The sequence below is a fragment of the Magnolia sinica genome, chromosome 7, assembly GCF_029962835.1.
Source record: "Magnolia sinica isolate HGM2019 chromosome 7, MsV1, whole genome shotgun sequence".
NCBI lineage: Eukaryota > Viridiplantae > Streptophyta > Magnoliopsida > Magnoliales > Magnoliaceae > Magnolia > Magnolia sinica.
In genome coordinates, this window is record NC_080579.1 from 42,439,045 (window position 1) to 42,511,133 (window position 72,089).

General features: G+C 41.7%; 1 protein-coding gene, 1 long non-coding RNA gene and 1 other non-coding gene across 3 annotated transcripts; 2 read left to right on the forward strand and 1 right to left on the reverse strand.

Annotated features, from left to right (window-relative positions):
- The first annotated feature begins 17,003 nt into the window (after positions 1–17,003).
- Positions 17,004–57,766, forward strand: LOC131251305 (uncharacterized). Its single transcript, XM_058251950.1, has 4 exons — positions 17,004–17,227; positions 17,343–17,420; positions 49,538–49,633; positions 57,510–57,766. Exons 1-4 carry the CDS (start codon positions 17,225–17,227, stop codon positions 57,582–57,584), a joined length of 252 nt encoding a protein of 83 aa, XP_058107933.1. The 5' UTR covers positions 17,004–17,224; the 3' UTR covers positions 57,585–57,766.
- Positions 29,847–29,953, reverse strand: LOC131252324 (small nucleolar RNA R71). The gene has a single exon (XR_009174352.1). It is a non-coding gene; the product is annotated as a small nucleolar RNA R71 (small nucleolar RNA).
- LOC131251306 (uncharacterized) lies at positions 50,428–51,035 on the forward strand. Its single transcript, XR_009173728.1, has 2 exons — positions 50,428–50,528; positions 50,622–51,035. It is a non-coding gene; the product is annotated as an uncharacterized LOC131251306 (long non-coding RNA).
- Positions 57,767–72,089: the final 14,323 nt, after the last annotated feature.

Consider the following 72,089-nt stretch of genomic DNA (forward strand, 5'->3'; position numbering starts at 1 on the left):
CACCCCCTCCCAACCGACCACGACATAGTGGGAGACCCGGCTTACTGGTATGCAGCCCTCATATGCTCATATATATCCACTCGGTGTCAACGTTGGAGCATCCTCTGGTACCAAGAGGGTTTAGGAATTTTTACCCAGGGCCATCTATGGCGGCCTGATGCTAGTAATAGATTTTTGGTGTCCCATCTGGCCATCCACGACATGACTGTGGAGGTTATGGCCCTGATGTCGCTAAGGCGTATAGTAATAACAACACATAATGCAAGATGCATGAGTCATACAATCCAGTCATGCATCAATACTACGCATACCATGTGCTCATGTGAGATAACCTCCGCCTATTAGGGAGTCCCATAACAACCTACCCAATGATATATGCAATGGTGAACCACATCTCATAACAAACATGCAGATGATGCGTATGGGCATGTATCATGATGTTATACTCATAATCGGTATCGACAACCGACACTGATAATTGGCCTCGATAATCGGCCTATACAATTGGCCTCGACAGTCGGAATCAGCCTCGACAATCGGAATCAACCTCGACAATTGGAATCGGTGAGAATGGGCCTAACGAGGCCTAATGGAAGGTCACAATGTGGACATTTAACCATCATTGCCCATCAATGTGGACATTTAAGCAACATTACCCCTAAGGAGTGGCCCACATAAAGCCTAACATATAGTGGACCCATGGCCTCACATAAGGGCCCAATACACATCCTATTGGCCACACACAAAGGCCTCATGCACAATATAATGGGTCTCACGCAAGAGCTTAATATACATCACAATGGGTCTCACTCAAGGGCTTAATACAATCACGATAGGCCTCACTCATGGGCCACATACCCATCACATTGGGCCTCATCATATAGGCCTCACATACATCAAATGGGTCGTAATACGTGGGCCTCAAATACATCACAATGGGCCCCAACACATGGGCCGGGTATACATCAAGTGGGTCGCATCTCATGGGCCTAATATACATCACAACGGGTCTTGTATACATCAAGTCGGCTGCATCAATGGACCGCACTAATGGGCCTTATGTAAGATGGACAGCGTTGATGAAACACATATCACGATGGGGTGTATGGCCGAACAGCCTGGAGTAACACATAACTCACGGTGGTCCCCACAGAACTTGTCGTCATCAACTACAACAGTAATATAGCTAGTGGGGCCCTCAGATGGACAGTTTAGATGTAACACAACTCATGTGGGCCCCACGGCTTGCCAACGTCAATACAATAGCCATATAACTGGTGTGGCCTACTGGCCCACTGTCCAGATGGACGGTTCAGATATACACAAACCTCATGATCAGGACCATTGATCTGCTGACGTTAATACAACAGATAAGTAGGTGGTGAGGCCCACAGATAAACGGTTTAGATATACATTACATGGGCCCCATGTCCACGTGGATGGTAGGGATGAGACACGTACATCATGGTGGCTCCCACGTGCTGGGCTACAGCACGTCAGCAAGAGGGTCCCACCATCCCAACCTGCTGGATGGTGGGGATAAAACCCATTACATTTAAGGTAGGTCCCACCGTCCTTGCCTCTAGACAGTGGAGACAACACTTGCATCAGGAGGGGCTCCACACAAAAAGACGATGTGGATGCTGCACATCAATTCAAGGTGGGCCCCACACGCTGCCATGGTGGGGTCCATGTCCAACGGATGGACAGTACGATGAAACACATATATCATAGTGGACCACACGTGCACGGTGTGGATCCAAAACATACATCACGTTGGGTACCACAGCAGCACCGTCCAAATGATCGTGTGGATATTAAATAAATACATCAAGGTGGGGTCCCATCCCACACGTGCTACACGTGGTGTAGGGCCCACGGCTACCAAATGGCATGGCTAAAGATACATCACGGTGGCCCCTGCATAGCACCTTCCAGATGGACAATGTAAATACAAACATTCATCAGGTGGGCTCCACGTCCCATCTAGACGGATGACCTAGATGCAAGGTCACATATCAGGTGGGCCCACACGTGTGGGACCCACCAATTCTATAAAAAAGTTGATATTTGTGCTTTCTTTTCACGCAATCCAGCAGCCTCAGGACGGTCCACTACTGGACGGTGAATACGATACGTCCATCAAGGTGGGTCCACATACATGTGGCCCACCAGCTACATCCATTCAGGTGGGCCTATACAGCTTGTACGACGGAGATCAATGGGCCACACTCACCACAAAAGAGAGAGATAGAGAAAAAGATAGAGAGAGATCAGAGTAGCGGAGGGACCCCGCCACTATGGGCCCCTCTTAGATCATAACACATACATCAAGATGGATCCCACCATATGTAGGCCCTCAAATCACAAAATAAAATCACCCACCATCGATCTCCTTTTCCTTCTTCCGTCAATGCAATCTTGAGCTCCAAGGGGTGCAATTCAACGGTCGAGATGGACTTTGGATGGTGGAGATGGGAGGTAGGAAGGTGGGCCACACAAAGCTCTCCTCTCTTTGGGAAGCCATGGACGGTTCTCTCCTTTGGGGTTGCTTGGGAGAATGAGAGAGAGAGAGAGGTGATGGCAGAGAAGTGATGGGAGAGAGGGATGGTGAGTGATGGATGGGTGTACTTGACTAGGTATAGGTTGTAAGAGAGAGTTGACTTTGGGGTTGCTTTTGGAGATGGGACATGCACTTGACATTTGATGTGATTAATGAGACATTCTCTTAGGATTGCAAATGTGCGGCGTTTTCCTCGAACTGAACGCGGGCCCACATCTTTTGGCCTGGGTATCGCCTCAGCGTGCGAGACGTGGCATCGGAACCGCAGCGACGTCGTGGTCTCAAGGGTACAAGTTTTGAGTTAGATCGCGTGATATACGAGACACGACTCAGGATCACGCGCAAATGCCGATAACAGATTGCTAGTTGCTGGAATTCGCCCAGGAGGACCGCAGAGGCCTATGGAACAGTACAATGTAGGATACGGGCTTGACAGCATCAGTCCACATCTTTCATGTCATTCATACGGATGGGGAGCTCCTAAAAGATTACATCAAGTGCTTCAACCTGGAAGCCCTACAGGTTCGTAAGCATTCAGAAGAGGTCGCCCTTAATGCTATTATGAGTGGGTTAAGGGATAAATCATTCCTCTTCTCGCCAGACAAAAATCCTCCTACGACAATGGCTGAACTAATGAATAGATCTTAGAAATACACTAATGTTCAAAGTCTCGGATCCTACAAGACACCATTCAAAACGAGGTCGCCCCAACCAAAGAACATGCAAAGGCAGAACCAAACTCCGCTGGAACGAGCAGAAAAAGGAAGGACGACCGATCAAGGGATGACCATAGGTTGAACAAATGGCTCGACAATAAGTTTAAAACTTACACTCCCCTTAACAAAACACCAGAACAAGTTTTGATGGAGATCAAAGACAAGCATCTCCTCCATTGGCCGAACAATTTGAAATCCAATCCTTATAAGAGAAGTAAGAACAAGTACTGCTTCTTTCATCAGGACCACAGACATAATACAAGCGATTGCTTCGACCTTAAGCAGGAGATCGAAGCACTCATTCACAACGACCACCTTGGGGAGTACGTGAACCGCGGAAGAGACCGGATTGCAGTGACAGATGAACACCGGTCGACAAGCAGCCGACCGAGGAAATTTGAACTATCTTTGGAGGCCATGAAAACAGAGGCGACTCGAACAACGCCCAGAAGATGCATGCCAGAAGCATTACTCGTCTTGAAGAGGAAGTCCAACTAATCGGAAGGCCTCTGAAGGAACAAAAATTGGAAAAACACAACATAACTTTCACTAAAGAGGATGCTCGAGGAATCCACCACCCACATGATGACGCGTTAGTGGTCACTCTGACTATAGCCAATCGAAAGGTATTTCGGATCCTTATCGACACCAGGTCATCTGCCAATGTACTCTTCTCCCAAGCCTTCAACAATATGGGAGTTGGTTGATCCCTACTTCGACCTGTCAAAACTCCCTTGCTCAATTTTTCAGGTACACAAGTCATACCCGAAGGAGCAGTTTAGCTTCCGCTCACAGCTAGGGACAGACAAAATCAAGTCACTACGATGATCAACTTTCTTATAGCCGATCATCCTTTGGTTTACAACGTTATTCTTTGTCAGTCGTCCCTGAACCTCCTACAAGTAGTGGTCTCAACCTACCATCTGGCCATGAAATTCTCAACTGAGCAAGGTGTTGGTATAGTAAAGGGCAATCAACATGACGCTCTGCAGTGCTATGCAATAGCACTGAAAACCCTGCACCAAGTAATGATTATCGCTTCCCTAGATCCACGCGAAGAATCCAAGGAAAGAGGTCATCCCATAGAAGACCTCATTCAGATCCCGCTTGACGAGTTCAACCCATTGGGACTGTCCAAATCGGGTCGTCCTTAACTGTGCTTCTGCGAGACAACATAATGGCTCTCCTTCGGCGTTATGCAGACGTGTTCGCATGGTCTCACAAAGAGATGCCTAGCATTGACTCTAAGCTCATAGTACACTGACCAATTGGACAAAAGCAACGTGCACTTGGTCTCTAGAGATATGGAGTGATCAGGGGAGAAGCCGACAAACTCCTCAAGGCCGGGTTCATTGAGGAGGTGTACTATCCGGACTGGATAGCCAACATAGTACTAGTGAAGAAAGCTACCGCGTAGTGGTGGGTTAGTGGTGGGTTTGTGTAGATTATACAAACCTGAACAAAGTCTGCCCCAAGGATAGTTTCCCTCTCCCCCGAATCGACCAACTGGTTAATAGCATGGCCGGACATGAACTGCTGAGTTTCATGGATCCGTATTCCGGCTATAATCAAATTGTAATGCATCCTAATGATAAAACAAAAACCACCTTTGTCACTGACAAAGGTCTTTATTGTTACCGAGTTATGCCCTTTGGATTGAAAAATGCAGGCTCTACTTATCAACGATTGGTCAACAAAATGTTCACCCGACAAATAGGGCGAACGATGGAGGTATATATCGACGACATGCTTGTCAAGAGCGTCAAATTTACGGACCATATTGCCGACCTTGAAGAAATGTTCCTCATCCTTCGAAAGTACCGAATGAAGTTAAACCCGAGCAAATGTGCCTTTGTGGTTAGCTCGGGAAAGTTCCTTGGCTTCTTGGTCAGCCAGCGGGGAATCAAAGCGAATCCTGAAAAAATCAAGGCTCTCCTTGATATGCAATCGCCTAAGATGACTAAAGACATCCAGCAGCTGACTGGGAGGATTTCTGCCCTCAATCACTTTGTGTCCCGAGTTACAGACAAGTGTCTCCCCTTTTTTAAATAGTTGAAGGGGAAATAAGTAGTAAACTGGACATGAGAATGCGAGACAGCCTTCTAGCAGCTTAAACAATACCTAGGGTCACCACCGCTGCTCTCTAAACTAAAGCAAGGCAAGTCCCTATTACTATACCTGGCCGTTTCAGATGCAACAGTTAGCTCAGCCTTAATTAGGGAGCACGAAGGAAAATAATTCCCAGTATACTACTTTAGCAAGGCCTTAATTTCATGCGAGATAAGGTACCCTGCCTTGGAAAAGTTAGCTCTGGCTTTGGTCATCTCCTCTCAACGCCTGCGGCCATATTTCCAAGCTCATACCATTGTCGTCTTAACCAATCAACCATTACGTCAGGTGCTCTAAAAACCAGAAGCTTCGGGATGACTAACTAAGTGGGCAATCAAATTAAGCGGGTTTGACATCAGGTATCAACCTCGGGCGGCCATCAATGGCCAAGCGGTGGTGGACTTTATTGTTGAGCTAACTCATACGCCCAAAATAAGCCACCGACTCACCTAGGTTGGAGCTCGTCCCAAAGGTCGCATCTGACCAACAATTTGCTGAAGTGTCCAACTCCCAGGCTCATCTCGGCCCACCCAAGTGGATGCTTTACGTTGATGGCTCCCCAATTCTAAGGCAAACAGGGTCAGGGTAGTCATAAAGACCCCAGACTCTACATGTATGCAATATGCCTTAAGATTCATATTTCAAGCCTCCAACAATACAACGGAATGTGAGACCTTGCTCGTCGGACTCTGATTGGCAACCAACATGGGGGCTCAACATCTCGAAGTCTTTAGCGATTCATAGTTAGTCGTCAATCAAAAGCTGACGTATACCAAGCTAAGAAAGAACGTATAAGAGCATATCTTCAGAAAGAGAAAGAGTTGATCAGCAGCTTTCAAAAATGCAGCGTTGCCCTAATCCCTTGGGCTAAAAATTAGAAAGCTGATATGTTAGTGAAGCTCACCACGGCAGATGAAAATGAGATCTCGAGATCTATCCCAATCGAGTTTCTAGCGAAACCGAGCATCGATAAAGCTAACTACACCGTTGTCCTTCCAGTCGGCTCAGGACCGACTTGGATAGATCGGATTATCACTTATCTCAAAGAGGGTGAGCTACCCGAAGACTGAATGGAAGCGTGGCGACTGAAAACTAAAACTGCCTGGTACACCATACTCAATGGTGTACTCTACAAGAAAGGATTTTACCTTCCTTACTTGAGGTACTTCCAACTAGAAGAAGCAGAGTATGTCTTGAGGGAGATCCATGAGATAATCTGTGGAAACCATCCCGAAGGACGAGGATTAGCCCATAAGGTGATCCAACAGGGTTACTATTGGCCAACCATGCAACATGATGCTCGACAGCTCGTTCAAAAATGCGATAAGTGCTAGCGTTTCGTGAACATATCTCAATAACCACCTGAGGAGCTTACTCCAATGGCCGGGCCATGGCCATTTGCTTAGTGAGGAATTGGCATAATTGGTCCACTCCCTATTGGTAAGGGTCAGATCAAGTTTACCATTATAGTGGTCAACTACTTTACGAAATAGGCCGAAGCAGAACCGTTAGTGAAGATAACTAAGCAAAAGATCACCGACTTCGTTTGGAAGAATATAATATGCAGGTTCGAAATTCGTTAGACCATCATCTCTAACAACGGGAAACAGTTCGACAATAATCAGTATTAGGAGAATGTACGAAAACCTCGTTATACACAACATTTACTCGTTGTCGCGACATCCACAAGTGAATGGGCAAGTCGAGACAGTCAATAAAATCACCAAGAACCATCTCCAAACTAAGCTCGAGCGCGTTAAAGGGGCATGGGCCGAGGAACTCCCTAAAGTTCTTTGGGCATACCGGACTACTGCCCGAACAACTACTGGGGAAACCCCCTTCTTTTTGGCATATGGGGCAGAAGCAGTCACTTCTATAGAAATCGGACTGCCTACGGCCCAAACAGAATCCTTCGATGGACAAGTCAACACTGAGCTAATGGCCTTAAGTCTCAACCTTCTCGAAGAACAAAGGGAACAAGCTCGGATCCGGACTGCTGTTCACCAACAACAAGTGACGCATTTCTACAATACCCAAGTAAAGGTTAGAAGATTCTGAGCTCGCGATCTAGTCCTTTAGAAGACCTTCCAGAATACCAAGGAAACAGGGATAGGAACCTTGGGCCCAAATTGGGAAGGTCCTTGCGTAGTAACGAGTATGAGCCAATTGGGCTCATACTAATTAGAAGACCTAAATGGTTAGCTCCTTCTGCATCCTCGGAATGTTGAGCATCTCAAGATCGATTATCCTTAATTGATTGGCACAAAGTTTGCTACTTATCGATCAAATTCAAGTTAATATGAAAAAAGCTCCGCTACGATTTCTCAAATTGCCATCCCCACAAGAACTGACTAAGATTTGAGCAAGATCCGACTATGTCCGATCAATGCCCGATTAATGTCTGACCTATTTCCGACCTATTGGATTTGACCAAGGTCCGACAAAGGCCTGATCAAAGTTCAACCAGAACCCGATCTAAAACTTAAGTATTGGCAGCAAGTTGCATCCGAGCGACCGGGTCCAAGTTCAGTCTATTGTTACAAAATCAAAGACGATCTACTTAACTCGAAAATTCAGAATTCGAGACAATTCATAGAAGTGGCACTTTCATTAATGAAAGCCCAAAAGGCATGATTACATCAGTTATAGCCCGGGAGGGCACATTTACATCAACCTACGTCAGCTTAAAGCTGAAAAAGGGAAAGGTATTGCAAAATCAAGGAAAGCATTTCATACCCAAAGAAATGTATTATAGAGCGAAGGAAATACTGCTCTGCAAAAAAGGAAATACTGCTCTACAAAAACCGACCTTCAAGCCTCGGCCTCAGAGGGTTGCTCGGGAGCCGCCCAACCCATCAGAGCCCGACTCAGACTCGTCAAAGGCGGAGAGGTCTAGCTCGAAGAAGGTCTCCTTTATGGCTTTGACGCAGTCGGCATAACCCCGACGATAGAGGGCATCTCTGTCCTCCATGTACACTTGGGAAGACTCAAACTCCTTGACCGCTTTCTCCCAAGCTAGAGCAAGAGCAGCTCAAGTCCCTATCTTGAGTTCCTTGAGCTTCGCCTCGGTCTCCATGAGTTTAGCCCGACATTCCCCATACGAGGTCTAGGCTTCTTCCAGCTTCGTTGTTACCTTGGCTTTTTCCACAAAAGCCACTTCAAGAACCGTCTTCGCAGCACCTAGCTTAACATCTGCAGTCTAAGCCTGAGCTTCCTATCGAGCGGCCCTTTGGTCAGCCTCACCCACCAATTTGCGCATCCGAGCAAACTCAGCACGAGCCTTCAATACGCATGGAGCGAACTACAAAAAAAAAAAGAGGAAAGTTAAGTACCTGCAAGCAACAAAGAAATAAGACATGACCTAACTTCCGAAAATGCCATACCCCAAGGAGGCTCATCGTCATGTGTGTCAGAGCTGATGCCGTAGGGGAATCGAACAAACTACGGAACTATCTCGAGAATGTGGCAGTCTGCCCAAGGGAGGATCTCCTCGACAGTATGGTGAAGACCCTTAGGGCGAGCGACTTCCTCTACCCCCATAGACTGAGCTTCTGTGAGAAGCTCGTGAGCCCCATGCCCTTCAGCGGGAGCAGCTTCTTCTGGGACGATCATCCCTGCCGCCCTAGCAACACTAGAGGAGGTCTCCACCTTTGTTCCCTCTCCCTCCACTTCCAATAAGACTGGATAGGAGGGGCCGACCTTCCCATTACTCTTGGAGGAGGTCTTAATCTTCTTCTTCTTCGATGCCGCCAGCTCTTCCCAAGGAGCCAGCAAAGTTTGGAAGGAGGCCGAAGAAGAGGGCGAGCTTCATGCATCTCTACATTAATGGATATGTCAGACAGATTCATGAGAATTTTCTAAGTTCTACAGATCGGCAGTAGATCTTACCTAATTGCTTACCAGTAAGGGCATAATCCAGGCCCGACTGAAAAAGTAGCTCAGGTTGAAGGAGCAAGCTCTAAGACCTCTTTTCCATTGGTAGCGCTCTGACCCCCCAAATCCGAGCAAGTGACCCACTGTCGAGTAAAGGAGCTTACTTAGGGATAACTGCGATAGAATACATGCACAAATGAGCTCGGTACGATGAAAATTGACCTATAAAGGACGAACTACAAGATCGCTATATCAAGAGAATACTTACTTGGGTCAGAAAATGCTGTGGGGACCCAGTTTTGATTCACAACTGAAGGTAGGTCGGCTACCTCCCAACATTTAGATGCCCAGAACCATTTATCCCTCCAGTTCTTATTGGACGACAGAGGGTCGGTTATAAGGCCCCCTCTAGTCCCTTACCAAGTGGAGATATAGTACCAACTGGGCTGGAGTTTGTTTGGCTTCACTTGGTATAAGTGGAGGAATTCCTCAACAGTCAGCTCAGGCTATTCCATCTCGGACAACAGCACCACGCGGCCCATTAGATCCCTCCATCCATTAGGGATCATCTGTCTTAGAGCTAAGTTCAGGCAGGCAAGCAAATGCCTCACTAGGCCTTGTAGGGGAAGTCGCAAGCTGCATTAAAGCACGACTTGGAAGATCACGACGGCTCCCTCTGGAGGCCAGTCCGGAAACTCGTTTGGCAAAGGGAGCCGGATAACTACGTACTTGAGGATATGGTACCCAAGCCTTATCCGGGCTAAATCCTCGACATTGAGGGTAGAGGGCACCGGAACCCCAGGACCTTCATCGTCCGACCCTTCCGGATCATCTTCGCCGAGAGGGTCGCACTCTGCATTTAGCAATCTCTCTACCGAGGACTGCTTCATTGCTCGAGATGCCGGAAACCACCATCATCACCAATGACAATGGTGGATTCAACATTACCCGAAGGCTGCTGGACCCACTATCGCCGCCGAAGGCCCCCTCCCGTGAACTGAAAGAGTCCAACATTGCATCTCTTTAATTAATGATGAGAGACGCTGAAAGGAAAAAAGGAAAAGAGGAGGGGGCTGTGGATCGCTAGAAATCACCCCTTAATGACGAAGGAAAGGCAGTAGAATGGGGAAGATAAGAATGCGAGAGAGCAATTGTGGGTTAGGGCTTCCCTTATATAGGGAGGCCACGTGGCGTCGTTTAAGTGCCCCCATTAATGATGGTCGTATGACATCCCTTCAACTACCCCCTGCAGACACATGGCGTGACCCCACATGCCGCTCAACCCTAATATCGAGTACTAACCCACGTGTCATGCCCTTATTCTACTGTCACCGAAACTGCGACCTGACACCCCACGTGACTTCGAACAACGAAACGACATGACATGTATGTTTACTAACACGCATCGAGCACCATGCTGGTGACCATACCTGGCATTTATGACTCCATAACCCGACTTAAATCCGACCCAAACTGGGTCAAGCTTGCGCCTCAAGCCTCTTTAGATCGGCCTGAAGAGCAAGGGGGGCTTACTGTTGGGAGGAAAAATAGCTAAGTCAGATAAGTTGACTTATGGAATGGACCAACTCTACCAAATAGCACGGGCCCTTTTTGGTATTTGAGCCCTAAAGGGCGTCTACGTCCAGAAACAAGCCGACATCCCAGAGGAATGATGCAACTGTAAGGACACTCAAAGAGGAGGCAATCGTAAGTCTACTCAAATGGCCAATTGCTAACCTAACCTATATGTCGGCCGTAGCTCGGCTGTAGATCGGCTATAGGTCGGCCATAGATTGGACATTGGTTGATTAAAGATCGATCATAGGTCGGCCATAGTCCGATTGAAGCTCGACTAGAGCTCAATTAGAGCCCGACCAAAGCTCGATTATAGGTCGGGATGACCTCTGAGAGAAGGCATATGCCGGTTCCATAGAGAACTCGGTAAATGACCTATCCTCGAACTAATAATTGGAAAATCCTTCCAACAGCCCGAAGATCTCTCCCATGATCTTCAGAGGATTGGATCAGATCCTGAGGACTTCGGGATCTGATAGGGATCCTGAACGGATTTCGAGATAGGATTCATCTCCGGTGTATCAGGAAAGACTCCCCACCGCGTACATCTTCCCTTTCCTATAAATAGAGGTATTCCCAGCCAATGTAAAGTACGCACTTTTATACCATAATAATCGACTGGTGACTCTTTTCCAAGAGAGATCCTACCCTACTAAAGACTCAAAGTCCTAACTTAAGCATCGGAGGGTCCCTTGAACAAGCGAGAGTCTCTTTTGTCTTTATTCTTTTTCGTGCAGGTTTGAACGGGTTAGCCAGGAGGGTCCACCAGAAAACTGCATCAACAACAAATATTATATTGATACAAAACTTATGTGAACCCTGAAAGGGTTTCAATGTTAATCTCTTATTGCTTTTTGCAGTGTGTTCCACTTGATCTTTGGATCTGGCTTATTTTTCGTCTCAAGCCTTACGAGCTCACAAAAAGGACGGACGGTTTGATTGTAACACATATCTCGTGATGGGACTAACATAACTTTGTGACGTCTACACACTAGCCAGGTTGGTGGTGTGTGGTACACTAGCCAATCAGCTTCCAACCGAGAGACAATAACGTCAACATAGTAATATGGGAAATTGACTGTACTCGCCTCGAAGTTTGGGCAAATTACCTAAAAAGCTAGGTCATTCCATATATTACAAGAAGGGCCTTCTGACATGCTTCCAAAAATTACTTGGACCAAAATGCCCTTGCTTTGTTTCAGTAGATGTACGATTTTTTAGGGAAAAAGAAGTTACGTCGTATTTAATGCCAAGAAAGTGATGTGTACGGAACCCTTTTTTGCGTGCGGGAAAGGACCAAGCTCGTGGGGCCCACATTGATGTACGTGTATAATCTATGTCGCCCATCCTTTTTGCCATGTCATTTTAGGGCTAGGGCCTAGATATTAACCTCATTCAGAGCATATGTGGGTCACATAATAGAAAATAATGGTGATAATGAAACCCACTGTTGAAACTTTTCAGGCTCACTGTGATGTTTGTTAGAAGTGGACACTGCCCAAGGCAGGACTTTTTTGGGCCCACGTGGAGCAGGCCGACAAGGTGGACATAATTGATCACCTCATTGTGGGCCTTAAGCTATGGTACCAATGGTTTGGTAAAAAAGGATGTGAACACGTTCAAAACCACAATTCATACAACATGACAATCACGACCCATATAACATAGCAACTAGGACCTATGCAAACCACGACCCAAATGGGCCCACACTGATGTATGTGTATAATCCATTCCGCCCATCCTTTTTGTCATGTCATTTTAGGGCTAGGGCCCAAATATAGCCAGATCCTGTGCTGTTATGGCCCACAATATAGAAAATAATGGTGATTGTTGAAAGTTTCCAGGCTCACTGTGATATTTGTTAGATGTGGACATTACCCAAGTTAGGACTTTTTGAGCCCACGCCGAGTTGGCCGACAAGGTGGATGGATAGGATCACCCCATTGTGGGCCTTAAGTTATGGTACCAATGGTTTGATAGAAAAGGAATTGAACACGTTGAAAACCACGATCTATACAACATGACAACCATGACCCATATAACATGGCAACTATGACCCATGCAAACCACGACCCAAATGGGCCGCAGTTGTATGGATCGTAATTGTCATGTTATATGGGTCTTAGTTGTCTTGTTATATGGGTCTCAATTGTATGGATCATAGTTGTCCTGCTATATGGGTTGTAGTTATCCTGTTATATGGGTCGCGGTCGCAGTTGTCCTGTTATATGGGTCTTAGTTGTCCTGTTATATGGGTCTCAATTGCATGGATCACAGTTGTCCTGTTATATGGGTCGTAGTTATCCTGTTATATAAGTCGTGGTTGCAGTCGTCCTGTAGTTTGGGTCTTAGTTGTCCTGTTATATGGGTCTCGGTTGTATGGATCGCAGTTATCCTGTTATATGGGTCGCAGTTATCCTTTTATATGGGTCGTGGTCACAGTTGTCCTGTTATATGGGTCTTAGTTGTCCTGTTATATAGGTCTCAGTTGTATGGATCACAGTTGTCTTGTTATATGGGTCGCAGTTATCCTGTTATATGGGTCGCGGTCGCAGTTGTCCTTTTATATGGGTCTTAGTTGTCCTGTTATATGGGTCTTAGTTGTATGGATCACAGTTGTCATGTTATATAAGTCGCAGTTATCCAATTATATGGGTCGCAGTCTCAGTTGTCCTGTTATTTGAGTCTTAGTTGTCCTGTTATATGGGTCGTGGTTATCATGTTATATATGACCCATAATGGGGTGATCTAATCCATCCACCTTGTTGGCCAGCTTGCTGTGGGCCAAAAAAGTCCTGACTTGGGCCCACAATGATCTTTGTTAGAAGTGGACAATGCCCAAGTCACCATTATTGATGTTTCAACAGTCACCATTATTTTCAAGAAGTCCTGACTTGGGTCCACTTCTGATCCATTGATGTTTCAACAGTTACCATTATTTTCTATTATGTGGGCCACACGAGCACTGGATCAAGCTGATATTTGGCCCCCAGCCCTAAAATGACATGGCAAGAAGGATGGGCGGCATAGATTATACACATACATCAATGTGGGGCCAAGTCAGGACCTTTTGGGCCCACGGCAAGCTAGCCGACAAGGTGGATGGATCAGATCACCCCATTGTGGGCCATATATAACATGATAACCACGACTCATGACAACCACGACCCATATAACAGGACAACTGCGACCCAAATAACAGGACTACTGTGACCACGACCCATATAACAGGATAACTGCGACCCATATAACAAGACAACTGTGATCCATACAACTGAGACCTATATAACAGGACAACTAAGACCCAAATAACAGGACAACTGCGACCACAACCTATATAACAGGATAACTGCGATCCATATAACAGGACAACTGTGATCCATGTAACTAATACCCATATAACAGGACAACTAAGACCAAATAATAGGACAACTGCGACCGCGACCTATATAATAAGATAACTGCGACCCATAAAACAGGACAAGTGCGATCCATACAACTGAGACCCATATAACAAGACAACTGCGATCCATACAACTGAGACCTATATAACAAGACAACTAGGACCCAAATAATAGAACAACTGCGACCGTGACCAATATAACAGGATAACTGCGACCCATATAACAGGACAACTGCGATCCATACAACTAAGACCCATATAACAGGACAAGTAAGACCCAAATAATAGGACAACTGCGACCGCGACCCATATAACAGGACAACTGTGATCCATGCAACTGAGACCCATATAATAGGACAAGTAAGACCCAAATAATAGGACAACTGTGACCGCGACCCATATAACAGGACAACTGCGATCCATACAACTGAGACCCATATAACAGGACAACTGCGATCCATACAACTGAGACCCATATAATAGGACAAGTAAGACCCAAATAACAGGACAATTGCGACCGCGACCCATATAACAGGATAGCTGCGACCCATATAACAGGACAACTGCGATCCATACAACTGAGACCCGTATAACAGGACAACTAAGACCCAAATAATAGGACAACTGCGACCATGACTCACATAACAGGACAACTAAGACCAAAATAACAGGACAACTATGACTGCGACCCATATAACAGGATAACTACGACCCATATAATAGGACAACTGTGATCTATACAACTAAGACCCATATAACAGGACAACTAAGACTCAAACAACAGGACAACTGCGACCGCAACCCATATAACAAGATAACTACGACCCATATAACAGGACAACTACGATACATACAACTGAGACCCATATAACATGACAACTAAGACCCATATAGCAGGACAACTGCGATTGTGACCCATATAACAGGATAACTACAACCCATATAAAAGGACAATTGTAATTCATACAACTGAGACCCATATAACAAGACAACTAAGACTCATATAACATGACAACTACGATCCATACAGCTGCGGCCCATTTGGGTCGTGGTTTGCATGGGTCGTAGTTGCCATGTTATATGGGTCGTGGTTGTTATGTTGTATGGATCGTGGTTTTCAACATGTTCAATTCCTTTTCTACCAAACCATTGGTACCATAGCTTAAGGCCCATAATGGGGTGATCTGATCATCTACCTTGTCGGCTAGCTCGACGTGGGCCTAAAAAGTCCTAACTTGGGCAATGTCCACATCTAACAAACATCACTGTGAGCCTGAAAACTTTCAACAGTTACCATTATTTTCTATTTTATGGGCCATAAAAGCACTGGATCAGGTTGATATTTGGGCCCTAGCCCTAAAATGACGTGACAAAAAGGATGGGGTGGAATGGATTATACACATATATCAGTGTGGGCCCATTTGGGTCGTGGTTTGCATAGGTCGTAGTTGCTATATTATATGGGTCATGGTTGTTATGTTGTATGGATCATGGTTTTGAACGTGTTCACGTCCTTTTCTACCAAACCATTGGTGCCATAGCTTAAGGCCCACAATGGGGTGATCCATTCCGTCCACCTTGTCGGCCTGCTCCGCGTGGGCCCAAAAAAGTCCTAACTTGGGCAGTGTCCACTTCTAACAAACATCACAGTGAGCCTGAAAAGTTTCAATAGCGGGTTCCATTGTCACTATTATTTTCTATTATTTGACCCACACAAGCTCTGGATCAGGCTGATATCTAGGCCCTAGCCCTAAAATGACACGGTAAAAAGGATGAGCGGCATGGATTATACACGTACATCAATGTAGGCCCCACGAGCTTGGTCCTTGCTTGCACGCAAAAAAGGGTTCCGTACACATCACTTTCTTGGCATTAAATACGATGTAACTTCTTCTTCCCTGCAAAACCTACAACTACTGAAACAAAGATAAGGGCATTTTGGTCCAAGTAATTTTTGAAAGCATGTTAAAAGGCCCTTCTTGTAATATATAGAATGACATAGCTTTCTAGGTAATTTGCCCAAACTTTGAGGTGAGTACGGTCAATTTCCCTAGTAATATTTGTTCGTATAATTTATTTAAGAGGTAATAACGGAAAGGGATGGCTACTCCCCCAGCCACTAGCCCGATGGCTGATGGTTGGTGCTCTATGTGCCCCACCATGATGTATGTGTTTCATCTATGCCGTTCTTCCATTTTTACGCATCATTTTAGGGTTTGATCCCAAAAAAAGAGGGATATAAATCTTAGGTGGACCACACCACAGGAAAACAATAGTGATTGGATATCCACCATTAAAATCCTCCTAAGGCATGTTGATTAGGTCATACAGACCTAGATGAAGGGGAAAAAGCAAAGATCAGCTTGATCCAAAACTTTTATGGGCCCCAAAAAGTTTTTAATATCGAAACACTGTTTTCTGTAATGTGGTCCACTAGAGATTGGGATATACCTCATTTTTGATCTCATATCCTAAAATAATCTAGAAAAATATACGGACGGCATGGATGAAACACTTACATCATGGTGGGGCCCATAGAGCACCGACCACCGGCCATTGGTTGGTTGCAGAGGGACTAGCCAATCCGTTTCCGGTAATAACCCTGTTGTGAGCGGCTTGGATGGCATGTAAACATCATAGTCGGCCGCAGGAAGGTTTCAACAGTGGACGTTCTATTCTCACTGTTCCGTGCCTGTGGCTCACCTGAGTTTTGGATATGCGTTATTTTTGTGCTCCTCTCCTAATGTGATCTTGAGAAATTGATGGACGGAGTGGATTTGTCACAGGAATCTGTGGGGCCACATTGCCTCCTCCTACCGAAGGAAGTTACTGTGTGGCCGGTGAAACAGGCAATTCGCGTCAAACAAAGGAGACGGATCTTTTCTTCCCTTTTAAACTCGAGGCGTGATTTTGCATCCGTATCTCCTTCTCTGCAAGCGAAAGAAAACCCAACAATACAGTTGAGAAAGCGAAAACGCAGAGAACATGGCAAGTTGTTTTCTTCTTTAAATTGCTATATACGCATCTATCTTTCTCTATCTGATGATGATGATGAATAATAATAGCGAGGGGAATGGATTCTGATTGGGGTGAAATGAAACAGGTGTGCTTGGCGTGTCTGTTGCCCCTCTTCCTCATCCCAGTTGTTAACGCCTTGCCATTGTTCATCGATTTTATCCTTGTGAGTCCCCCATCTCTCTTCTTTTCTTTCTCTTTTTGTACCTCTGGATGCACGAGTGAATTCACTTTGCAGAATTCCTTTATATATATATATATATATATATATATATATATATATATATTTCTTCTGTATTTTCCCGTATTCATAATCGTCACATACCCTCAAATTGGAGTTGATTTTCTTTCAACTCCAACTTGATCTCAATGACGTGCAGAACGTCAATATCTATGACTGCCATTTGATCCAAGAGTAAGGTTGATGCCTGCTGGGCAGCTGATCATGACACTTTTGCCACTCTACTGTTTGAATGCCAGCCCTAAATTATTGGGAGGAGAGCTAAGGTTGGATGGTGGTAAATGGGGCAAGTAGTAAATGATCATTTACTACTTGTGTTTGGATGCTCTAATTTGCTAGTAAATCATTTATGATTTACTAAATGATTTACTGATTTACTAGCAAAGCCCCCTTCTCATTTACCAGCAAAACGGTGAGTTTTCATTTACTAGTAAATGAGGAGAGGGCAACAGCTCTATCTTTTTGAATGAAAGCCTATAAAGCAGATTTCATTTACCATTTACAGGGCATCCAAACATTGTGAATGATTTACTAGATCATTTACAACTTAAAGCCAAACAGACAGGTTGTAAATCATTTACAGCTTTAAGTTATTTACTAACAAATCATTTACAACGTAAACCATTTACCACCATCCAAACGACCCAAGAAGAAGATGAATTCGATCCTGCATCGAGACACTCCTTAGGCTTCTAGAAACCATGGTTCTTACTCTCGTATGAATTCTGAGAATCTCTAATCTTTTGATTCGGTTGTTTTAATTCTTCTTCAAGGCCATTGACAATTCAGTTTTAAAGTATTATTCAATGCTTAACTGAAGAATATCTTTAGTGAACCCAAAAGGCGACTTGATCATCACCAGTTGCGAAGAGAGAAGCGACATGGGGTGGGTGAATGATCAATGTGGTGATGTACTTTTCCTATGAACAGTTTATTTTTGCTGTTGTAGTAAACAAGCAATCCCGCTCGTTAGATGAGTTGGTAGAGACTAGAGAGTGTAGTGTTTGTGAGTAATCCAAGGTTCAATCCCTACTGGTGTTATCTTTCCAATAAAGAAGAAGAAGGAGAAGAAGAAGAAGAGAGAGAGAGAGAGGGGGGGGGGGGGGGAGAGAGAGAAGCTGCCATATGGTACATATCTCCCGTTCTATGACTATCAAGTGGTTTTGGCATTTAGATTTTCAAAATCACACTAGCAGAGAAAGCTAACCTCCAATAGTGCATCTCGGGCTTTCACGATCAAATGATGTTCCGAAGTGGTGTCGGGTCTCCAAAAGCTTCATCGCTAGTGTAGTAGCCAGTTCATTGGATGTTGCAGATATGGCAAGGGCCCTTGGGTGTATTAGGCTTCTCTTCTCTTGATCTAATTGGGCCCTCCTCTTGGGGGCTGGGGCCCAATCCTTGAGCCTCCCACATGGAACCTGGTTATTGAAAGATTAAAAAAGAAGCTCTCGGCTTGGCAAAGATAATTTCTTTCTCCAAACATATTACTTTATTCTTTTCAAATCCCAAATATGATTGTGAAGAAGGTAGAAAAGCTTTGGCCAGATTTTGCGTGGAAGGGAAAGAAATGGATCATAAACTTTGTTTATTGAATGAGGATATAGAAAAGCCAAAAGAATTGGAAGAATTAGAGAAAGAAATTGAATGTTGTTATCTAAATGGTGATGGCATTCTGTTTTTGAGCAGGGAATTCTACCCATAATGAGCAAATATTGGGAAGTCAAAAGAGGTGGGATCTCAGGTGGGTTGAGAAGTGGAATGGGCTCGTCGGTTTGGAATGATATCTCCACTTTTGCAGACATCTTTGGGGCAAAAGTGTAGGGAAAATTTTCATTGAAGGAGTCATGTTCAAAGGCAGTAAATGCGATAGAATAGATTTTGGAAGATTTATGGGTGCGGAACTTTGTTGGTGCAGAGATTTTTGAGACTGTTCTAGTTTCAACTAGAAACATTCTCATAAGTTATCGTTATAGAATTTTTGGAGGAAAAGAGCGAGAGTGGCATTTTAGTGGAATCTTTTGGATGTCAAAATTAGTTTGTGGTTGGAATTGCTAGGCCTAGTCGATGAAGTCACATTACCCTCCTTGAATGGTAAAGAATCCCCCTCTCCTGTATTTGCAATTAATGACACCCTGTGCTCAAGTTTGGGATCTCTTCCTCCTCCTTGAGTGGAAGTGTGCTGTTGAATGGTTATCACAAACAAGATTCTTACCATGGAAGCTATCCTTTTTGGTTAATGAAAGTTTCGCCATGGCTGTTGTTTGGCCTACTTTTTATTTCTTTGAAGGGTAACAATAACTTTATTGAAAACATCCAACAAGCACACCTATTTAAACACAAAAAAGAAAGAAAGAAAGAAAACTTTTAAAGACTTTAAACATGAAGCCCATTCCACAACAAAGGATTTTATCCTAAAAAGCACGTCTTCCCCCTTAATGGAAATGTTTCGGAAGCATCTCCCATTTCTCTATCCCAAATCATCCACCAGGTTAGCTAAAAATGGTTAGTCTCCAAATAGGCGTCACACACACACACACACACACACACACACATATTCCACAAAGTTAGGCATGACCCAAGACAAGTTAAAGGAGAAAAGAAGCTTGCTCCATGATTTCAAAATAAATGTGCAATGGATAAAGAGATAGTTGATAGATTCATCTTCCTTTGTACACATGACATAAGCATTGGGGGTGAAACAAACCTCTATTTTTTTTTGGAGATTATCTATAGTGAGCACTCTATTTCTGCCTACCCACCACCCAAAGGTCACGACTTTAGGAGGTCCACATGGTACCACGTGCGAGACGTGAAATCGCATCGCTCGCTCCTATGTGTGTAACTCAACCACTAATAGAAAGAGTGGACTAAGAAGTGACCTGATTTATCCTTGAGCCAACGCATCTTGTCCCAATCTTCTTGGATTGGATGGTAAAGGAGAAGATTGTCTAGCAACTTAACATACTCAATTTCCTCGCCAAGTAAATTTCTGTGACAAGGAGGGGACCAAGCAATGCCAGTGCTTGTTAGTGCCTCGATTTGTCAATAACGTGAGCTAGGGTGTCTTGAGTCGGTTGAGCCTCCATTGGAAGACATTGAAGACCGAATACTCGAAGGCTTGATGCATCAAGGCTTGAAGACACCGGTAAAAGTGAGGTTCCTTGGTAATCCTAGCCCTAGACCCCTTTAAGCCCAAAACAACCTACCCTAGATGACTTGTTCTTTATAGGAAAACCCTTAGTCATCAGGTTTGTGCCGGCTAGATCATGTGCAAAGTGCGTGGACAAAATGAGAATAAAAACGCCCAAGTTCGATTGATCTTCGATTAATTGAGCAAACCTTCGATCGGTCCGATTGAAGGCCATTCGCTCGATTGATCGAAGGTGCACAAAAAACATCCAACAAGCTTTCTGACGTGTTCAAATTGATCCTCAATCGATCGACATATTAAGTTCGATCGATCAAAAGTGCGCAAAAGTGTCCAACGAGCTTTTTGCCTTTTTATTGAATTAAGTTCGATCGATCGAAGGGGTTGCTCGATCGATCGAAAGGGTCACTCGATTGATCGAAGCTAGCCGTTATAGATCCGTTGGAGCCTTTTTTCTATAAATCTAGAAACTGGATCTTTGCAAAAGTGATGGATTTTAGTGTTTTAGAGACTCTAGTGTATCCAAGCTCTACCACACTCTTAGGCTCTATCCCAAAGAGATTTATGTTATCTTCTTAGTGATTCTTCACTTTAATGAGCATTTCAAAGCTTAATTACAAGAAGAACGTGATCTCAAGCCTTCTCTAGAACGTAGACATCAATCCCATATGTAAATTCTAATGCCTATCAACCTCTAGAGTATCTATCTAGGTGAATCCCCATTTTGAAACCAACTATTCATTAGTTGTAGGAGATTCCACCATCTTCCCATTAGCTTGGTAGCCTCATTGGAGCATAAAGTGTGAGGTAGCCGATTAAAGGAAGCGGAAGAAGATCGACTTCAAAGATCGGGGGAGCACAAGAGAAGTGAATTCAAGAAGTGAATACTCATCTCAAGCAAGGCGCTACAACAAGGCTCAATCTGACAATTAGGTTGTCAATTTTAGAGTCCATTTACTCTTTCCTTATATAGGATTGAGTATAGAGTTTGTGACCTAAACTCAATTAAGTCCTTGTTGTTAGTGCACTTATTTGTGTACGTTGTTTGTGAATCACGTGGGTCTATGTGTCAGTGAGTCAGTTGGGCCTCCATTGGAAGACAAGGAACACCAAAGACACGAAGAGATGAAGCATCAAGGAGTGAAAAAACATGTGAGCATGAGGTACCTTGGTGTATCCTAACCTTAGACCCCTTCAGGTCCAAAACAACATACCTCTAGATCAGTGTTCGAGTTGTCGGTATCGCTACAAGTTTCGCTGATTGGAGATAAAGATATAATATCGTTATCGCCGATAATATCGCCAATAACTGGAAATGTGAAGAAAAATGGCGAAACATGGGGAAAAATGATGGAATTTTTCTGTGAAACTTCAGGACATGCCCAAATACACATATTTGCATATTTAGGAATAAAAAAATTACAAAAAGAATACATTAAATAATAAGTTTTCATTTAATGGGGCCCAAAAAGCATGCTCTGTTGTAAGAAATCACTCTAATTGTAACCAAAATGAATTCATATAATACAAATACAACTAGCATATAATAATTAAGCCATGCAAAAGTTAACGAAGTAAAAAAGTACACCTTTTTTGAAACATGGAATCTATATAGTGGTATACTTGGTGATGGATGGCTTGGGTATGACACTTGTTTGACATACTGACGCATCCTTCCAATTTTCCGGATCATTTTATGGTATAAACCCAAAAAATAGGTAGATCCAAATCTCAAATGGACCACATCACAGGAAACAGTGTTGATTGAATGCCCACCATTAAAAACTTCTTAAGGGCCACAAGTTTTGCATCAAATTGGTCTGTATGACCTAATCAATAGGTTGGATGTCAAATAAACATTACAATGAACCCTGGGAGGTTTTTAATGGTGGGCATTCAATCGCTACTATTTCCGATGGTGTGGTCCACCCGAGATTTATATATGCTTGATTTTTGGATCAAGATCTAAAATGATTTGAAAAAAATGGATGGACAGCGTAGATCAAATAAATACATCACGATTAGGCCCATATAGCACCAACCACTAGCCATCTGGCTAACGTCACTAGCCAAATCATGTCCTGGCGTAAGGACTTTGTGTACCCACTGTAACGCATCTGCTTTATCATGTTGCCAATAACGAGGTAGCTATTGAACACTGTCCATGGGCCCACCATGATATATGCCAGAAATCCACCCCATTCATCTGTTTCAGCATATCATTTTAGTACATGGTCCCAAAAATGAGGTAGATCCAAATTTCAAGTGGACCACACCAAAGGAAACATTAGCGATTGAATCCCACCATTAAAAACTTCTAAGGTGTCACAAAAAGTTTTCGATCAAGCTGATAATTGTGTTTTCGATTCTGATGAAGCATATCCAATGATCAAATGGACCACCTGAGAGGTTGGATGTCCAAAAAACATTACAATGGCCTTAGGAAGTTTATAATGGTGGGTATTTAATCACCACTGCTTCCTTTGGTGTGGTCCACCTTAGATGCGGATCTACCATATTTTTGGGCTCATGCCCTAAAATTATTTGGCAAAATATATGGATGGTATTGATAAAATATATCAAATCATAATGGACCCCACAGAGCACCGAGCCACCGAGCCTGCAGACCTAAATGAGTTGGACGTGGGAAGTCGAATGCGCACCATATAAATTATTACCTTGAGTGGACCAAGTCAACTCTGTGGGGCCTACTGTGATTTATATACTTTATCCACTCCGTCCATCCATTTTACCATATAATTATAGCGCTTGATTCCAAAGATGAAGCATATCCAATGATCAAGTGGACCACACTGCAGTGAATAGTGTGAATTGAACGTCTATCGTTGAAAATTTCTTAGGGGCCATAGAAGTTTTGGATCCGTGTAATTTTTGTTTTTTCCCGTCATCGATGACTATGTGATCTTATGGACCACTTGGATGACAAATAAACATCACTATGGCCCTAGGAAGTTTTCAACGATAGGAATCATTGTCCTCATTGCTTTCTGTGGTGTGGTCCACCCAAGCTTTGGATCTATCTCATTTTTTGGCTAATGATCTAAAATAATCTCTCCAAATGGATGGACCGTGTGGATATAGCACATACATCATAGTGCGGTCCACGAAACTTGGTGACGTCCACGCCATGTAGCCACCGAGGTCACAAGCTCCACGCGTAACACCTAATCCACGGACGCGGATTTCCTGTGAAAGCCGAAGTTCCTGCACTGGAAACTTGGGTGGGGCCCAACATGATGTTTTTGAGAAATCCACACCGTAAATCTATTTTCGTAGCCCATTTTAGGACTTGAGACCAAAAGTGAGAAGGATCCAAGACTCAAGTGGGCCGCACTAGAGGAAAAGGTGGGTAGGAAAATTCCTACCGTTGAAAACTCTTTGGGGTAGAAAGTGATGTTTACATGTCATCCATATCATTAATAACGTCATTCCTACTGGGATGAACTGAAAACACAAATTTTAGCCTGATTCAAAACTTCTGTGGCCCCACGAATATTTCAACTGTGTACGTTCAATACTCACATTTTAGGCCCACTTGAGTATTAAATATGGCTCATTTTTGGCCTTTTGTTGTAAAAATATCTCAGAAAATGGATGGACGGAGTGGATTTCTCACAAACATCACGGTGGGCCCCACCTAGGTTTCCAGCGCAGGAAGTTCCTGCGAAAAGCTTTCGCAGTAAATCCGCGTCCTCCTTGTAAAAGGGTTTCAAAACCCTAAACTCCTGAAAAACACGCCCGTAGAAGAGGTTCCTTGAGGGAACCCTAAAATCCCAAAAATCTCAAAAAATTCCTAAGATTTCGCATGTTCTTCGTGGGAATCATCATTTGACAGGGCCGTGATCAACGATCCGATTCTACAGGTACAATTCCAAAAGTTTCTTTTTCCCCCTTTTTTCTCTTTTTTTTTTTTTTTTTCTTTTTTGATACTTATGCAGCCCCCGATATTATCGTCCCTTTTATTGTCGAAAAGGAGTTGTTGGCACTTGATAGGGCCGCGATTTCTGGTCAACAACTGTATTTTACATGAAAAATGGATAAAATCGCCGAATATTCGCCGATATTAGGAAGAGAAATGAAAAAAGTTAGTTTTGGTGTCGCAACTCCGGCGATACCGATAATATCGGCGATATTATCGATTTTTCGCCGATAATATGAACACTGCTCTAGATGATCCATTCCTAATAGGAAAATTTTGTTTGATCATCCAAAGCCTTAGGAATTTATTTGAACATGTTTTGTTAGGCTTTAGAGCAATTTCAGGCAACTTTCAGTCCTATCGAAGGTGCTGGCATTATAGATCCGTTAGAGCCTTTTTCTTATAAATCTTGCAACTGGATTTTTGTGATGGTTTTGAGTGAGAAAAAGACCCTAAAGTGTCCCAATACTTCCAAATCCTTATGGGCTCCCACCCATTGAGATCCATGCCCTCTTCTAAGTGGTTCATCACTCTATGAGGATTCAAATGCTCCATTTGTGGAAGAACTTGACATCTCACATTCTCTAGAGGTTAGACTAAATCCAATAGTTGTATCCATTGTCTAAACAACCTCTAAAATGGCTACCTATGTGAATCCCTACTAGGAACCCATCCTATCATTAGTTGTAAGAGATTCACCCAACTCCCATCACCTTGGTCACCTCAAAGGAGCACCGTATGTAAGGTGTTTGATATTGGAGTTGAAGCCTTAGAAAAGCCTCGGCATCATGATTGGGGGATCAAAGGGGAGCTAATTGAAGCATGAGAGAGCATCGATCAAGCAACCTAAGACGACACGTCAACGGGGCTCAATCCCACAAGGTTGTCATTTTCAGAGTCCATGTACGCTCCTTACTTGTGTAGGATTGAGCGTAAGAATTTGATTGCCAAACTCGATTAGGTTTCTTGTGTAGGATCTAAATTAAGTCCTTGTGTAGGCCACCAACACGGGTTTGTACGTGTAGGTTCTTGGGTAGAACTGAGGTTCGTGGCTAGCCTATAGAAAACCATGTAAGTCTCCAAGGGAGCCGGTCCTTATGTGGGATTGTAAAGGTTAGAGGTAAACCTAATTTAAAACCTCTAAGAAAGTGAATACCGATACACTCTAAGAGAGTGCGTCCACTGGGAGTGGAGTAGGAAAACTGAACTACTATATATGCTTGTGTTTGAGATTGTATTTGAGCACTTGTTTGATTATGCTTATGTGATGAATGTTTAATTATATGTATGTATGATTAGATGAATGCTAGGAGTTGATAGGTAGTACATCCCATACACACATGTACACTATCATGCTTATAGACTAGTTGCTTAATTGCTACATTTTTTATTGTCTATGTGATTGGACTCTCTATTGGCTTGGAAGCCTTAGAGTTAATTGCCTTATTTTAATTTGCATATTAGTTTAAGTTAAACAATTGTGTTTTAAAAGGCGTAAATTTTTTTTTTTTGGTTCTAATCACTCCTCTCTAAGACATAACCATCATTCTTTAGCTTCGTCAAGCTTCTGTGCATAGCCCATGGGCCCTCCATGTGCAATTTCACTTGTGTAAGCCTCCGATGGGAGTATGCGTATGTTAAGTCCCTGTGGTGGCCTCCGATGGGAGTATACATTTGTTAAGTCCTTGTGTAGGCCTTCGACGAGAGTGTATGTTTGTAAGACCTTGTGTAAGCCTCTGGCAGGAGTGTACGCTTGTAAAGGTTAGGGGTGAACCTATTGAAAAATCCTGAGATAGTGAAATCTGATACACTCAAGGAGAGTGTGTCCACCGGGAGTAGTCAAGTAGTCAAACCACTATAAATCATTGTGTTTGTGATTGTGATTTGTGCACATTTCTATTCATGCTTATGAGTTTAATTGGTTGAATTATATGAATGCTTAAATGGATTGTATGCTAGGCATCTAATTGATTGCACATGCACGTATAAGATATCTATCTCACTCATAGACTAGTGGCTCAACTTGTTGCATCATTTGTAGTCTATGCAATTGGACTCACTTGGCTTGGAAGCCTAACTGTTAATTGATTTTTAATTGGCATAATTTTTAAGTGGTCCTATTCCCCCCCCCCCCCCAAGGAGTTATCCATAATTCTAAACTCCGCTAAGCTTTTGTTTGCCATAGTAGACAATCCATGCAATTTTAGTGCCTAGAAACAAAAATAATTTTTCTTGTAAAGAGTTGAGCTAACTGAGGGGATGTGTTCTGAAGGGGGGAGTCGCCTGCCCAAGTATCTTCCCAGAAATGAATTCTCACACTGTTATAAAGGAAGAAACTGCTGAGGGTCAAATGTTGCATATTGGACCCCATTTATTACTTAGTTTTATGAACATGATAATGCTTAATGTCCTATTTTAATTATGTTTGTGTTGTAAGGTGAATTTAAGAGCTTGGATTCATGGATTTAACGCTCAAGAATCACCAAGCCAAAGATTGGATCTTAAAAGGCTAAGAATGAAGAATTCACATGCTAAAGATTCAAGAAAACCAAGTCAAGAATGAAGAGAATTGAAGTTTTGAAGTGAATTTGCGTAATCCTCGACTAGTCCTGGCTCCTGCTCGGCTAGTCCTGGCCCTGCTCGACCAGTTGAGGATTCCTCGACTCGAACTCCAGTGGCAAAATCATTTAAAATCAGGTCATCCTCGATCAGTCCTAGGTTATGTAGACAACACATGAATTGCGGAAATTTGAAGTGGTTTCCAGAATTTTCCAACTAGGTGCGAAAGTTTGAGTTGCAAAACTATAAATAGGGGTCCCTAGGATGTTCCTAAGCATCTTCTAGGGTTTGAGGAGTGGAGCAAAAGTGTGGAGAAGCCGTCGCCAAGAGTTTTTCTTCCCTTTCCTTAGTAGTTTTTATGCTTTTCTTAAGAGTTCTTAGTTCAATCATGTCTATGGCTGGCTAAACCTCTCAGCTAGCGCTAAGAGGTGAAGCTTGTAGTGTGATTAAGATGTTTTCTTTGTTTTGATTCATGTTTTATTGAGCTCTCTTGGATTCTAGTTTGGTTATGAAGGAATATTTTTAGTTTTTAATGGTTTGTTGTGACAAATTACAATAGATCTGCAATAGCTTGAGATATCTTCTTTTCTTGAATTGAGATTGTGAAATTAAGAGATCCTGTTGTTCACCATCGTCCCTTGGGCATGGTAGGATGATGGAATCTCTCCTAACCTTCACAATTTTCTTATGATTGGTTGTGTGATTGGTAGATCCTGTTGTTTGCCTTGTCTCCTGGGCATGGTTAGGTAATGGAATCACTTCCAAATCCTCACAACTCTCATCCATTGATGATTAGATCCATGAGAAGTTTAGAGACCTGACAAATCTCTTCGTCCTTGAATCAAGCAAGGTAGCATCCGGAGAACCTACAAGTGAATCCTTGGAAACCCTAGTTTCCCACCTTTGAATTCCTTAAGGGCTTGTTTGATTTTCCGTGATACAGGTAAATACTGGTAAATAAGTACTTATTACTTTTTCACCTTGTTTGAAAATGTGAGAGTAATTCCACCTTGAAAATCGATACAAAAGTGTTGAGTTAAATTCATGGACCCCATCGTAATGTATATGATATATCTGCACCGTCCATCTATTTTATTAGAACATTTTGGAGCATGAACTGAAAAATGAGGCAGATCCAACACTCACATGGCCCACATGAAAGGAAACAGCGTCCACCATTGAAAGTTGTTTCCTTCACTGGGCCCACATTGAGGTTTTTTCATCATCTAACCCATTCATAGAGTCACATAAACATGGATAAGGGGGAAACACAAATGTCAGCTTGATTCTAAACTTTTAAGGGCCCCAAGAAGTTTTTAATGTTCAATTCTGCTGTTTCCTATGGTGTGGTCCACTTGAGCTTTGGATCTGCCTCATTTTTTTGCTCACGCCCTAAATTAAGCTGGCATAACAAATGAGCGGTGTGGATAAGTCACATACATCACGATGGGCCCCACATTGATTTTTTAAATTTCTCGATTTAAATGTTAAAAAAGTAAGTTGTCACATTTGCCTTTGGAAAGATGTGGTAATTACCTAGGTAAATAATTATTACCCATTTACATGATAATTACAGTTGAATCTAAAAATCAAACAGGCCCTAAGTTTTTCATTAAATCTCTCACAATTACTCTCTATACTTCCAGATTTAGGTTTTCATCTTTTTCTAGTTTTGGTTCTAGTTACTTTCAGAAGACACACAAGTTCAGTCCCTGTGGATTCGACCTCGATCTCACCGAGATTATTTCTACATTGCGACCCTACACTTGGGGTTGTGAACAAGTTTTTGGCGCTGTTGTCCGGGACTAACGGTTGCGTTTTTCTGAGATCAGCTAGTTTTAGAATTAAGTTAAGATTAGGGTTTGTTTATTTTCTATTTTTAGGTTAGGTTTTGTTTTTTTTTTTTTTTTTTAAAATAAAATTAGAAACTAACTTAGCTTTCTAATTCTAGGTTCAAAAATTTTCTTTTTCTGTTTTTTTAGAAACGACTTTCTAATTTCAGAATTTCTGTTTTTAGAAACTGACTTGTTTTGTTTTGTTTTGCAAGATCTTAATTTAGGAACTTCTAATTTGGTAACTTTTTTCTAATTCCCTCTCTCTTTCTATTTCTAGATTTCTATTTACTTCTTCTTTCCTTTTTAGGTTTAGGTTAGAATCTGAAATTGATGGCTAAGAGTGTTTCATGCCCAAGTGGGTCTGTGATAATTGAACACCACTCAAGATCTCAAGATGCTCAGAGTTAATTGAGGTTATGACTGCCAATCAACCAGTCAATCAACCGGGAAGACAGCCTCAATCTAGGGTCGAGGAAGTCCAGGATGAGAATGAAGTGCATCAAGCACTCTCGCCTCGTACTTTACGAGATTATTTACAACCGGCGGGGGTGAGCACACCTTCATGCATGATGTTTCCAGAGAATGTAGGACATATGAATATCAAGCCGGGAGTGATCCAACTCCTTACAAAATTCCATGGACTTGAATCTGAAAATCCATATCTACAATTAAAAGAGTTTGATGAGATAATAGCTACTTTATACTTTCCTAATGTGTCTGAGGACACGATCAGACTGAAACTCTTTCCATTCTCCTTAAAAGAAAAGGCTAAGACATGGTTGCACTCACTACATCCACGATCGATTGGTAGATGGAATGACATGACAAGGGAGTTCATCAAGAAAAATTTCCCATGCCCTAAAACGAACACCCTCAGAAAGTCAATCATGAACTTCGCCCAAAAGGAAGATGAAACATTCTTCCAATGTTGGGTGCGGTTCAAGGATCTTGTCAGTTCATGCCCACAACACGGTTTTGAAATGTGACGCATCACAAATTTCTTCTACGATGGATGGACATCTTCCATGCACCAATTGGTCGAGACAATGTGCAATGGGGAATTCATAAACAAAGATGTCGATGATGTGTGGGACTATCTAGATAGACTTACTGAAAATGCACAATCATGGGACATCTCCTCAAAACCCACCATTTCTAAGCCTACTCAATTAAAGGAAAGGGGAGGAATGTATATTTTAAAGGAGGAAGATGATATAAATGCTAAAGTGGCTAGTCTCACAAGGAAACTACTTGAGGCCATGGAGCTTAAGAAGGATAAGGCTAAGGAAGTTATTTGCGGTTTTTGTGCTTGTAACATTCATACAACCGAAAATTGTCCAACAATACCTGCTTTTCAAGAAATTCTGAATGAGCAATCAAATGCCGTGAACAACTACCAAAGACCTTTCAGTGGACCCACCTCAAATTCTATAACTCTAATTGGAGGAATGGACAAATTGCTACTCCTCAAGGTTTCTTCAATCAAATTCCAAACCAAGGGAGACCTCAAGAGGATCCGGTCTGGAAACATATTTAAAACCAAGAGCTTATCACTCAGGGTATATTGCAAACCCTTCAAGACCTTTCAAAGGCCATACAAGGGCACGAGACAAAAAATCCAATTGGGGAAAAAGCGATTCTTCCAGCCCAACCTTTCCCCAATCCTAAACCGTAATATGAAATAAGTGATCCAAGCTCTTCAAATCAAATGGAGCAAGCTAAGTCTATCACCACTCTTAGGAGTGGGAAGATAATCGACAAATCTATTCCGGTAAGGGCTGAAAAGCTTAAGGACCTGGAAGAGGACAACAATGATAGACCTAGGACTGCCCCACAAGAATTGGAACCGGAACTTCAAGGCAAGCCGATTGCCCCATTCCCCCAACGGTTGGTTGCACCAAAACCTCTCTCTAACTCTCAGGACATTCTAGAGGTGTTGAAACAAGTAAAGGTCAATATTCCTTTACTAGATGCGGTGAAACAAATGCCTTTATATACCAAATTTCTGAAAGACTTGTGTACGACCAGAAGACGGCAAAATATTCAAAAGAAAATCTTCTTAACTGAAAAGCTGAGTGCCATCCTAAAGCAAGATGTACCACAGAAATACAAAGATCCCGGTAGCCTAACCATCGCTTGTGTAAGTGGGAACTACCGGATTAATCACACACTTCTTGACTTAGGTGCGAGTGTAAATCTGATTCTTTATTCGGTCTACGAACAACTAGGTTTGAGTGAAGTGAAACCCGCCCAAACTACATTACAACTTGCCGACCGCTTAGTTCGCGTACCGGAGGGATAATCGAGAATGTGTTAGTTCAAGTTGACAGATTCTATTACCCGGTAAATTTTATGATGCAGGACATGAAAATTAAATATGATATGCGAGATTTCAGGCTTAAGATCACGTTAGTTCAGAAATAATTACACAAATTCCATATCCCACATGAAAGTCCAAATATTCAATTAAAGGGAATTTATGCGGGTCTACGCCTACACATGATAAGGCTGGATCAATAAAAATTATGAACCAAATGATACTCAAAGATAAGAAATAATCATCCACACATGCATAGTAATTAGTCTATAATCCAAGGGATTCAGAAATTCCAATTTGGCGAACCTTAGGGTAAGAAAAGGGACATAAAATTGGAGATTTGGGTAATTTAGGGTTAGGTTTAGAGATTTTGGGTGAAAGCGGAGTGAAAGAGAGGAGAGACGAACCAGAGAAGTACCGCATGCGTGGACAACAATAATGGCCCAGACACGTGCGTGTGATCCCGGTCGTATGTGTGTGGGGCCCACTATTCAGAAAAAGTTCACCTTGGCCCTGGTCGGCCAAGGATGGACTCCAAAATCCCCAAATCTCAGCTCGATCTGATGTACGGTTTGTGCGTGGTGCTCCGCTGAAGTTTCAGCCTTCCTACAGGGCCGGATTCTGGAAATCTGCTGTAGGGAGAAGAATTGCTGTAATAGATGACTGATTCGAAGTGTAGATGATGGGGCGAGATGAGAAGAAGAGATGGTGGAAGATGGGTAATAGAGATGGCAATGGATGGGGGCGAATTGGGATAGATGTGGCTTCGCACCATGGTAGTTAGCCCTTCAATGGAGGGAGGACTTTGCACCCAATTAGGCTTCACAACTCAGAGAGTAGGAAAACGTAGAATTTTTATTAATCTTCAATGAATGAAAAGAAGCTACAAGGGGTGCCTATTTATAAGAAAACCCTATACCCCAAAACTCGCACCATGTACGCAACCTATTACTTGGCGATGGAGTAAATTAAAATAAAAACTAATCAAAGAAATCTGAAGTATTCATAATGTTCTAAATAACATAAATAAACAAAACCTAAAATATGAAATCAATCCAACTAGTGGGCCACGATAATGAGATCTCACGATGGGCTTTTCTTGACTATCGGGTCTACTCTCTTGAACCAAAACTTCGTCTTCTAACTAGGAGGCTCTCCTTGGATGTCGTCATCGATCCAGATCGACGGTGGGGCCCTCCTGGCGTACGTGCGTAGGGGGGCCCAGCGTGAGCGGGATGTCCCCATCAATTCTCCCTGGCTGCGAAGATTTCGCCACTGGCGAAATAAAACTTCTGAACCGTTCCGAGATGTAAGGATCAAATCTCTGAAGCTCCTCCTTAGCGAGCCACATATTGGCTGAAGCTAGACGTGACTTCCACTTAACCAAGAACTTTTGAAACCCGCCGTCCGACGTTGAAACTATCTAATGGTCCAGGATATCCTTTACTTCTTCTCTGGGTGTGTGAAGGTTAGGTATGGTAGGTAGAGGCTGGGAAGAAAGGTCGGGAAGAGTAGGTATGGGAGGTAGAGGCTAGGAAAATAGGTCGGGACGGGTAGGTATGGGAGGTAGAGGCTGCGAAAATGGGTCGGGATGAGTAGGAATGGGACATAGAGGCTGGGAAAATAGGTCGGGAGGGGGCCATGGATCAAGGGAAAGGTCTGGAGAATCAGGATGGTTAGGCGAAAGGCTGGACAATCCATCAATGGCCCCTTGAAATGCAACTAGATTCTCCACATTGAATGTGGAACTAATTCCCATGGAGGGTGGAAGATTTGCTACATACGCATTGAGACCGTTTTGTTTTATAATTTTGAATGGTCCAGCGCTATACATGTGTAATTTTCGAAGGCTCCCTGAGAGTACCGCTCTGGCCTAATGCGGATCATGACAGAGTCCCTTATATTGAATTCCTTGAAACATTTATATTGGTTTGCAGAAAGTGAGTAATGTTCATTACTAGTCATGATCTTTTACCTGATTTCTTGATGCCATGAATGAATGTGATGCGCAAAAGACTCTGCAGGCTTTGACGGCCTATGGGACAGTGACATAGGGACAAGATCAATAGGTGTCCCAGGCTTATAACCAGTAACGACTTCATAAGGACTGAGACCTGTGGACCTATTGACAGAACTATTAAACGCAAACTCGGCTATAGGTGTTACGGTGTCCCATGTTCTGGTATGCTCTATATCCCTCCTAGGGGGAGACTCATCTGGTAGATCATTAGGAACGATATCACGAAACTCATCCACTACCGGAATGACCTCAGTGGGTAACTCTACACTAGCCTCTGGTGCACTCTCTAACCACAAGACTGCACATGTTGTATCCCTCAAAATAATGGTCTTGATGTGCCTCATGGGGTGGGGGTACGAGTGCACGCCCATGACTGATTCCTTGGCCACCTCCATTAATTGGTCTATCCTTCTGGCCACCTGCCTGAGATTGGCCATCTTCCCTAATGGTGGGGTTTGTCCTGAGGGAGGCCTCTATTTGGTCAAGGCGTTGATCTATGCTTCGTTCCAAGCACTTACCCCAAGACTCGATCGGCTAGGATAGCTTGTTTAGTGACTCTAGTAGTTGTTCCATGTTAGTGTAGGGTGCTAGCCAAAACCATGACCTGTACGTGTGGGCGTACAACTTGCTAACTCCACCTAAGGACTTTCTATGAAGACTATATGGGACTAAATGATCCTATGAGGGGACTATGCAATGTTACTCCAGCAATATAGTTAATAAAATAAGGGACTATGGACTCCTAAAAGCTACATGTGATGGACTAGATGCATGACGGACTCAAACAAACTAACCCTAAGCAAATAATGTATTCCCCTATAAGAACCCTAAGCTCTGATACTAAATTTGATGCAGGATATGAAAATTAAATATGATATGCGAGATTTCAGGCTTAAGATCACGTTAGTTCAGAAACAATTACATAAATTCCATATCCCACATGAAAGTTCAAACATCCAATTAAGGGGATGCGGGTCCAGGCCTACACATGATATGGCTGGATCAATAAAAATTATAAACTAAACGATACTCAAAGATAAGAAATAATCATCTACACATGCATAGTAATTAGTCCATAATTCAAGGGATTCAGAAATTCTAATTCGGGGAACTCTAGGATAAGAAAAGGGGCATAAAATTGGAGATTTGAGTAATTTAGGGTTAGGTTTAGGGATTTTGGGTGAAAGCGGAGTGAAAGAGAGGAGAGAAACGAACCAGAGAAGTACCGCACGCGTGGACAACAATAATGGCCCAGACACACGTGCGTGATCCCGGCCGCACGTATGTGGGGCCTACTATTCAGAAAAAGGCCACCTTGGCCCTGGTCGGCCAGGGATGGACTCTAAACTCCCCAAATCTCAGCTCGATCCGATGTACGGTTTGTGTGTGGTGCTCCGCCAAAGTTTCAGCCCTCCTACGGGGCCAGATTTTGAAAATCTACTGTAGGGAGAAGAATTGCTGTAATAGATGACTGATTCGAAGTGTAGATGATGAGGTGAGATGAGAAGAAGAGATGGTGGAAGATGGGTAATAGAGATGGCGATGGAAGGGAGCGAATCGGGATAGATGTGGCTTCGTACCACAGTAGTTAGCCCTTCGATGAAGGGAGGGCTTTGCACTCAATTAGGCTTCACAACTCAGAAAGTAGGAAAACGCAGAATTTTTGTTAATCTTCAATGAATGAAAAAAAGCTACAAGGGGTGCCTATTTATAAGAAAACCCTATACCCCAAAACTCGCACCATGTGCGCAACCTATTATTTGGCGATGAAGTAAACTAAAATAAAAACTAATCAAAGAAATCTGAAGTGTTCATAATGTTCTAAATAACATAAATAAGCAAAACCTAAAATATGAAATCAATCCAACTAGTGGGCCACGATCATGAGATCCCGCGATGGGCTTTTCTTAACTATCGGGTCCACTTTCTTGAACCAAAACTTCATCTTCTAACTAGGAGGCCCTCCTTGAACGTCGTCATCGATCCAAATCGACGGTGGGGCCCTCCTTCTGGCGTACGTGCGTAGGGGGCCCGGCGTGCGCGGGATGTCCCCATCATTTTATCATCCTGGATACTCAACCCATCATGGACATGAGCACTTAAATTCCCATCATTCTTGGTCGCCCATTCCTTGCCACTTCAAACGTAATCATTAATTGCAGGAATGGAGTCATGAGTATGTCTTTCGGGAATATGACATTGGAGTTGAATATTTTTTTCAACACAGGCAAACAGTTAAAGGATGAAGACGATTTCCACGATTTTAACCTGTTTGATTCTTTCGTGGAAGATAGAACACTTTTGACCTTATCCTTTGACCCTCTAGAGACGTGCTTGGCCCACTCCCATGATTTAGATGATGATATGATTAGGGAGACGGGTGCCATGCTTGATGATGTGCCGGTACTTGAAGTTAACTGGTGTAGGCCACAATTTAAAAAATTGCCCCAAATGGATGTAGTGCCTCTATCGTCTAGCTTCAAGACACTGAAGCTTGACCTAAAACCTTTGCCCATTGATCTTGAACAGGTTTACTTAGGTCAAGAAGAGACATACCCGTTGGTGATTTCATCCCACCTTGAGAAAAAACAAGAGAGTATGCTATTTCTACTTTCGAAAAAGATAAAGGAGTTATTGGGCATATCATTACAGATCTAGATGTGGTGAATGAACTCCTTTCAACTGAATGTTTCGACTCTTTAGAAGATTGCCCGGTGCATTTTGTGGATATAAACAATCCCATGATACAAGACATAGCGGATGCCTGGCAATGCAATACCTCGGTAGTTGTTACTGACCGAGAGAACCCTTATTCTGAAGAACCTCCTCCCCCAGATCCTGAATGTTTACCATTAAAGGAGGAGGAGCTGAAAATTGAACCGAAGATTGAAACTTAAGTGTGTTGAGACTACACCTACTAAGAATTTTTCTAAATTCCACTTGTAGTTTCTGATTCATCGTGGTGTACTAACTTCGAAACTTTTTCTGCCACAAGTGAATTGTATATACTTTGGACGCTTCAGGAGATTAAAAGGAAACTTTATGCTGAGGTCCATCAATTTTTTTAGACATTCATGCTCCAGGACATCCAAGCCTGCTACAAAAAGGGCTTTTGGATGATCTTCTTGAGAAACCTTCTGAGAAATTTATCAAGATACTGACAGGAGGAAGAACCTGGATGCATGACTGAGTAGATTTCCCGTGCTTTCACAGTTGAGGATTAGAATTTACTGCTTTCACAGAATTTAGGACTAGGATAGTTTGCTTCCGTTGTTTTAGGATAGTTTGCTTTCCGTTTGTTTAGGATAGTTTGCTTTTCGATCGTTTAATTCTTGTGCTAACCCACCTTCACGCTGAGATCCTTTGGAAAAAGCCTCAAAATTCCTTCATCAGGTACTATCTTTCCATCACTTCTCCTTCCATTACGTTGTCTCTTTTGCAAATCATGCTTATTTCTTTTACATTGAGGACAGCGTAGATTTTAGGTTGGGGATGGGAGATTAGGTAAACTAATCAGTGTTTTTGTAGGTTTTGAGCAAAATTTGCAATTTTTTTTTAAAATTTCAATGTTTATCTATTTGGAAAGCGATAAGTTATGCATTTAAGACTGTTTTGAGTATGATGATATGATAGAAACCGAATTTTAAATTGTTGGAGTTTGATCAACTAAGTAGCATATCACTTATGGTTCTTACATTCAATTGATTAAGAGGAAGTTTGATCACAAGACACATTCAAATTGTTTCTGTGAATAGTACTGGATTTTCTAATTGTTAGTATGGTGATCATTGAAAGATATTGAGAACCGAGTTTGGAGAATTTTATCCACCTTAAAAGAAGACAAGAACCAGTTAAAAAATAGGGGATCGACAAAAAGGGTCATGTATGGTGAAAAGATTGAAAAAGTCTGAAAAAGAATGAAAAATCTGAAAGAAAAGAGAAAAGATGAAAAGACTGAATGAATATAAATGACCGTCGATATAAAATCAAAAACTGTAAAAAGAAGGAAAATGGGATAAGTTCGGAATCAGTACTTGAGTTTTCAACCAATCTTGAAGTGATGAGCATGGCTAACATTATGAAAAGATAGTATTTTCACTGAGAACGTTGAAAAACTTGATATGCGAACTATGCTCTGACTTAATGGATAAGGAACTTATTTGATTGATTGCTTATGTGATTCGACTCTAGGTTTTCAAAATCTCACTTTCTCATCATTCGGTCTACTCATTCATACTTGATTACACAAAAGATTGTTTTCTGAAAAAGGTTTGAACATTGCGCATTAAAGTTCATTTTTCACATGCTTTGCTTAGGACTAGCAAAACGCTGGTTGGGGATTGTGTTGAGGGTCAAATATTGCATATTGGACCCCATTTATTACTTGATTTTATGAACATGATAATGCTTAATGTCCTATTTTAATCATGTTTGTGTTGCAAGGTGAATTTAAGAGCTAGGATTGAAAAGGATACTAAAAGCATAGATTTAACGCTCAAGAATCACAAAGCCAAAGATTAGATCTTAGAAGACTAAGAATGAAGAATTCACATGCCACAGATCCAAGAAAACCAAGTCAAGAATGAAGAGAAATGAAGTTTTGAAGTGAATTTGCGTAATCCTTGACTAGTCCTGGCTCCTGCTCGACTAGTCCTGGCCCTGCTCGACCAATCGAGGATTCCTCGACTCGAACACCAGCGAAAAAATCATCTAAAATCAAGTCATCCTCGACCCGTCGAAGGAAACCCTCGACCAATCAAAGATGACCCTCGACCAGTCGAGGGATGTCCTCGACCAGTCCTGGGTTACGCAGACAACACATGAATTGCAAAAATTTGAAGCGGTTTCCGGAATTTTTCAACTCCGTGCGAAAGTTTGAGTTGCAAAACTATAAATAGGGGTCCCTAGGATATTCCTAGGCATCTTCTAGGGTTTGAGGAGTGGAGCAAAAGCATGGAGAAGCCGTCGCCAAGAGTTTTGCTTCCCTTTCCTTAATAGTTTTTATGTTTTTCTTAAGAGTTCTTAGTTCAATCATGTCTATGTTTAGCTAAACCTCTTAGCTAAGGCTAAGAGGTGAAGCTTGTAGTGTGATTGAGATATTTTATTTGTTTTGATTCATATTTTATTGAACTCTCTTGGATTCTAGTTTGATTATGAAGGAATATTTTTGGTTTTTAATGGTTTGTTATGACAAATTACAATAGATCTGCGATAGCTTGAGATATCTTCTTTTCTTGAATTGAGATTGTGAAATTAAGAGATCCTATTGTTCACCATCGTCCCTTGGGCATGGTAAGATGATGGAATCCCTCCTAACCTTCACATTTCTCTTATGATTGGTTGTGTGATTGGTAGATCCTGTTGTTTGCCTTGTCTCCTGGGCATGGTTAGGTGATGGAATCACTTCCAAATCCTCACAACTCTCATCCATTGATGATTAGATCTATGAGAAGTTCAAAGATCTGACAAATCTCTTCGCCCTTGAATCAAGCAAAGTAGCATCCTGAGAACCTACAAGTGGATCCTTGGAAACCCTAGTTTCCCACCTTTGAATTCCTTAAGTTTTTCATTAAATCTCTCACAATTACTCTATACTTCCAGATTTAGGTTTTCATCTTTTTCTAGTTCTAGTTCTAGTTACTTTTAGAAGACACACAAGTTCAGTCCCTATGGATTCGACCTCGGTCTCACTGAGATTATTACTACATCGCAACCCTACACTTGGGGTTGTGAACAGAAACCAACCCTGATATGAAAATCTTTCTCAAACGACAAGATGCCCTTCCAATTAGCGGACGCTCTATGGTCTTAGCTACCCCAAGTGTAGGGTTGTGAAATAGTATATACTCGGTAAGACCGAGGTCGATCCACACGGACTAATATGGATAAGAACACTGCTAGAACTAATATAAAATTATGGTTTCCAACGAATTAAGGAGAGGATTGAAAACAATAATACTAAGTAACTAAGGATCCAGGGATTCACTTTTAACAAACCCTACATTAATTCTTCAATTCAATTTTGATAACTCAATTGGAATCTAATAAGGATTCCTTCCAATTGGAAAATGGAGCAATTAAATCAATAGTAACATCCAACAAGATGTGAATATTAATTGATTGATTTCTCTTAAAGAACTAAGTAATTGATTGCAAGGAATTCGAAGCATCTATTGTACCTGTAGTTAGTGTTTGAAATATCGGTATCACACTATTTATCGCACCCTTGGGATATGGATAGTGTTCGCAATATCGATAATATCGGCCGATATTATCGGTATCGCAACCCAGCGATACGAAACCCACAATATATCCATCGGAAGTCTAAAAAATTCCGCAAATTTAGTTATCGTCCATCGGAAGTCTAAAAAATTCCGCAAATTCAGTTATCGTGTGATATATCGGCCGATATCACACAATATATCGCAGATTTTGCGCGATATCTGCGATATCCTCAATATCCTCACGATACACTCACGGGCTTGCCCAGGATTGTTGACAGACTCACGGGTTAATTGCAGAGGACTCATGAGTCCACTGTAGCTAGCAACCCACAACGACGATAAAAAGGGGCTACTTGTTTACCAGAATTTTTTTTTTTATAAAAGAAATAGAAGAAATAAGAGGAAAAATCAGAGAGTACCTATGGCCATAGCGATCGGAGGTGGGCCATTCCATCAATTGACGGAGGTAATTTCGATTTCCCTCCTTTTGCCGATTTTCTTCTATATTTTCTTCGCAATAGGATATCTTGGAGATTCCGGCGAGAAATCGGGCCAGATTGAATGTGATTGAGGAACCCTCTTCCTTCCGAAACCCTTTGCTTCCAGAACCCTCGCCGAAGTCTCGCTTCCAGAACCCTTGCGGCTAACTCACTCCCAGAACCCTCGTGGCCCTCTTGCATTTCGAAAGGGCTGCATTGCGTTTGCAACGGAGGGATGTGGATTAGGTTTGAAGAGAAATCGGATTGCGTACTTAGTTACTCAGTACTACGCTCTTATCGTACTGAGTATGCTGGGCCCACTATAAATGTTTGTGGTTTATCCACACCGTCCATCCGTTTTTCCAGATCAATTTAGGGGTTGATCCAAAATTTGAAGCTTATCCAGAGCTCAAGTGGACCATACCACAGGAAACAGTGGAAATAACGATTTCCACCATTGAAACCTTTGTAGGCCCACAGTTATGCTTATTTGTCATCCAAACGGTTCATAAGATAACGTTAACATGGATGAAGGGAAAAAACAAATATAATGTTTATCCAAAACTTGTGTGGGCCCTAAGAATTTTTCAACGGTAAACATTCATTTCACACTATTTCTTGTGGTGTGGTCCATTTTAGCTCTATATACTCTTAGGTTTCGATCGAAGGCCCTAAAATTATCTGGTAAAATGGATGGACATATTGGATAAAATACATAAATAACATTGGACCCCACATAGTTTACTCACTACGCTTATCGTATTAAGGACGCAATTCGCTTCCGTTTGAAGAAATTTTATTGTACCGGGTAAACTCTGTTGGGTCCACATTGATTGTATGCGGTCTATCCACACCGTCCATCCTTTTTTAAGGATCATTTTAGTTGTTGATCCCAAAATTGAAGCATATCCAAACCTCAAGTGGACTATACAACAGGAAAGAGTGGAAGTATTGATGTCCACCGTTGATACCTTTCTAAGGCCCCTAGTGATGTTTATTTGTCATCCAAGATATTCATAAGATCACACAGACAGAGATGTTACACTTGCAAATGGAAATAAAAAATATCAGGTTGATCTAAAGCTTCCGTGGCCCCCAAGAACTTTACAACGGTAGAATTTCAATTCACACTGTTTCTGGTGGTGTGTTCCACTTGCGATTTGGATATGCTTCATTTTTGGGATAGAGCCCTAAAATTATCTGGTAAAATGGATGGACGGAGTGGATAAAATGTATATATATGATGGTGGGCCCCATAGAGTTTACTTTGTATGCTAAGGGCACTGAGTTACTCATTACACAATCCACTGCCGCTGTTGAGTAACGGACACGCCACTGAAGTGACGTCACCAAGTTATATGGGTCCCATAATAATGTATGTGTCGTATCCACACCGTACATTCATTTGGAATGATTATTTTAAAGCATGACACAAACAATGAGTTAGATCTAAATGTGTAGTGGACCCCACCACAGAAAAAAGTGGAGAGTGACGCACACCATTGAAACGGCTCATCACAAACTTCATATACAACCACACTTGGTTATTAGCCGCGATGAGCGAGAGGTGTGGTGGGGATATAGTGCGCCCCGAGGCGACGCGATCCGCTACAAATTATATCACCTTAAGTAGCCTCCTCAAACACAGACAGGGGTTACGGGAGCTTTTCGCCTAATGATTATGAAGAATGGAAAAGGAGGTTGACGAAAGTAACCTGGAGAATTGAGGAGCTGGTGTTGAGAAATGCATTCTGGGATCGCGTGCGTAATGTGCCGGGTATTCTAGATCCCATTTATATAGTGTTAAGGATGGTGGACAATGAGACAAATCCGTCGATGGGGTCGCTGTATCCGTCCATACAGCTGATGAAAGAGGCCATCATGGCTAAAGCTCCCAACACATAAGTGGGTGCATGCAATAATAGATGACCACTGGGAGAAGATGCTTTCTCACCCACTACTTCAGGTTGGTAAGTACTTAATTTACATTTTTTTTTTCTATATGCAATAATAAGCGAGGGTTGTACTGATGTGTAGATGTTGGTTTTCAGCGTATTTCCTGAATCCCAAATACCATTACAGCCGGAAACTCTACGAAGATTATTCATTAAAGAGGGCTGTACATGAGGTGTACGATCACTTATTCCCCGATTGTATGGGGAAAGGCACCTTTGGTACTAAGGTAAATATGTTTCGCACTTACATTCTCCTTATCTTCATCTCAACCATTTAGTACTTATCCTGGTTGTTATACGCCACCAACAGATTGTTAGATTTTGCGAAGTGATTGGAATGTTTGGGTGCCACCCTGCGGTGATGTCAAGGAACACCATGATGGCATGTGAGTTAATGCGGTAAATATAAATTTCATATTATTTTGGAAAATCTAAAATAATGAAAGAAATTTATGATATGCAGGCGAATGGTAGTCCATGTACGGGACTGACTGCGAGGTTTTACAGCGACTGGCTGTCCGTGTGCTTGCACAAACGGTGTCCTCGTCACCATGTGAAAGGAATTGGAGTACATTCTCCCTCATCCACACATGTAAACGTAATAGAATATGATATGAGAAGCTTCAGAAGCTAGTGTATTGTAACTATAATATGAAGTTATGAGAGAGGCTGCTCTGCGCAGAAGGAAGAAGAAAAGCGCAAGAAGACCCACTGAACCTGATGACGGTCGGACAACATGCATATGTTGGGGATGAGGATGATGATCCAGTTTACTAGTGGGTTAGGTCAGATGACTTGGATACCTTGGATGGGCGACCAGAGCCACATGTTGCGGCAGAAGCAGAGACATAAGGGATTGATGTTGACGCACATGTGGAGCAACAAAGGTCTCCTGATGAGGCATTCGACCTATTGACGAAGAGTTCGGTGGGTAGCCTACGGCAGTCACTATCATGCGGGACACGTGGCAGGGAGACATTGTCTGACACCGAGACTGAGTCAGAGAGTGATGCGGGGAATGAGTCCGATGATGGTGATGGTGATGGCTGCGATAAGGGTGAAGATGACTCTGATGACAGTAAGGATGATGACAATGGTGATGATGATGATGGCGACGGGGATGATTACGGCGTGGTTGGGAGTTAGGATAAGAGGCCTCTTAGCCCTTTCACCGGGGAGGAGAATTTCGATCATTCCATGCAGGACCCTAACCATGGTTCTCGTCCAGGAGAACCACGACCCCGTCTTGTTTATAATACGACATACATGCGTCAAAAGTTACTGCAGAAAAAACAGACTAAAAAACTTTTATATTTTGAGGAGGAACTACTGGCAAAATGCATGAGGGACACAAGCGTTCGTGACAACTGACAGGCAAGGTGGCTCTAGATTTGGATTACAGACGAGGGAGGGGAGCTCGAGTTACAGGCCACAACATGAATCCGAATCACAAACACAGGAGAGTAGCTCAAGTTCTGTGCCATAGTATGGGCATGGATATGGACCTAGTGGATATGCAGCAAGTGACTCCAGCAGTTACGGCACATCATTTTTCAACCATGGTCAGGAGTTCACTTCTGCATATGGGCAGGGATATGTGCAGCAGTATGGATATGGCCAACAATATGGATACCAGGGAGCTTTATATGTGCCCTTCCCAGATCCATATCAATTACAGATTGTGTCGATTACGCAGTACCCACGGGTGGGCGTATTGATACAATTCGGTGAGGATGAGTACCAGCGTTATGTTAGGGAATATCTTAACTGGTACCACTTTACTATGACCTGGGCACAATATTGTCGATTTGTGGAGCAGCAGTACTATTCTCAGCCCCGTCGAGATGGAGACTATGTGGGTCTAGGCCACAACCAGTCCCATCATTGATATGTATATTTCTCAATTTTTACTTCTTCTTTTGTTTTTCAATGAATTGGTTGTGTTTCCATACATGACTTTGATATATTTATAAATATCATGCATTCAATTTAAATATAGTTGCATTAGTTCAGTTAAACAACGCATTGCTTAAGACCCTATACAAAGGAAATTTATTATGTGCATTTTAGGTTGGTGTGTCTAGCGTAATATCTAATTTAGTGCTATCATTGTCATCACATTGTTGTTCTAGGACCTAAGGTTTCCTTTAGAGTGTCCTTGTGTATGCCCACTTGCTCAAGACATGGTTTTGGCCTACATCCCACAATGAATCTAGAACAGATTGCCGAGGCCCTTAACACTATCAACAATCGTCTGACGGCTATTGAAGCGCACAATAAGACCATCGCGACTCAATTGACTGTGACCAATGCGCGTATCAATCAGCTTGAAGCCTCAGGACATGGTTTTGGCCTACATCCCACAATGAATCTAGAACAGATTGCCGAGGCCCTTAACACTATCAACAATCGTCCGACGGCTATTGAAGCGCACAATAAGACCATCGTGACTCAATTGACTGTGACCAAGGCGCGTATCAATCGGCTTGAAGCCTCCCTTCAAGTGAACCCTGACATTGGAGAAGATGTCCAATCACAAGCCGAGGATCAAATTGAAGGAGTTGAGACTGTGCCACTTGCAATTATTAGCTGCGCCTTAAGTCAGATTGTAAAAAGTGATGATTGGCGCAAGAATTCAATTTTCCACACATATGCCAAGTATGGTGGCAAAAATTGCAAGGTGATCATTGATAGTGCCAGTTGCATCAATGTGGTATATGCTCGCACTGTGGACCGCTTAGGTATGTTAGTCGTTTCTCAACCTTAGCCCTATTAAGTCTCATGGGTTGGACTCATTTTCAATTTTGGTTTCTCAATGTTGTCCCATTCCCATCTAGTTTTGTTCCTATACGGACACGTTGTGGTGTGATGTTTTGCCTATGGATATAGGTCACATTATTTTGGGCAAGCCTTGGTTGTATGATAGGGACACAATACTGTTCGGTCGCTTGAATACGTGTTCGTTTCAATATGAAGGTAAAAGGATTGTCTTGAAGCCTCTCCTGCCCAAAAGCACATTGGAAAAGGAGGACGTCAAGAAACATGGTCCTGAAGGTGTGACAAAACTCCGGCTCGAGTCTCTTCCTATAGTTAATGCCAAAGAGTCTGAAAGAGACTAAAACTGATTTGACATTATATGCCTACGTGGCAAGTGAGGTCACACTTAAGGTTATTATGGAGATGCCACCTGAGGTTACATCCGAGGTTAATATAGAGTTACCATATGAGGTGAGTCTGGTATCAGGGGAGGCTAGTGTTGTTATTCCAGTGGACATATTGGATGAGCTTACACCCGTGCGGAACATTCACGCATTGACTCTACCAAACCTTCATCACGATCAAATGAGTCTTGGGGAGGAAGTGGATTTGGAAAGGCAAGTAGATGAGCCTAGGACCCCTATAGATTGCATACCCATGTCCGTGTTCCATAGGCCTCCAGAGTTTTTATGTGCATCTAGACAACATATGCATGACTTGCATGTTGAGATTAGAAAAAGAATCAATATAAGTAATGAAACATACAAAATGATTGCTAACTCACACCATGGGTTTAAAGAGTTTGTTATGGGTGATGAAGTCATAATTAAAATATGTCCAAAAGGGTTTCCACAAAAAACTATAAAAAAATTACAAGCCCTAGCGCTAAACCATATAAAAGCTTGAAAAGACTAGGTTTGAATGCTTACTTGATTGATCTTCCACCTAACATGGGTATCAGTTCTACATTTAATGTGGAAGATCTTGTACCGTTTCATGGACATTCTCCAAACCCTCACATGAACTTTGATGATGATGCCCCTGAGTTGTCCTAAAACCTATGACCATTACTTGAACCCTCTTCTCAACCTTTACCATCCGTACCATCCATACCTATGAGAATAGAGGAGATGGAGGATATCTTAGATGAAGAAGCGGTTTGCACACGACATGGTGGTTACCAGGAGTACCTTGTCAGGTAGAAGGGTAGACTAAAATCAGACAGTACGTGGATCATAGAGTTCGAGCTTCAATGACGAGACCCAGACCTCCTCGAGCATCACTGCAGTTTTATTTCGCTAGAGGCTAAATCTCCTCAGCCGAGGGGAATTGATGGGGACATCAGATGACCTACTCAGGTGTACCAGAAACGAAGATGACCACTCACATCAGCCCAACTTTCTTTATAGATGGGAGATGAGTTCTAGATGGGGCCCGTTGGGCCATTTTGAAGACCCCATATGCATTGGACGTGCATCAGGAAGGCCCCACCTTGGGATGATGCGTGTGGGCTGCTTAAGAGACTATTTTTATAGGATTTCTATTTCGCGTCAATCTAACCGTTGAATCTTGTCGATCAGGCCATTGGGCCACCAGATCTTTCTGATCTGGACCCCCTTGGACTCTGATCTTGCTTTCTTTATGTTTCTTGTTATTTTTAGGATTTATTTCATGGTTGAGATTGATAATAAATGTTTTAGTTTTCTTATTTTGGATGATGGGCCGCTTTACTTAAGTGAGTGGCATAGTTGTAATTATGCTGAATTTTAATTCTAAATTTTTTAATTATAAAACCACAACGGGAGTGGAGTTCCAACCCTAGTGGAGATTTGAGAAGAAGAAAAAGAAGAGAGAAGATCTTTTGTGTGAAGGAATTTTCCTCATTGTTTACTAGGGTTTTTTTTTTTTTTTTTTTTTTTTTTGAAAAAAAAAAATTCCTCTCTTCCAATTGAATTGTGGAAAGGTACAAACTTGGTTGGTGGTGGATTCCTCAAGGTACATCCTTCATCTTCCTCATCTTCGAAAGGTATTCTTCTTCTTTCATCCTCTCTCTCTTCTTCAAAAGGTATTCTTCTTCTTCTCTTATCTTCTTCTTTTTCTTCCCATTACAACCTTCTAAACTCTAGATCTTCAATTTCTTATTTTTTCCAATTTCTAAAAACCCTAATTATAAAATCCCCAATTCCCATGAATCCTAATTTTCCTAATTTCAGATTTTTTCCTTTCTTGACCCTAATAATAAAGCCTACAAATATGTACATTGAGTGTGGAACGTGCCTATGCTAAATTGGAAGTTCTATCCTTCCATCGGTCCTAGTTTTAATTGATTTATGTGAATTCTTAACATGCGGGCATGTGATTTATGTTAAATCAGATTTTATTTCCTATTGTTTACTCTTAATTAATTGGTAGGTTAACATCTTTTGTTAATTGAATTACTTTATGGACTCTTTCATAATCTCCACGTTGCATGCTAGCATTAAATCATGTGTCCTGCATCACATTACCTCTCGTCTCCTTGAGAAGCACCTCTCGTGTGTTGCATTATGGATCCTGTTTTGTGCCTACTTTTTATAACCATCTGTCTAGAGAAGAAAACTCCATTATGAGTTTTTTGCTAGAGGAGTTTTTTTTTGTTTTTTTTGGATAAATAAGTTGGCTTGAACTGAAGACCTCAATGTGGGAACTTCAAACCTCAATGTTGAAACACACCTTGTGTCTACCATTCATCTATGCTCTCGAACAATTGTCAAAGGAGGGTGTTTATAAGCTCTCTCTTGTAATTATGGATACTTATCCATTGCCTTAATTGATTTCTTTCTGCTCTCCTTTTGAAAAAAAAATCTTTAATGCTATGCGGTTTTAATGGTAGTATTTTATTTGGCATAGTTGTTCTAAGAAGACATTTATTGATTGGTTTGGTTATCACCCTAATAAAATAGGTTTTCTATGACTTTTAAGGGCAATAAGGACTTATAGCCATACCTTAGAATGTTGACTTGGCCATAGGGGCCAAATTCCCTTTTACGTGATATGGTTTCTCATACGTTACAACAATGGGAGAAACCATATAATTGTTGACTTGGCCATAGGGGCCAAATTCCCTTGCCCATCATAAGATTTCCCACTTTCATGGAGATGCTACTCATGATTAAACATATGAGTACTTTGAAATCCATTGACTTGGGCATTCTAAATCCTATTGAGCTTGCATGCTCCACGCCCACCCCCTTTGCATATTGTATTTCAATGAGTTTGCCTTTCAAGCTATTAGCTCCACTTTTTATCAATCTCGTAGTGGTGATTTACTGTTATAGAGCATGTGAACTAGCTCATTGGGCTATGTCAACATCAAATCCTTATTGAAGCTCCTTATTTACATGATGTAAGAAGGAGAACCATTGCAAGTATACCGGGCAATATATCCTTGTTTCTTGCTACCCGAGCAATAACATCCCCTCCAAAGAGGAAACATGATCAGGGGGACTTACCATCTTCTTCATTCCAACCAAGATGAACATCTGAATATGCTAATATAGCTAGCCTATCTTCTTGGAAACATAATTGAAGATGTTTTGTTCCCTTTAGATACCTCATTATTCTTATCACTGCTTGCAAGTGTTTTTTGTCACAACTTCTTTGATGCCTACTTACAAGACCTATTCGTAGCTTGTAAAGTTACTTAAGAGCGTCAGATAGGGAATTGGGAACTTCTAACCATTATTGTTCATCTCAGGGACAGGCGTTTTAGAGTCTTAGGTACTTATCAAACCAGAAAGGATTCCAATTTAGTTTTATTGATTTTTCATCTTGTAATTCCTTTGGTTGTGAAGAAGCATACAACTCATATATACAAGTTGTGTTGGGGAAAAGAATACCTTAAAAAAAAGAAAAAAAAAAAAAAATATACGAAATGTCCAAATTGTAAATCAGTGTTTTAAATAGCAAATGGTATGCAGCTAGTTCACCTTTATGAAGCATGTGGTTTAAGCTATGTAGCGTGTAGCTTCTACTTGAGGTTGTGCTTGGTTGCAGCAAATATCATGAAATTAGTTTGATTAATAATGAAATTAATGACATGTGGTGCAACCAAATATAGCCTAAGATAATAGGAAAATAGGCAATGATTAAGTATAAAGGTAAAGAAATAGCAACCTAACTGATTTAATATTACTACTTTACTATTTTATTAAAATTATTTAAAAGATTAACTAATTTTTATTAAGAAATGAAAATGTAACAAATCGTTGAAAACATGAATTGATTTTAATGTTTTACGGAAAAATAACTTGTAGTGTAAGCTACATAGCGTGTACCACAGGCTATGTAGTGTTGTAGAGTATGCAAAATTAGCATGTAGCGTAGGCTACATGTGAGTAATTTATTTTCATGAGCTACTTGGTGTTAAGGCTAAGCTATGCTATGTAGCATAAGCTACAAAGCTACATATCAATGCTATTTAAAACACTGTTCTAAATTCAGTGATATTATTTCAAAACCTGTACTCATCTAGAAAAAATAGAACTATGATATCCAACATTTCTTTCTCCCTTCCAACTTTGCTATGAATATACTTCCAACTTGGCTTTGAATATATTGCCTTGGATTCTTCTTGCCCCTCAGAGTAGGATCTGTCGTCTTTGTAGTTATGTTTTCATGCTTCCCATTTCCCTTAAACCTTTCCCTTTTCATGATTTTGCTCACTTGTCAATGCTATCTTTTGAAGCACGATTACTTTCTACAAAATTACTTTTCTTTTGTTTCCGTTATTTTTTTAGTTGGATATATAACTCCTTTTCATCTTGCAGGGAAAAGTGTACAGGCTTTTTGGTTGGGAATACAGGAAGCCAGAGAGGGCTCCCCCTGCTTGTCCATACAAGCCTACTGCCAAGAAGGATTCCCCGGTAAGTTGTTGGTCTGAGTTCCTTGCTGTCAAAAAGTATTTGATGCATGGTCAAGATATTCCAAGATGGTGACGTAATGGCCATTACGTAATGGCTGTAAGGGCCATTACGAAAAAATCGATCCATAATGGCTTGTAATGCCCATAACGGTCTCGTAATGGTCATAACGGGCCCTGCAAGCATTATGGAATACCTTGTGCATGGTCCTATTTCCTTTCAAAATGTCAAGTTGCATGGTGTTTGCGTGTTTTTTTAAATTATTATCCAATAAATCATCTTCATCATCATCATTGTTGTCGTCATCTAAGCCTTATCACAACTAACTGGGGTCGGCTACATGAATCCGTTTCCGCCATTCCACTCTATTAAGGGCCATAACTTCAGTTAGACCATCCATAGGTCATGAAGTAAATATCCAGAAATTATGCATGCGAATTCCTCTTAACATGATGCTTAATTTTATTATTATTATTATTATTTGTTGTACATGGTAAAGTTTACAATATATAAGTTTGGCTAGGAATGTTGGCTGGGAATCTGCTTAAGAGATTCTTTTTTTTTTTTTTTTTTTGGGAATGGCAATGATGATGTAGAGATGAGTGGCTAACTAAAATAATTCATAAATTGTTGGTTCTGCCAAACCTTTGAAGCAAGTCGATGCTTTGCTGAGCAAAATAAGGAGGTACTGGTGAGATGCAACAGAGAGAACAAGTACTGCATGACATTATATATATATATATATATATATATATATATATATATATATGGTATGATACAATTTGTACTGCAAAAGTGAGACTTCAACTTGAAGCAACTCACTCCTAACAGGTGCAATTCTTGGTCTCCATTGCACGTGCAAACCATCTAAGTCTACTTTCCCTCTTATTACGTATTGGTGCTACTATATTTTCCCCCAAATGCATTCATGTCTAATTCTATCCTTCTCATCTTGCCAGTCATCCATCTCGACATCCTGATTTCAGCTAAGCTCATCCACTGAACATGTTTTCCTTGACTGCCCAACATTGTGTTCCATAAAGCATGGCTTGTCTTATTTCTATACTATAAAATCTCCCCTTGGATTGGTATACGGTGATCACAATGAACTCCAGAGGCACATCTGCACTTTTTCCACCCAGCTTGATGAGCAACATCCTCAATCTCTCCATATAATTGAATTATCTAACAGGATATTGAAAATGGTCGTTCAGGTATTTGATCAACAATCTTAACTACTATTTTTACTAAAATTGCATATCTTATACTCTGTTCAAGTCTAACTGATTTGTTAAACCTTTAGATTTTTCATTTACCCTTGTTCATCTCGTCAACAAAAAACCAACAATAGATGGGATGAGAAGACATTAAAAAAAAATATTTAAAAATAAAATAAAATCCAAAACCACATTCCCAGGGAGATGGCCCCAACACTAAGTCATCTCTTGAATTATAGAATTCTACTTCTTCGTGAGATTGGAGAAATAGATCCCTCTAAATTTGAAAGAGGCATCACCCAACTCACAACCATGTAGAGTTTTTTATGCTTTAATGCTTCAATTGAATGCCCTTTACCTTTAACTTCTTTTTGGTTTCTCTCTTTCCAAATGCTCCACATGATTGCTGCCAGCACCATCTTCCAATAGCAATTCCATGGAGGCTCCAAGATACTCTGAAAAGATCAAAGAAGAAGTTCCATACAGCTCAAAGTGACATTTTAGTGGAGAATAAATGGTCTCCTGACTCATCATTTCCCTTGCGCATGCTCCATTCACAACCCTAGATCCCTGTATGCATGCTGCCTCTTCTAGTATTCTCTTTTCAAAATCGAATTATTATTATTTACTTGAGCAGCTCCTTATTCTCCTTGTCAGCCTCTTCCATTTGAGCGCTTTCCTCTTTCCTTTCTGATGCATCAATATCTGTAAATGATAGCTTTCTAATGTCATCTGCACCAAGATTGACTTGCTTCAATCCTTTATTTTGGATTTAGTCCACTGCAGCTTCCTCACAAGCTTATACCTCTCCAACCTCTCTATTCTACATTCCTCCCAGCAGGTCACCATGATGCCACCATATCCACAAACCAACTTATTCAGCCACTAATTTTGGAAGCGAAATGGAGAGAGCACTGAAGAAATTCTGCCTGATTCCAAGCATATTGGCACATTATCAGATGCTGACCTCAGGTCCTTTGATTGAATGACCTCATGAATTGGTTCTCCTGTTCTGCAGAGAGAAGAAACTTGTCCTATTTGGTTCCTACCAGTTCCTCAGCATTTGGTGTTGTTCCTTCTGATTTTCTTCCTCTGATTTGTATGCGTTTTTCTTGGCAACATCTCCACTCCACAATTTCCTAGGATAAGGCCGATTTGGTGAAGAGAGATCTTCAACAAGAGGTTTATCAAACCGAGAGGGACATCCATGATTAAGATTTCTCACCTTTGATCCAATCTTTCCATGGAGGTCCCAAACAATGAATCTCAGATAATCTACCCACCTGCAAGTGTCAACATGTGGAATTCTTGGCCTACAAAGGTCTTCAACTCAAGATCTGAACATGCATTCCTTGCCTTCGGAGTGATTCCATGCATCCCTCTCGCTACCTGGACGTTTGATTTGGAGCATTCACTACTGCACAAGCTTCTGCAAGTCCAAACCCATTTTGTCAAACCTAGGTTGCTGTGTTCTGAGTATGCCCACTCTCAATAGTGACTACCTTGACTCTTGAGTCAACTAAGGAGAGATTCAACATTCGATTCTCAGAGAGAACTGATGGGACAATGTCACTAAGTTCACTCTCCAACGATATGTAACACACATTTTAGGGGGTTGGGATTTAAAATTCAAAGTCTGCTCATGAGTTGTATCACCATAGAGAGATTCTCCCAAGGAATGACAATGACTTTCCCTGCCTTTACTATATGCATTCTTCTCCTGACACCTGTCCCTTTGGGTATTTAAAGTTTCCCCATGCTTGCCACCTCCCTCTAGCTCTTAACTCAGGTGATTCCACCAATCTGTTCATGCCAACGGGATGCTGCCAATTCGATTTAACCCCTCCTATCTGTATCGGTAACATGCTTGCTTGGCTGGACAATTCCACATCAGAGTGTCTTCCTACTTGGTTCGCTTAGCTTGTTAACTTGGTATGGGCATGGGGTATTTTGGTTCTCCCGCAACGGCAATCCCCTTTCCGTCAATGTCAGACTCTGCTTTGTATAGTAGGATACATGATGCTTCACCTTCTTGTCTTTACAATGTACGTGCATCCTTTCACAATGAGATGGAAAGGAGTGTTCAAATTGAGGGATCCATCTACAAGTACAATTTTTTAAGACCCAGCGATATCGTTGTTTTCCAATGGTTCTTTACCCATTTTCAAATTACCTCCATAGAAGTCCTATTGAAGTAAGTTCAACTCACCAGATAAGCTCTCAACTTGAATATTCTTTCAGATTCCAAAGAGATTGACTATCATGCATGAATAGGTCCACTTATTTGGGTTATTTTTCTGTAGGACGGGGATTTTTTTCTTTTGTTGTTAATAGCGTCTCTCTCTCTCTCTCTCTCTCTCTCTCTCTCTCTCTCTCTCTCTCTCTCTCTCCAATATTGCTTCGTCGTGCCAAGGGAAGATTGAAATATTTGACCAAAGAGAAACTTGATGAAGAATTCAACACTTATTACCAATGGATCCTGGAAAATGCCCAAATTATGACCTGGTTATGGAATAGTATAGAAGCCTCCATAAGTGCAAATGCCATGTTTTTGGCCTGAAGTGTACAGAAGTCCCTACCATCAACGAAACACCCATTTATAGGAGGTAATTTTATTCGGCTTTGATATTTATTCTGCTATGCATAAATCTGCTGTGAACAACATGGCATACTTCTAGTGTAATCGGTGATCTTCTTGGTTGTCACTGGGAGGGGTTGTAGCTAAAAATCACTTTAGTTATCTTACTGTTGTATTAGTGTCCTGCAAGAAAAAGCAAGTGTCCACATTTACTCAGCAAATATTTCACTGTTCAATTGTTAGGATTGTCAGATCACCCTAATTCTTGGGCTATGCTACTTCACGAGTTGGCCACCAGATCAACAGTTTTCACTGCAGTAGATGGTCTGTGCTCTTTGGTTAATGATTAGGCATCCAATTCTTGGATATATTTGTTCTAGCCATACTTGTGTAATTTGTTAATTCTAATTCCTAATTTTCTGGCTACTGTGCATTTTTTTTTAATATTATTATTTGTGCTGAAAAGGATACACTTTTGCTATACATTCTGTCGCATCCCCTAATCTTCCCCACTTTCCCTCTTGACAACCTTGGGTGTGCTAACTTTAGGAGCCACTTCCATCCTTTTAAATACCAATTTGGTTTAGTTAGGATTGTTTCAATTGTAGCTTTATGTCACTCTTTAGTATTCTGACCTTTTATTTTTATTTTCTTGTCCATCTGGTTTCTTTCTTTTGTCTGCCTGAAGACGGTTGGGAGTTGGGTTGGCTTTGGATTGCTTTCCTGTCTTTTTTTTTTTTTTCCATGAATGTTTTGCCTTGCATTTGTATGCTCTAGGGCTGCAACTTGGGATAGGGTCAACCTGAACTTGATTGACCCAACCTGAGTTCAGGTTGGGTTGTCAAGGTCCTTTGGCTGGGTTTGGGATGGAAAACGCCTTGAAATTGCGTTGGGTTCGGATTGAGCAAAATTCTGGTTGGGTTATATTGGCTGGGAATAATCACATGTTTTGGGCTCTGGTTGGGTTGGGTTGGATTGGGTTGAATTTGGGTTGGGTTCAGATTAGGCACCTCATGTTTGAATTCGGGTCACATTGCCAGTTGGATCCTCTTGAGGTAGATCGAGCTTGGGTTGACCGTCAATCAAACCTGACTTGCCTCAGTTGCATCCCCTTGTCCCACTTGGTCCTCTTGACACTTCTCTTGCTACCAGCTCAATGTGGATTGAGGATTCTGTTTACAGGGAAGAGGAAAAGATGTAGTAGTTGCAGATGACATTGTGTTGAGTGGGGCTAGTTCCATCCTTATTTCATTATTTTAAGACATGGATCCTCTATACTGCTGTAGTAGCTGATCATTGTGTTTGCTCAAAATCCATTTGTGCTCCATTCATCACTGACCTATCTATCGTTCATACACCTTTCAGTTTGGATTGAAAAGCATGAACATGCTTTTCTGTCTGTCATGTGTTTTTGGTGGGAATTCTTAGTTGTAGGATCCTTGTAACTAATGTTTTCAATATCGACGATATCGGCCGATATATCCTACGATATATCTTGTATTCCACCTGTGCGATATGAAACACAGGTAGGTGCTGATATATCCCACATGTTCGATCTAGTGAGTATTTTCAATTTTCGATTCCTTTTTTTTTTTTTTTTGTTGAAATTATGTTAAATCAGTGTCAAATGGTTAGAAATCCATTGGTTCTTCATGTTTTGCATGAAACATCATGGACTTGGAGCTTTGGTTTCGATATCCATTGGTTCTTCATGTTCTCCTCTCCATGTTCTTTTCAAAATTTTCCTTCAACCAGTTGTCAATTGAGACTAATTTCAAAGTATTTAGGAGTATTTGATGAAATGATTATCACATATACTCCAATTTCGAAATTTGAGCGTAGGTGGTTCGATTAGGCGAAAATTGAGGAAAATTTGAAATTTCTCCAATTTCTCCAAAATTTCTTGCAAAGTTGCACTCCAAACATGAAATCAAGCATGAATGAGGGCTGATCTACTGATTTGTTCAAGTCCTTACCAATTTTTGAAAAAAAAAATATCATTTTTTAATTAAAAATTATTATTATTATTATTTTTTTCGAAATTTCCCTTCAACCAGCTGTCAATTAAGACTAATTTCAAAGAGTGTTTGATGAAATGATCATCACATATACTCTAAATGTTATGCATTCAAGTTGAATATAGTTGCATTAGTTCAAGACAACACAACTTAGGACCCTATACGAAGGAAACCTATTATGTGCACTTCTATTTTGAGATGTTATAATTTAAAAGTATGTATTAAGGTCTTTTTTAACAATCCCTGAAGTTTCATTGAAAAATTCAACCATATTCCTCATGTTTCCCAAAAAGTGTGATAAATTACCCAATACAAACGATATATCCTGAGCGATAACCGATACGTATTTGTATCCTAAGGATGCGATACATAATGCGATACCGATATTTCGAACATTGCTTGTAACTAGGTGCCACTCCCACTTTGAATCCCTGCTTCGGACTTCCACTCCCGCTTCCTACCTATTTATACTTGTTTACATTTTGAAAATGGGGCCTACCCCACTTCCACACCTGAATATGTTGCTGCAGCTATATGTGGGATGGGGGATCAGCGACCTACTATTTAATCATATGAACTTGACTTTCTCATATACATATACACGTACGTGTACATAAATACATGTACACACACATGTGCTCCCACACACAGGGAAAAGGTTCTATGATGTCAACCTCATGGAAATTTCCCATGTGGTCGAGCTATGTGGGCGCCACTGTGACATGTGTTGAACATCTAGACCGTGCATTTAGTGAGTCCCCTCTAGGTTATGGGATGTCCTATAAATCAGCCGTATCCAGAACTTGGGCCATACAATATGAAACCATGTAAAATCATGCCTAGAAGATTTAAAAGCACTTGGTGGTGCCTGTGTGTGTGTGTGTGTGTGTGTGTGCGCGCGCGCGCGTGTGTGCGTGTGCGTGTGTGGCTTGAAATTTGGCGTGACCCCTCATCTAAGTGTGACATACAATGGACGGGTTAGATGTCGGAACCCCATCTTTGTTGGCCCAATAAACAATCAGGAAGATTTCATTGGGTGGGCATCCACTCTTAACTGTTGTCTATGGTGTGGCCCACCTAAGTGATGGACTGGCCTAATTTTTAGGAATATAGCTCACCATGGAAGGGTGCATCTAATTGATGGTGTGGATGTCGGCTCACTTTACATTGAGGTCCACAGAGCTCAACCTCATAGAACCTATTCCCAAGCATGTGTGTGCGTGTGTGAGCATGGGACCGTGCGTGTGTGTGTGTGCGTGCGTGCATGTGTGAGCGTGTGAGCGTGCGTGCGTGTGTGTGTGTGTGTGTGTGTGTGTGTGTGTGTGTTGGAATCATTTTGCTAAGAGGAATGGCACTAGCAAGTTTTTTTTTTTTTAAATCGTTTTGGTAAGAGGAATGGCAATAGCACTTGGTGGGGCCTACTTGAGTTTGGAATGGCCTGAAATTTGGCATGACCCCTCATCTAAGTGTGACACAGAGTGGACGGGTTAGATGTCTGAACCCCATCTTTGTTGGCCCAATAAACAATCAGGAAGATTTCATTGGGTGAGCATCCACTCTTAAGTATTGTCTATGGTGTGGCCCACCTAAGTGATGGCTTGGCCTGATTTTTAGGTCCATGGCTCACCATGGAAGGGTGCATCTAATTGATGGCGTGGATGTCGACTCACTTTACATTGGGGTCCACAGAGCTCAACCTCATATGTGTGTGTGTGTGTGTGTGTGTGTGTGTGTAAGAGGAATGGCAATAGCAGTTGTGTGTGCGTCTGTGCATGTGCGCATGTGTTTGGAATCATTTTGGTAAGAGGAATGGCAATAGCAGCTGTTGGAATCATTTTGGTAAGAGGAATGGCAATAGCAGCTGTTGGAATCATTTTGGTAAGAGGAATGGCAATAGCAGTTGTGTATGTAGGGAGATGGAACTCAAGAGTGAGGCGCTGATGTTTATCCTGTTACAGAAAATGCTTCCTGTTAAGTGTTTGATGCCCACCACTTTGGTGGGCCAGAATGTGCACTGACTTTTTGTTGACAATAATTTAACAGATAGATGGCTTTGATCATTGCAGGTTGGAGAAGCATTGGGCAAAGTGCAACCGGTTCCACAAGCAGTGGAAGCAAACGGCAATAATAAGCATGACTGATTTCCAAGTCTTCCCACTTTCCACTGGCAAAAGAATCGAACTTTTTGAGTACCCAATCTTTTAATTGTGCTCTCAGGATAAATGTGAAAGACACTGAATAACTTTCTATTGACAATATACTTAAAACCTTCATATTTTTATTTTCTAATGAAAGATAAGTAGCAAACTCATTAATCGTGTGATAGGAGTCACGCAAGGTTTAAGTCATCGCTGTGATGGGCATTGTGGAACGAAAATGTTCTTTGTTGTTAGACTCTGGTAATGGGCTATTTTTTAGTGCTCTAGCAGTGGCCCTTGTTCATTTGTTACTTTTAGTTATCTGAAAAAAGAAAAAGAAAAAGGAAAATGGAGGTTTGTTAAGCCCACATGCTTGCAGAAACCTGCCCATCCACATGCAAGCACATGTGCCGATATGGCAATTGCTATGTTATCCAAGCATTCCATCAGGTGGACCACACTGTTTAGATCCTCTGGCCTAAAATTCAGGCCAATTGACACAACGGGTCAGCTACAGCATACAAAAATGGACGGATGATAAAAGTTGTTTGACCCATTCGACTGTTTCTTATATTGTCGCTCGCCTGAGTGAACTGCCTTGCTTTTTGAGGCAGAAAATCAATAGTAAATATGTGCCATATTTGCAGGTGGGGCTCGGCACATCAGGGCTTAGCAAATCTATAGGAAAAAGGTATTTGTTGGCAGAATTTGGCTGTCCTCGCGCATCAAGTATGCTGGTCGATTCTGTGCACCATTGAGTCCAGTGACGTACTTATTGTAAACACTGCAGTTTCTAATCGAGACAGTACGTCGTGCACGTCTCAAGGATCACGACCTGTCTGAATTGCTTTAGCCAGCATCTATTCGAAGACAGCCTGTGCACCCAAAAAAAAGAAAGAAGGGAGCACGCGGCATGCTTGAAAGAGTGTGTATGCTCTCCAGAGTGTGATATTTATCACTTACAACACGCATTCGATTCTCTCAAGTCATTGTCAGTGTGATTGAGACCAGTGTTCCAAATACCGGTATCGCGCAATGTACTGGGCCCTTGGGATACATATACATATAGGTTATCATATGGTATATATTGTTTGTGTTGCATAATTTATTATACTTTTTGAAAAACATGAGGAATCATTGGAGAATTTGTTGAATTGAAATTCAACAAAACTTCCAAGGTAAATATATTCAAATATAATGCATAACATTTATAAATATATTAAAACATGTATATCCACACCATTCATCTGTTTTGCCACCTTAATTTACAGCACCATCCCAAAATTGAAACAAATCCAACTATCTAGTAGACCATGCCATAGGAAACAATATTGATCGAAGGCCCTACAGTTAAAACCTTCTTAGGGCTCATCTAAATGTTTTCGTAGTGTTTATTTACAATCTAATCTGATGATAAGTTCACGTAAGCCTGGATGAAAGGAAAAAAGATAAATATAAGATTGATCCGGAACTTTTGTTGCCCGTTAATTCCTTTGGTATGGTCCACCTGATAATTGGATGTGCTTCATTTTTTTGGATAATACACTAAAATGATTTGGAAAATAGATAAACAACCTGGATACGGAATACATACAATAAGGTGGGCCTCGCACTAATGGCCGCATGGTCTTAGGGGAGTTCGGGTGTCGCCTAAATCAGCTCTCCAATTCCTGACATCTTTACCTTCTTTTTTTTTTTTGGTCTAGGTCTTGGCTGAAAAAAATGAGGTAGATTGTGTGGGCCCATGCATTGTATCCATGCCGTCCATTCATTTTTTCAGATAATTTTAAAGTATGAGGCAAAAAATGGGGCCGAGCCAGAGATCAAGTATACCACATCATGGGAAAAAGAGAAAAAGAGGGAATAATGATGCCACCATTGAAACTACTGTTTTATTTGGTGTGGTCCGGTTGAGCTTTGGCTCTGCCCTATTTTTAGGCTCATTGGCTAAAATGATATGAAGAAATGAATGGGTAGAGTGGATATAGCACATACATCACTGTGGAGCCCACGGAGTTTTTAAATAATGTTGAGATGTCCTGCTGTAATTTCAATGGTTCAAAGAGAAGAGGCACGTAGTATAGGGTACCCTGACCGTGGGGCCACCTCGACGTAATATAGTATATCTACACCGTTAATTCATTTTGACAGATCATTTTAAGATATGGGCCAAAAAATTAGGCAAATTCAAATCTGAGGTGGACCACACCATACGAAAAAGTGTTCACTGAATGACCACCATTAAAATTTCTTGGGGGGCTACAAAAGTTTTTGATCAAGCTAATATTTATGTTTTCCCTTCATCTAAGTCTATCAGACCTCATGAATAGAATGGATGGCAAATAAACATCACGGTAACGATGGATATCATTGCCACCACAGCTTCCCGTGGTGTTGTCCTTAAGCCTTATGTCTACTTTCTTCTTCTTCTTCTTCTTCTTTTCTTTTTAAAAAAAAAAAAAAAATTTTTGTTAATTTTTTATTTTTTGGGTTGCTTGTTAGTACACAAGTACACACTCTATTGTTAGCCACCCCCAGGGAATCGAATCCATACCAAGACCTCAGCGTTGAAACTAGGTATCTTCACTCATTCTTGCACTTGAGCAATGGATAAGGGTAAACCTTATATCAACCTACATTTTGGGCTCATGCCCTAAAATGACGTATCAAATGGATGGACGGTGTGGATAAAACACATATATCATGGTGGGCCTTATAGAGGCCCTGATAGGACCGTCCATCTCTAAGGCTCCCAACCCGTGTCCGACAAGGATTTCCTTGGAAGGCTTTTGCAGGAAGTTCCTTCACTGCAATACTAGGTGGGGGCCATTGTGATGTTTGTGAGAAATCAACCCCATCCATCCATTTTGCAAGCTCATTTTAGGACATGTGACCGAAACTGTGGTGGATCCAAAACTCAAGTGGGTCATATGAGAGGGAAAATTGGGGAAAGAGTTTCCTACCGTTGAAACTTTCCCGGGCTCCACTTCATGGTTATATGCCATCCAAACCATTTATGAGGTCATTCCCACTGGGATGAAGTGAAAATACGAAAAACTTATCTTGATACAAAACTTATGTGGCCATAAAAATGTTGTAATGGTGGTCATTGAATCCCTACTGTTTCCTCTCGTGTGGCCCACTTGAGTTTCGAATCCACCTCATTTTCAGTCGCATGTCCTAAAATGAGCTTGCAAAATAGATGAACATGGCGGATTTCTCACAAACATCACAGTGGGCCCCATATAGCGTCCCAGCGCAGGAACTTCATGTGCGAAAGGCTTTCGCATGAAATCTGCATCCAGTCTCACCCGTCAAAAAGGGCTCCAAAGCCATTTTTGGAAGCAAAGAGAGTTCCGGCCTTTCGGAACCCTAAAATCCTAAATTCTCTCCCAAATCTCCAGATTTCTCTATATTTTTTTCACATTATCCTCCAAAATCACTTCCGTTTTCAAGCAATAATCTATTCAAAGAAAGAAAAAAGGGAATCAAAGATTTTCTTTGCACTAACTTCTGAATGGCGCGCTTCGTTTTGAATGGCCCACCAAATGCAGCTTCCGATTAGGACAATCTCTTCTATAGGTATGGAAATCCACCATGTTGAAAGTTTTTTTTTTTTTTTGGGATACTTATGCACAATAAAAAAATCTTAGCCTCTTCCGACAGGTTTCGTATCGCTGGATTGCGATACTGATAATATCGGCTGATATATCAACTAATAGTATCGATATTGTGAACACTAATTGAGACAAAGTGGGCATGGAAGAGTCTAAGGATTTAAATCTTTACTCATTTTCCTCGTGCATCCTTCTTGAATCCTTAAGAGAGGTCTCATGCCCCTGTGTAACGCCCTGAATTTCGAGGGTCGAGCAAAGGCTCAACTCCCGAGATCCATCGCATCACTTATGCAACATAGATAATGATGATTAAATGTTGTCCGTATTAGCACAATAAACACGAATGAGATTACGCTAAATCAGCATATCATACTTCAAAGATAATTAAATTAAACAAGCGGAAGACTGTGATAAATATATAAAGTATGTAAGTGGTTATAAACCCTTAGAGTATAATCATGTCACCAGGCTGAATATATACATGTTTGTTCCAAAATATACAAAATGACAAAGTGTAATTGTAACGTCTCGGAAAAATCCATACAAAGACCTGAGTACCACCTCAGGCAGAAATCACCCAGGACCAAAAACCTTTAGAAATTAGGTTAAAGTTAGCAAGTGCTAAACTAGAGTGCTTGTAAAGTTAGCACTAATCACTTTAAATATGATTTGCAAGACTCAAAATTTACAGAATCATTGACGCTACGTTACCTTGAAATCTAGAATCCATCTCAAAACCCAGTTGCTCTCGGGAACATCTTGAAACCCGTATTGGACCTGGACCGCACGTTGAAAGTCCGATTACCCCGAAACTATACGGATATGACCGCATTATTGGACTTGACAACCCCTTCAGAAATCAAGTCCTAACTGTGTCTAGAAATGCACAACTTGAGCTCGGAGCGAAGTATGTGAGAAACATGAAAATATTTAGAAATAAAATTCGAATTTAAGTAATCTAAGTCGTGTCGCTTGAGGGCCAAATATAAGGATTCAGACCGTCGATGTACTTGTGGCCCTGATCGAGTGACCGTGACCGTTGAACTGAAACTGGTCTGCCACGATCGATCTGTGAATCCGATCGGAATGAAAACTCAGCCTGATCTAGATCCATGGTCAGGAAGCTTAAGTCTGACCGCACGTGAAAAAGGGGCCACCAGAAGTGCTCCGTTGGACCGGAACAGTCCGTATTTGGATATAACCTAAGTATACCTTGGCCCTGGGGCCATTCCCATCAAACCTGGGCCTATATAAGGACCTTAAACCCCCCCTCTCATATCCCATACGAATTTGAGAAAACTCTAGGAGAGAGAGAGAAGAGAAAAGAGAGAGGAAAAGAGACAAAGTGAGAATGAGAGTTGGAGATTCTTCCTGGGATTCGATCCCGTCGCTCCACGCACTTAGCCACCCCCTTTGTATTGCAAATCAGGCGATTCCGACTCCATACTTAAGTAAGAAAACCTAACCCTAACCTATTTTAGGGTTTCAGATAGTGTAAGTTATGAAATAGTTAACCTAATTTATGCTATAGGTTGCCAATCTGTTGTAGACAAAGACTTGACTTTAAAACTGAGTTTGTTACGAGTCTGCCGGCGAAAGGTGCGAACTATAAACGTATAGGTTATGGTTTTCAAGGCTTTCAATGTCGATTAATGGTTTATTATTGATGTGGGTGCTATTTCACATGCCAAATGCGATGTTTGTTTCGCGTTTCTGATATATATGAACTATATTGAGTTTAGTGTATTCCATGTATATGTATGAAGTATCGTATACGTATGAAATTTGAACATGTGTTTGCCATGATTAATTGTCGTATGTTTATGCTAGTTGTATGTGTAATAACTCCTTGGCGAAAGGATTTGCCCTATTACGTGCTGTACCCAACATACATAATATAGGTTGGGATATGTAGTCTAAGTGTTTGTAGAAATGTCTGAATGATTAGGCATGTAGTAAATTGTACTTTATACGGGCGTTGAGAAGAGATTTTCAACTACCATAACGATGTATATGATTTCCTCCATGTAACTTATATTCGTTGTCTATTTTTGTAACACCCCATCCATTCCGTACTATTTTCTATGCTTATGTACATGATGATCGACGCCCTTAGCTAAACATGGATTGGTCGTTCAAGTACACACCTAACTAACCGAAACCCCGAGACCTCGAAACCTATCTCATATCGACTGCCCCGTCGCCGCGATCGTGGAGGTACAACTCGTGCGTCTGTACGATACACCGTTTGTGAGATACGCCGTGAAGAATAATTAGTGTATCATGTGCGCATGGCGCCATGTACTCCCCTCCACACATGTGCACAACACATGTCATACGCATATGCACATGCCACACATGGGTGAGAGAATCTCTACCCATGTGTGTGATGTCACACACCCATACCTCTCATCTCTCATGTGCATGAAAAGTCAACTCTCTTCCATGCCACACCTCATGCATGACATCATCACACCATGCCATCTCATACCCCTTTAATCCAACATTAATTACAAAGTATGAATTAATTACCATAATCCTAGCATAATGTAAGATTAATCACATTAGCCTAACTTAACCATATTTTATTCATTTCTTTATAAATACCCCTCTATCCCTTAACATTTCACCATTTTCCATAGAGAGAGAGAGAGAGAGGAGTGATCTTGGTGGGCCATCAACTCCATCAATCCCATCCCTTCCATCTATCTCAACCATCCATCTAATTCATGAAAGTGAGTACACCCACCCTACTCATTCTTATTTTATTTTTGTTGTGTTTTTGTATGGTGGAGATGATGTTGATCATAATGATGTGATTAATGGTGTGGATGATGAAGATAGTATGATTGATGGTGATGAAATTGCAATAAATGTTAGGAATGGTGTAGATGATGAAAATAGTATGATTGATGGTAAATAAAATTGTAATAATGATGATGATGTTATTGATGGTGTGGATGGATAGGAGAAAACATATAAAAATAAAATAAAATAAATTTATTATAGAGTTCATGTGGGACCCATTAATAGTGGGCCCCACAAAAATGTTTGTATGACATTCAAATCACCTAAGTGTGGCCCATTAGGCTGGCCACACACTCTCACACACACACCCCCATGCACATGTGTACAATATATATATATATATATATATATATATATATATATATATAAGAAAATAAATAAATAAATGAATTTTAAAATAAAATATATAGAGGGAGTGAGACGTTGCTGCCAGCGTCCAGCGGATGCTGCAGCAAGCAGCGTCCCAGCTGCATTGTAAAAGGGGCAGGGGCTGTGGGTCCACAACGGGCCCCATCCATAATGTATGTATTTAATCCACGCTGTCCATCCAATTTTCCAGCTCATTTTATGCGTTGAGCCAAAAAATGGAACTAATCCAGTACTCTGGTAGGCCACACCATTAAAAATCATGTGAAGACATGCCAAAACATATAAAAGTATTTGCTAGGGCCCACTTGGATTTTTATGCATTTGAAACTTAGATTGACCCATCCACCATGTAGGACACACACAACAGATGGACTGGATTATCCTATTGTGGGCCCCATACTTGAAAAACTTTGATTTCAAAAAAAAAAGGACAACACCTGACACTGTTGCTGTCAGCGTCAAAATGACATTGCAGCAAGTAGCGTCTACGGCTGGACGCTGGAAGAATGTGGGCCCCACCACAAGTCCCACCTTGATGTATCTTGAACATCAGCACCATACATTTAATGGGTTCCATTTAAAAATGGGTCACCCCCAAATTTTAGCCATACACGGAACTCAGGTGGCCCACACCATCAAAAATCATGTAAAGACATGCTAAAATATACAGAAGTACTTGCTGGGGCCCACCTAAAACTTTGATGCATCTGAAACTTGGACTGACCCCTCCACCAAGTGAGACACACACAATGGATGGACTGGATCTCTCAAATGACCCACCTTGATGAGAAAATATACAAATAATAATAATAATAATATCAAAATAAAAAATGGTGTGAGGAAGTGACGTCCACATTTTGGGTAAAATTTTGTGGGCCGATCATGGCTACACCACGATGTATGTGCTAAATCCACACCATTCATCCATCTTACTAGCACCATTTATTATATGGTCCCAAAAAAATCAGGCCGATTAGAAGTTCATGTAGGCCATGCCACTTGGACAGTGAAAATTGTACACAAAATACTTAGATTTTTTTCCGGGGCTCACCTTGGTGATGAAAGGTATATCTGGGCCATTCATTCACTCCTTCAGACCATTTTAAGTCATGAGTAAAAGAATGAGGCAGATCCACAACTTAGGTGGACCACACTATAAGAAACAGTGGGAAAAAATTCCCTACTATTAAATCATTTGAGTTCTACTGTGATGTGTGACTACCACCAAAGTTGAGTCAGCCATTAAATCGTGGAGCCAACTCGTTACATGTATTTTACATCCCAGTCGTCCATCATTTAGACCATCCATGTGTTATAAGTCCAACTCGACGTATGTACCTTATATCCATGTCATTCATCTAGTGGGTGGTATCAACTATGATGTTGTTTGTTATATGAACTGTTCATGGGGTGAACCCCACCATGTCAATGAGACCCACAATTATACAAAATATAATAATAATAATAATAATAATAATAATAATAAGGAAAGGGAATTGCATGCTTACCAATGAAAGCTTCCCTGGACATAATGTGATGCATGTGAAGCCCACCTAGGTGCATGTGTTGTATACCCACACTGCTTATGTATTTTCCAGTCACTTATGAAGTGAGCCCACCTCTTGCCCGTGGACACAAGATGAAGTAGAACTCAATTTTAGGTGGGCCAGGCCATGCTACAAGTAGAAACAGTGTAATAACCATTAGAAATTCTTAGGCTCTAGTATGCCCTTATATGCTGGGATGCTTCCTTGGCCATGGACTCCACTCTGTAGTATGATGTAGATCTATGCCTTTCATCGGTTTATCCTCATCATTTTAGGGTATGGTTCCATAGACTAGTCAGATCCAAATCTCATGCCACACGAGCAATATTGATCACTTGTCCACCGTTAAATATTTCTTAGAGTTACAGTAATGTTTGTGAGAAATCTATCCATTTATTCCTTTTAATCGATCATGGACCACCTAATATACATGTTTTACCAGCCATTCATCTATTTTGATTAGATCATTTTAGAGTGTGGGGCTGCCTATATATTTACGGCAAGCTAAGTCGTTTTCATGGTGCCTATTGTAATAGTTATTCCTCATTTAGTCCGCCAGTTGGTAGGAATCATGTGGATCACTACACTATAGGAATTTGGGATCTCGGGTGGCCCAACTAGTAGTGTAGATTGGTGGAAGTTGTATGGACCACCACATGTGAGTGCTTGATTTTTTATAGCCCACCTAACCGTATGAAAATTGGGGCAATTATGTGACTACTTGTTTAAGTAGATTTATGATTGTTGTGGCCATTAACCATATGATCATTAACGGGATGAGTGATAACTAGATTTGACAAAATGGTGCTAAATATGTAGCTCATAAATCTTGTGATCATGCGTGACGTGGATAGTCGTATATCATGTGGGTATGTGGGGAATGTGTAGCCCAATCATATGATCAAGTAGTGCTTTGGTGACTACTAAACTATGTGAAATTGTGGTATTGGCCGCCCGGCTATGTGAAAATTTAGTAAAGCGGTTACCCCATTATACGAAATATGGTATAATAATAATAATAATAAGTAACCATCTCACCTTAAGTCCCTTATTATGACAAGTAGAGTGACATTTGTGTGGCCACTCAACCATACGGACTTCTGATAATGGAGTGGCCATAAGACCAGGCATATGAGAAATTGTGTGATTACTCAGACTCATGGACTATGCCAATGGTGTAACTTCTTGGGTACATGAACTTAGGACTTGTGACAGACTGATCATAGGCCCATTGAGATATATTTTCAGCCCATATGATGAGGCTCATTGTGATGTATTTCTTGCCCATGTGATGTGGCCCATAATGATGTGAATTAGGCCCAGGTATGTGGCCTACTTGTGAAATAGATTTAAGGCCACTTGCAATGTATTCGAGGCCCAATGTGATGTATTTGAGACCCATGGGCGTGGCTCATTGAGATGTATTTTAGGCCCATGAGTTGTGGCTCATTGTGATGTATTTGAGGCCCATGTATAGGGCTCACCTCTTGTGTATTTGAAGCCCATGGGTCGTGAAGCCTGATGTGGTGTATTCATGGCTCATGAGCCGAGGCCCATTGTGATGTGTAGTGCACATATGATACGGCCCAATATGATGTATATGCGGCCGATGAGTGAGGCCCAATGCGATGAATGTGCGGCCCTTGTGTGAGACCCAAAGCGATGTATCTAAGGATCGATGTGATGTGTGATTTCACTATGATGTATGTATTGATGTTTATGTGGGCCATTCCTTGAGGGCAATGTTGTTTAAATGTCCACATTGTCGAAGCCGATTGTTGAGGCCGGTTATTAATACTGATTATGAGTATGTGACAGCATAACATTATCATACATGCCCATACGCATCATCTGCATGTTTGTTATGAGATGTGGTTGACCATTGCATATGTTGTTGGGCAGATTGTTATGAGACTCCTTGATAGGTGCACGGTATGTGCAGGATTGATGCATGACTGTATTGTATGACTCATGCATCTTGCATTGTATGCCCTAGCGACATTAGGGCCGTAGCCTCCACAGGTATATCGTGGATGGCCAGATGGGACACCAAAAATGTTTGGTTCTAGCATACAGGCGCCATAGATGTTCCTGGGTGAAAATTTCTAAACCTCCGAGGCCAGGAGATGCCCCAACGTCGAGACTGAGTGAATACATGAGCGCCCGAGTACCGAATACCAAGAGGCCACGTCTCCCACTGTGTTGTGGTCGGTTAGGAGGGGGTGTGGCCTTATTTGCCCGAGGGTAGGGGGCATTACTAGGCTGAGTTTGACTAGCTCATGAATGGGTCTGCTATCGACGTCCAAATAGGTATTAGCAGACTATTGGCCAGGCGGATAGTGAGGTTTCTTACGCTCACTTGGACTATGCTGTTGGGAGAGAGATAGTGCCATTTGGAGTGTACTAAACCCCGGTGATGATCCCAGAGATGAATTGTACTGATATGTGGACTTATTGAGCAGGAGTTGCATACTCATTCATTCATTCATTCACTATCCACTCGGGTTGATGGTGTGCAACTATTTATTACGTGTACCTTCGCAATGGCCAGGATTTCAGTTGGGGCGCGCAACTCACCTGAGATCAGGAGTTTACCATATTGAGTTTGACCATCCAAATTAGGTATGAGACTAGTTTAGATAGAAGTCCTTTGTGATATACCCCATAGTCTGCGATACTACGTACTACCATCCCGACTTCACTCCAGCATAGTTATTTCATTCGCATCACATGTTGCATTGCATTAGTAACATTTAGCATTTCGGGTTACTATGTTTCAATATTTAGATACGGCTGATGGTATTTGTGAACTCATCAGGAACTGTATATTGCATTACATCCTCGACATCTGATATTTGGCTCTTTATAACTCCTAATTTACATGCTGAATTATATTGTGTACTCTGATAATGTATGACTCATGGACTTGTCAGTATTTCTGATATTGTATAATTATGGCATGACAATATGATGATGATGATGTGATTACGGATGCATGTAATATGGTTATGGCTGTGGTATGATTTCCTTATAGCATATTTATCTTGCCTGCATGTAGGACACATTGCACACACGTGTGTACTCACTAGGCTTTTTGCCTAAGCCTCCTATTTCTCATTTTTTTCAGGGTTGGAGTGTTGCTCGGTAATTGCTTGGTAATTTGATCATGGATCTTCATGATCAGGTATTACTATGTATATATATATATATATATATATATATAAAATCAGTAAAAAAAAATAAATCTTCCTTGTGGTGCGCCGAACTCGGGACTTGATGTATGGAAGTCGAGTGCTGGATTCGGGGCATCACGGAAGCTGTCTGTCCCCGGGTTTGGGGCGTGACAGTTTTACTTAGACACTGCATATGTGTGAACTCATGTTTAAGTTGAAATCTATCAAGTGCTCACATGCTGATATGATTGAAATTGTTGATCCATTACTATTCTGATTAACATGTATGATTATCTGTATAATCGAATGTGGTTGGGACTACGGAATAGTCCAGGCAATCGGTAGCAAGCATTGAATAGGTGGCTGAGGTTAATTTCGCCACATAGGACGTGTTCGATGAACCCGAGTCGTTCTTTGGTTGTCAGCAGTGGTTAGGCCACACGGAGTGCTTACGCGTTTCATGTCGATTAATTCAATGTGCACTCGTACTAGTTGAGCTCGTCAAGTAGCCCGATTGACCCAATGTATGTTTACCATGTATGAACCTACTGCTTGAATCTAAGGTACCAAACTCACCAGTGAAACCCTTTTAAACCTTGGTACCTCGATCGCTAAGACTCATGAGCCGGGCATGGTGGTATGGGACACCGTGGTCGAGTTGTCGGCCTACGTTGGGGTGACGAGCCTCTCCGTAGTGACCAGTGAGCAACCCAGACTCGTGAGCCGAATACGGTAGTATGAGAATTGTATTTGAGCTGTCGGCCTACACTGATCAGGTGACGAGCGCTTTGTAATGACCTCGAGTGTACTCTGAGACTGCGTAGAGGCGACGAGCCTTTCCGTAGCAATAAGAGTACAAACTAAGCCTACACTGATCAGGTGACGAGCCCTTTGCAGTGACCTAGAACCGTAACATCGTATGAGACTTACTAGGATTGACGACACTAGAATGGATCATCGTTTGGGAATTGATATAAGGGAGGTACCTTAGCTTCCCAATCCTGCTGTATGAAAAGGACTAATAAGAACTTGGTAATCACGCTCATGCACCACATTGCATGTACCGTTTGGTGATGTGTAGAGAGCACGAGGAAGTGACTGACATGCGCGACCGTTAGATGAAGATCGCTGAGGGAGTGCAGGCGAGAGCATGTATCATTTATTCATACCATCCTGCATTAATCAGAGTATCTAGGGATGTTCAATTGTATTGCTTTATCATTACTGCTTGACTGAATTGATAACATGTTAACCTTTACTTTATTATTCCACTGAGTTGATCACTCACTCCCACGTTACGGGACGATGTTTTAAACACCAACCAAACCCTATTGTAGGTTCAGACGATGGCGCAGCCTGTGAGGCGGAGTCGGACTTTGAGGATGATGAGGAGGCATTCTCCTACATGCACTATTCAGGCGGGTTCACATAGACCGTTCTGAATCGTCGGGGCTTTAGGGTTATACTTGTAGTGGACTATTATATTTTGACATTTTGTAATTTCAGACAATACATGTAATTATTGACCTGACAATGCACACATACTTTAGGGACTTATACTGATTTGTAATCTTATATATATTCGTTTCAGTCTTTCGCTTGCGTATTACAACTGTCCCTGGATTATGTTTTTCTGATTTGGTTTAATCTTATTCATGTTTTATGCACTAATACAGACAACATTTAATCATCATTAAATATGTTGCATAAGTGATGCGTTGGAACTCGGGAGTTGGACATTTACTCAACCCCCGATTTTCAGGGCGTTATAAGTTGATATCAGAGCATGATTTGGATTAAACCGGACCTGGGTTATGGTCATACGACCTACGCTGACGCATTTAGACCTAGGTGGGTGCGAGAAAAATGTAGAGACAAGCTTAGAATTTCAAGTTTCGCCAATTGGCAAAATTTACTGAAAACGATCGCCGAGATCGGGTTCGTACACGTCCGTGATCGCTTGAGGCGACCCCGGACCACTTCTAGACCATCAATCGATGGGTTTAGACCGTAATTTACCCAATCCCAGCCTTCAACACTCGAGAAAATACGTGATTACATCAGAAGTTACTTGAAATGACCCGAAACGACTCAAAACGGAGTCGGGGGCCAAACGAAATACTTTCAAAGGGACCCGGGGTGGGCCCCACATATTTTTACAGTCCAAGGGACAGGAGGACCTCGACCAAAGGGCGAGCCCTCGCTAAAATGTCTAAAGACCGGCGAGGGCCTCGTCGGTTCCGCGAGGCCTCACCGGCTGGTAGGCCGGCTCAGGCCGACGCCCTTAGGGCACTGTGTGGCCCACTGATGCATGTTGGGTCCATTTAAAACCTTCCAAACATGCCTCCCCTTCATAATCCACCCCTTCAAGCTTCCCTTTTTCTTCAAAACTCTTTGGTTCTATCTCAAATCTCTCCTCCATTCACTCATTTCATCATTTTTCTTTAACACACATACCCTCCCACCATTTTCCATCAAAACTCTCTCCTATCTCTCTCTTTTCCTTTGATTTGAGAGAAAAAATCCCTCATTTGTGTCCCATATACCATCAAGTTCAACAACTCCTCCATTTTCCACGTATCTTCTCTTTTCTATGGCCTTGTTTGAGCTTATGATGGCCATTTTCTCGATTTTCACGCTTCTTTCTCTCATGGGGAAGAAGAGGACGCCTACGGATAAGGCCGGGCCTAGTCACCCTACTCGTTCAAGGAGGCCTAGAGGCGCCACTATAAGTGTAAATGTTGATCGGGAGATAAGGACCAAGCGAGAGCTTGATCCCCAGGGTCCCCTCGAAAGGATCCTCCTGACGGATATGTCTCATGGGAGATTTCAGGGTCATAGGGTCCTCTTTGAAGCTCATGTGGATGAGAGACTCTTCGGGCAATATCTGGTGATGGACCGCCTGGTCGAAGCTGGGTGGGGTCCTGTGTTCGAGGGCGAGTACTGCGCAAATGTGGGCACAGTCCGAGCCTTCTACGCCCACATTCGAGAGCC

What these genes read in the sequence shown, in the direction of transcription:
- LOC131251305 (XM_058251950.1), top strand. An exon ending in TGTTCATCGATTTTATCCTT is followed by an intron (nt 17,421 to 49,537) that starts GTGAGTCCCCCA and finishes TTCATCTTGCAG; the next exon opens with GGAAAAGTGTACAGGCTTTT. An exon ending in CTGCCAAGAAGGATTCCCCG is followed by an intron (nt 49,634 to 57,509) that starts GTAAGTTGTTGG and finishes TGATCATTGCAG; the next exon opens with GTTGGAGAAGCATTGGGCAA.